Source organism: Phocoena phocoena, chromosome 9, assembly GCF_963924675.1.
Source record: "Phocoena phocoena chromosome 9, mPhoPho1.1, whole genome shotgun sequence".
In the NCBI taxonomy this organism is placed as follows: Eukaryota; Metazoa; Chordata; class Mammalia; order Artiodactyla; family Phocoenidae; genus Phocoena; species Phocoena phocoena.
This window is the reverse complement of record NC_089227.1, coordinates 59,607,888-59,679,976: the sequence shown is the minus strand read 5'-3', so window position 1 is coordinate 59,679,976 and position 72,089 is coordinate 59,607,888. Positions and strand designations below refer to the sequence as shown.

Genomic DNA, 72,089 nt, shown 5'->3' with positions numbered 1-72,089 from the left:
AAGGATTTACTGTATAGCCCAGGGAACTATATTCACTATCTTGTAATAACCCTATAATGAAAAATAAAGAATCAGAAAATATATATATGTATAACTAAATCACTTAGCTGTACACCTGAAACTAACACAATATTCTAAATCTATACTTCAATTAAAAAACATAAGCAAATTGTCATTATAATCATAACTCTGGGAAAAATAACAAGGGACTTGTTTTCCAGAGATGTAAAACACTTGGACGTAAGAGTTTTGTTTTGGTTTTGTTTCTTACCCACTTTAGTTTGAATTGAAATCTAAAATGTCAATCATGAATATAAATTAATATGTCCATTTGAAAACATTAAAATAATGGTACTTTTATTTCTTAATATCTATAGCATTCTTTTTAGTAGGATTTGCATATTCCCTTTTAGTACAATGAAACCCATACATTCTTACACATGGGTTTGCAGTCTTTATGTGAAGGTAAATTCTTTGCTCTCTTTAAAATATTATTTTGCCTCTGCTTTCAGCTTTGCCTCTGCAACCTCCCTCTCCTTGCTCCAGACTAATAGGAGAAAGAGACCTTAACAAACATTGGATTCATAGCTCAGTCTTCTTCAAATACAGAGAGAGGCATGCTTTGGTTCCTAAAGGCTACAGAAATGTAGTAGTGATTCAAATTTCGTGTACACTACAATCATGTGGGATATGTGTTAAAATTGCAGATTCCTAACCCTTTCCCCAGAAATTCTGATTAATTTGTGGATTGGGCTCATGAATCTGCATTTTAACCCACTTGATAGATGATACCGATGCAGGTGGTCTAAAAACCTTAATTTGAGAGACAATTAACTTCACTAATTCTCTGCCCTTGAATATACAGCCTCCTATGTTATTCTCTTCTACGAATATTCTTTTTTGCATTCTGGAAAACATTGGGCATTGGGACAACTAATTGTGCCTAAAAATGAATATACAGTTAAAGGATAAGTTGTGTGTAGAAACCATTTTCCCCAGGGTTAGAAAGTTTTTATGACTATGAATTCTTACAGCAGAAAGTTAGATGGTCAGTAAATCTATTCTGTGAACATCTTCTCTATGAGAAACGAGAAAAGAGCTCCAGACTTTCCCCCAATTATTCTTCTGTATTATTTTTTCAGAATTATCTACAACCCACCCCTTTAGAAGAATATACAGTTGAGATTTAGAAAAAATGAAACTATTCTCTTGAAAATATATAGACGTATATATGTGTATATATATATATATATATAGTGCAAACTATATACTGTATATAAACTATAAACTGTATGTATAAAGTATGTGTATGTATATAGTATGTGTGTGTGTGTGTGTGTGTGTGTGTGTGTATGTATAGTTTTGTACCAAACATAGCCATTGAAATGCTCTCTCTAGTACATGATTTCCTCTCTCTGGAAACTTCTTTACTGTGGAAGAAGTCAAACTTCCTTTTTGTCAATTTGGGGTCTGTCATCCTCTACTTTGCTCAATTTTCTGTGTTTCACTTATAATTTAGGTAAAATTTCCTAGTAGTTCTCCATGTAAAACCAACAATAATCTTTTTTTTTTTACCCCTTTAGCTTGAAGGTTGCCAAGGGGTTAAGTGGCTCCTTTTGATATGCATAGATTATTTTTAGGGAAAGGATAAAAACTGTTGGAAGATTCCCAGAGATCTGCAACACGCAGCATGGTGTCTGTGGATTCCTTTGTTTACCAGTTCTTTGTGTCCCTGGACTGCTAATAAAGCCTCTGGCATAAAATGGATGCCTTTAGTGAGTATGAGTCAGCCAATAATTTACAAAGCCAATCTAAGTGCCTGTGAGCTAGACTACCGTCCATTTTATTTTATGATCTAAAAGCAAATGACATGAGATGTTAGCTGAGGTCTTATTTTAAAAATCTGGAGTAAAGTGAATGCTGTTCCCTTGGTCCCTAATAACAGGTAAATTATATTCCACTTGGGGATTTCTGGGAATTTACAAGTCCTTTTATTAATTTAGAATTCCAGGTGGCAGTAGGATAAAGATAATTTCCTCTTCGGTAAACAGTTACAGTAAAAACAATTCCCTGCACAATGTAAATTGAAGTATTGAGGGATAGTTTTCATTATTATAAAGAATGAAAGAAGGGTAGGGAGATCCTTTGGGGCTTAGTTCCAATTTCTTATAGCATTTTCTCATTCATTTGTTGGACTTACTCTGTCGGAGTGCATTTTGTGTTAATATAACTCTGAATTTAATTTTTACCTCTGGGTAGGAGAGTAGGACATTATAACATTCAACCATGTATTGTTGGTTTCTTTGCCCTTGTGATCATGTCTCCTGGAATTCTTGTGCAGCTGTTTTGTGCAGTATATGTTCTCTTTGAGACATCCTAGATTTTTAAAAGTTGGTTCTTAAGTTAATAGCTAAATTTAATAAAATGGGTAATTATAATTGTGTAGAATAACCAAGAAGAGGAGTAGTACAAGTACGGGAGATTTGCCCTAAAATAAGAGACAGCATTTTACTTGTGGGAAAATAGGGAAGAACTTAAAGAGGATCTTGCAATGAAATTAAAGATCTTGCAATGAAATCCTCATTTGAATGGCCAGATTTCCTCCCAGCAGAATTGTTCTCTCCAAGTTTTTCCTTGCACTATTTTGGCTACATTTTATAATATATAATCTTTTACAAAATGTCATGCCACGTACAGTAGTATTCCAGGTTTTCTGTTTTTTGGGTTTTTTTTTGCGGTACGTGGGCCTCTCACTGTTGTGGCCTCTCCCGCTGTGGAGCACAGGCTCCGGATGTGCAGGCTCATTGGCCATGGCTCACGGGCCCAGCTGCTCTGGGGCATGTGGGATCTTCCCGGACCGGGGCACGAACCCGTGTCCCCTGCATCGGCAGGTGGACTCTCAACCACTGCGCCACCAGGGAAGCCCAGGTTTTCTGTTTCGAATCATAGTCTTTAAAGAAAATTTTAAACAGCCTACTAAAGTTAATTGATTCTCACATTAAGACTGAACAGTAAATCAACTCTACGCCCTGGAATTTTTTTCAAACATTTTACTACTATGGCAATAATTCTTTAAAACTATTAACTCTTATCATTCACCTATCTCCCCTGAACTGGGCAATGTTCTTTGGTTTTCAAAAAAATTTTTTTTGACGTGGGGTATTTTATTTCATTTTTTATAAGAATTAATTTGTAGTACACTGATTTTTTTTTTTAAAGTTCAATAAATCTTAGGACATTCACAGAGTTATGCATACATTACCACAATTTTAGAACATCTTCATCATCCCCAAAAGAAACCCCCATACCCATTGGCAGTTACTGCCCACTTTCCCCGCATCCCCTAAGCTCCCAGTCTACATTCTCTATGTATTTGGCTATTCTGGAAATGTTCTAATAATTTTTAATGCTCAATCCTTTCTTTATATTCAGGGTAAAGAAAAATCAGTGAGCTGATAAATTCATATCATGGTAAAATAATCTCTGCTTTTAATTTTTGTTTCAAAAAATATGAAAAGTGTGGGACTTCCCTGGTGGCGCAGTGGTTAAGAATCCGCCTGCCAATGCAGGGGACATGGTTTCAATCCCTGGTCCAGGAGGATCCCACACGCCGCGGAACAACTAGGCCCTTGCACTACAACTACTGAGCCTGCGCTCTAGAGCCCGAGAGCCACAACTACTGAAGCCCACGACCCCTAGGGCCCGTGTGCCGCAACTACTGAGCCCACGCACTGCAACTATTAAAGCCCATGAGCCTAGAGTCTGTGCTCCGCAACAAGGGAAGCCACCGCAATGAGAAGCCCGCGCACCACATTGAGGAGTAGGCCCCGCTCGCCACAACTAGAGAAAGCCTGCATGCAGCAACGAAGACCCAGTGCAGCCAAAAATAAATTAAAAATATATATGAGAAGTGCTTTTTGCAATTCAAGTAGAACCAAACACAGATTCCAGCTCTAAGGAATAAATCACTCTACATATGCAAAAAGTCAAATCCTTTGCAAATGTAGAGCTAGAACCAATGGTATAAGAGATTTATTAAGAATAGTAAAAACCTAGGACTTGGTTTATGATTACGGTAGAAAGTCAGTGGAAAGGAGGGTAAAGAATAATCAAGAATTTAAAAACTAAAATATCTCTCTATGTCTAGATTATTCTCAATTCTCTGAAATTAATCCAACAAGAAACGAAATAATGCCAGTTTTTTGGTCTTTTATAGAACACAGAAGAGCACCCAAAACAAAATGCTCTTTCTCTAGAGTCAGAAACCTCACACATTCTCTCAATAGGTGAAATCATTTTATAATCACTTATAGCATGAAGGAAGTCTTCCTTTAACTGAACCTAAAATTCCTACAGCAATTTAGACCAGACCTTGTTTTTTCTGAAGAATTGGAAAACGACTAATAGTAACTTCTGATAAAGTCATATATCATCTCAAGTGAGCGGTGGTGTTAAAATTGTCAACATAAAAAGCTCAACATTTACAATTCAAAATAAGCTTTCATCTATTAAAAGGTGGCCTCAGGTGTCACTAGAATACTAAAAGCAAGCCCTATTTTAAAACCGTACATAGCATAAGGTGAACCTTTTCTACACATGTAAACTAGGAAAACATATCAGCAAGAAAGGATTAGGTTGAAACTGCTAAGTCTGATCAGAGAATCTTCTAGTCTGCCCTTTGATGATCACAAGATGAAGTTTTAGCAATTGTCCTTTAAATTATCTGTACTGTTGGCTAAACACATGAATGATTCCTAGAGGTGCAGCAATGAATGTAAAGCATATATGATAATTTGTTTCTGAAGCCAGGTCCAGAACATTCATGAACTGTTATTTAAAATTAAATAGGAGCCACTCATTGAAACGACACATTCGAATAACTGAACTGATAAACCCATCACCTAATTATATGAGTAGGATTTTCCACCTTTTTGCTAAAATACGTTTATGGTTGTCTAAAGTACATACCTAAAGGACTTGATTGATCATTTAAATTTTAAAAATAATTTTTAAATAGATTTGAATACTTACAATCTCTCAGTGTTGCCTATACTCAACGTGCACAATAATTCTGTAAATTGTTTTAAGGGCATTTTAAAGGTTTGTTACCATGGTAACCAAATTCAGAAAACGAACCTCTTAAACATGGTTGTCATAGGATTAAGGCAGATGGCTGACTAATCTTGACTAGTGCTTTTCCTTCTCATTTTCCCATGGTTTCCTGTCAGCTCCCTTCTTTGGTTCTCAAAAGATTACATACAAGGCAATTACAGAGGCTTTCTTGCCCATACATAAGTGTCTCATTCACATAATATTGTCTGTCATTCATCCCCATGAGAGTTGCCCAATGACAGATCCTTTTCCTCCTGCTATAATTACACACTAAAAGAAGTACTAAGTGGAAAATATCTCTATATGCAATGTGTTAAAGGCATTTCTCAATTACACATGTACTTCAGCTCCTCAAAATCACTGCATTGGGTTCTTTAGACAATAAATAACACTGGTTAGAAGAAAAGGCAAAATCATCATCAATGTATTTTTTTAAGTGGTCTAGGTTTGGGTAACCCTCGTTTATGATCATCTTTTAAACTTGTTTATATTTCCCAACATGCTAGATTAATGTATTTATCTATGTATAACTCTTATGTTACCCTGACAGCAACATAAAATATATGCATATATTACTTCTATACTTAATTAATTTCCCTGCTTGCCCCTGACTTCTTGAGAGGTAGGACTGATATGCCTTTTTCACCTTTGTAGCAATAGTGCAATTCCTGATACAGGTGTCCAATAAATGTTTCTTCTTATATCAGTATGTTGAAGAAGTTCTATAAGTAAACTATGCATTTTCAGTTCTTAAAATAATGACTCTAGTTGTACCAGGACATTTGGTTCCTTAGGGGCATTAAGATTAGTGTTCCTTGCCTTCCACATCTGCCCATGAAGGAAGAATTGCTATAGGACTTGCTCTCCTATTGGGAACAACTAGAAAACTGGGCAAAATATATGAAACAAATTTTGTCAGACATTGGACAACCAATGAGCAACTGGCAGAGCAGGACTGTGATTCTCAAGAGAAAGGAAACAAATGAGATAAGAGCTACAATTATCCCAGTTTTCTGCTTGGAGGCAATTTCTGAACTATACATGGTAAAAAGGAGGGAAACAAAACAGAGCCCAGTTCTCTTGTGGGGTTGAGGAAACAGAGATCAGAGTTCAGGGAGGTCAAAGCAGCTAAAATTTGTGGGGCAGAGCTCTGGATAAGAGAAAACTAAGCAGAAAAAAACTTCAGAAATTTGCATAAAGGTTTCCTTGAGTCATTGGGTGAATACCAATTGCTGCATGCATATGGTGGATCACCATAATGTTGGGCAAAGAATAACTCCTGAGGAAAGAACAACTACTGGGGAGCTGTGCACAAAAAAATTCCCAGAGCTTACACAAAACTGGGAATTGTCCAAGTTCCTACTAGCCAGAATCACCTTACTGATTACATGGAACATTCATTAGAACCCGTATGTGAGTCATATCTTAGTAAAGAGTTAAAGTAGTCGTAGAGTTAAAGTTACCCTAGAGCTGTCGTAAACAGTTTATAAACAAGTCTCAAATGGGTGAAGCCGATTCTTAAGAACAAAGTTTACAACCTTTCTTTAAAAGAAATATTTTTAAAAATCCATTACTCAACAACATAAAATTCACTAAGTCTGATATCCAATGAAAAATTATGAGAGAGACAAAGAAGCAGGAGATAAAACAACCAATAAAAGATTAAAAATAGATAGAAATGATAGAAGTAGCATACAAAGACTTTAAAACAGCTATTAAAATATAAATATGATCTGAGATTTAAAGGAAAATGTGGATGAGAAATGGATGGTATAAAAGAACCAAATAGAACTTAAAGAGATAAAGAATAAAATATCTGATATAAAACTTTCATCAACAGGCAGTGGCAGTTAATTTCTTTTACCATGCAGCTTTGCTTCACTCCATCTGGACTTTCCTGAAGCTGTGGGAGATGGTCAGGTCCATATCTCGACTGGGCCAGGTGAGGTCTGTGGACCTGAGGCGTCCACTGTAAGGATGGAGAGGGACTGAGAGAGTCCTCAGGCAAGGAGAACTGCAAAACCCCCTTTGAAAAAAATAAAAACAAACACAATGCTGCCACATTAAAAATGCTGGGAGAGGAGATTGGGGGGGGGGCACAAAAAAAAAGAGAGAGAAAAAAACTTTAATTGACAGTATTAACCATTAGTAGATTAGATTAGAGACTGTAGAAGAAAAGATAAGAAAACTTTAAGAAATACCAAGAGAAATTCAAAATGAAGAGAGAAAAAAGAGTGGTGGGTGGGGAGGGAAAGAATAGATTCTCAGTGATCTGTGGAACAATATCAAGTGGTGTAATATATGTATAACTGGAGTCTCTGAACTTGGGAGGGATGGGGTACAATGGGTAAAATATTTAAAGATGTAATGGCCAAAATTTTTCCTAATTTGATGAAAACGATAAACGTACAGATCCAAGAAGCTTAGTTAGCCCCCATGGGATAGAAACAGGGAAAAAAAACCCAAAACAGAACAAAGTCCATTATAATCATATTGCTCAAAATCTGTGTTATGGAGAAAACACTTAAAAGCAGCCATAGGCGAAAAAAGGACATATTACGTACAGGGGAAGAAATAATCAAACACAGACTCTTCTTCAGAAACTTTGCAAGTCTTGCGACAATGTCTTATGACAATAGAATGGTACTTTTAAAGTGCTGAAAGAAATGAAGCTCTCAACCAAAAATTATGTATCCAATAAAAATGTTTCAAAAATGAAAGTGAAGTAATGACTTTTTCAGACAAAACTTGAAAGAGCTCATTATCATCTAACCTGCACCTACAACAAACGACAGCAATATCAATAAAGATGGGGTGGGGGATAGAAGTATCCTGCTGAAAGTGTTTTGCATTCTATCTGAAATTATATTATTTGAAGGTAGACAGTGATAAGTTTAAGATGCATATTGTAAATCCTAGGGTAATCAACAAATAAAACAAGAAGTATGGCTAATAAACCAATAATGGGTATAAGATGGAATATGAAAAATACTCAGTTCTTCAAAAAAAGGCAAGAGCAAAAAAACACACACAAAAAAACAAGAACAGAACAAATAGAAGTAGCAAGATGTTACATTTAAAACCCATCATATTGATAATTACATTAAATATAAAAGGTCTACACCAGAGTTTCTCAACCCCAATGCTACTGATATTTAGGAACAGATAATTCTTAGTTGTGGGGACTTGTACTTTGCACTGTAGGATGTATAACAGCATCCCTGGCCTCTATGTGCTAGATGCCAGTAGAGGCCTCCCTCACCTCTGCCATTGTGACAATAAAAATGTCTCCAGACATTGCCAAATGTCCCCTGGGGGCAAAACTGCTCCCGTTTAAGAGCCACTGATATAAGAGCTCCAATTAAAAGGCAAAGAGTGTCTGACTGAATGAAAAGCAAGATCCAATTATATTCTGTCCAAACAAAGACAATCGAATATAAAGATAAAGGCTAAAAGTAAAAGGACAGTTTCCTTGGCTGGCCTTAAATGCACAGTCAGGTCCCTTTGTGCTCCAAGAGTCTATGACCACTACTGCTCTATCCTGCAGTAACTGCACTGATTCCCCCAGCCCTCTCCCACTATCCATTCACTCCTGGCAAACCACAAGCACAGGCATAACATTCAAAGATGTAAAAAAAGTCTCCTTCCTTGCCCTGCATTCAGTCACCCAGTTCGCCTCCCTGGTGGCATCTACTATTACAGTTTCTTAGGTATCCTTCCAAAGATAGTCCACGCATTTGCAAATGAGTACAGGCATATTTCTTCCCCCACAAATGATAACACATTTACACAATGTTTCTCACATGGCTTCCCCCACCCTTAGCATAGGTTGGAAATCTTTCATATCAGTACATAGAAATAGATCTTCCTCATTTTTTCAACAGCTGGATAGCATACCATTGTGCTGATGTGCTGTAATTTATTTGAACAGTTCTCTATTGATGGGCATACGCTTCTAATCTTTGCAAGCACAATGTAGCAATGGATAACCTTGTACGCATATCATTTCACACCCGTGTTGGTTTTTCTGTAGGATAAATTCCAGAAATGGAATCTTGAGGTCAAAGACTACATATGTATTTGTTATTTGGGGAGATATTGCCGAGTTGTCCTCTACGGACTTTATAAAACTTTGATTTTTGCTAATCTGACAGGTGGAAATGCTACTTTGTATATGTATTCGATTTGCAGTTAAGTGAGCTTGAATATTTTTTCACGTGCCTAAGTGGTACTGCATTTTTTTTTTCCTTTATACTATCTCTTCAGATCCTTTGAGATGGTCTTATTAGTTTATAAAAGGTAAAGTCTGTGTTCCGGTAACAGACGGATGGTCATGCCCTGACCAATGACCTTGACGCCAGCATCAACACACCTGTCACCTGTCTCTGGATTTATTAACCCAGGTTTGGAATCTTGGCTTTGCTACTTGCTGCGTGATCTTGGGCGAGTTGCTTAACCTCTTTGAGCTTTAGCGTCTAAGTATCGGGCATAGGGGCTTCCCTGGTGGCGCAGTGGTTGAGAGTCCGCCTGCCGATGCAGGAGACACGGGTTCGTGCCCCGGTCCGGGAAGATCCCACATGCCGCGGCGCGGCTGGGCCCGTGAGCCATGGCCGCTGAGCCTGCGCATCCGGAGCCTGTGCTCCGCAGCGGGAGAGGCCACAACAGTGAGAGGCCCGCGTACCAAAAAAAAAAAAAAAAAAAAAGTATCGGGCATAGGGTCTGGCTTGTCAACATGGCGCAGAACCGTACCTTTAACCCAGGCAAGGAGTTGGCTTGGACTTGAGTCAACAAAGTACCGGACACGTTTCTCCGCGGGGAAAGCTTGCTTAGGCACAGAGGCCCACACGTAGCAACCCAGACGGCGAAGTCCGGGAGAGGCGCCGGAGAAAGCGGGGCCTGGCTCCTTAAAGCCCGAGTTCTCCCTTTCCAGAAAGCCGCAACCCCGCTGTGACCAAGAAATAAAAATCGCGCAAACAGCGAGCCACGTTCCTCGAGGAGACTCGTCTTCTCAGCCGCCTTTTCTGCTCCCAGGCGCCCCGCCAGACCAGGCAGAGCGCGGGCGCGGCGCGGCGCGGCCCGGGTCCGGCGTGCAGCGGGGGCGGAGGCGGAGGCGGAGGCGGGGGCGGGCCCCGCGGTCACGTGAGCCCGGCCAGCTGTTAGCTGGGGGCGGCGGGCCAGAGCGCGGGGAGTCTGGGGAGGGGAAGCGCCCGACGGCCGCCTCCGCCACTGCAACTGCAGCCCTCGATGTCGCCACAGTGATCTCAGCCGCGGCACCACCCGCACCCTCGCCGGCCTCAGCATCAGCACCGCAGAGCCGAGCCCGGAGCCCGCAGACCCGCAGGTGAGCTGTGACGGGCACTCCTGGGAGTGCAGGGAATCTGCGGCTGCTTCCCCCGGCGGCTTTCACCCGGATCCGCCATCGCCGTCACCTGTGCCTCGTCGCCTCCAGCTGTCCCTCCAAACCCGCGGGTGGGAATCCCGCGGATGCTGGCTTGGGCTGTCTGGGGTCTCTAGGGGATCAGGAGAGAGGGGACCTCAGCCCGGGGTTGAGGTGGGGGACTCCGGCTAGAGGCTGCGGGGGCGCAGGAGAGGGCTGCCCCACCCCAGGGCGCGGGCGCCGCAGCCTGGTTGGAACCTGTCCCCGCTCTCCATCCCCCAACCCCATCCTTCCCACCACCTCTTTTTTTTTTTTTTCCCACCACCTCTTTTGAACTCTCCTCACTCCCCCAGGCCGCTGTGTTTCCATTGCTTGGTATCCCAGTTGCTGGCCCGCTGGGGTGTGTGCTCAGTACGGCCCCCGTCCTCCCCCCCAGACCGCTCCGGGGGTTCCCGGCTCGTACGGGCACACAGCTGGTGGCGGCGCGGGCCAGGCACCTTCCCGGTCGCACCTGCCGCGCGGGCGGGCTCGCGGGAACATGGCTGCCTGGCGGGCCTGCTGCCCTTGGCCCGGCTCTGCCCCCGCGTCCGCCGGTTCTGCGGTTGCGGTTGCCGAGTCGTGTCCGGAGGACTACCCTCCCCCTAAGGGCAAACACGCGTCGGCTCTTGCTGTTGTCTGCGAGGGCCGAAGGACTTGACATAACACCGCCCTCCTCCTCAAGCCACACCCGGGGCGGATCATGGGGATGGGGGGGTGTCGGGGCAAGTTAAGGCGGTGGCGCCGGGGCACTTATTGGTAAAAGGCACTCGTATTTCTGAGATGATTATCCACTTCAGTTTGCCTTTGCACCCTCGGTTCGCTTGTCTGTCTGGGCGCGGATTATTGGGCGACATCACTTGTGAGGTCTGAGACGAGTGTTATCTGCAAAGCAGGAGGGACACTTGAACTTTAGAAAATTGACGAGAACTAAGATTTAGGGGTTAAAAATGTCCATTCAACTCAAACGCAGAAGCAGTCATTTGCTGTGGCTCCAAACTGTCTTGGTAGTGTTCTGTTAAATAATACGGTCTTTCTGGATTTGCTGTTTAATTCTGGCTTGCAAGTGTCTTGGATTGCGCTTGTAGTCCAGCTTCCCGATGTGTGTGTGTGTGTGTGTGTGTGTGTGTGTGTGTGTGTGTGTGTGTGTGCCTACTGTGCTCCAAGCCTGACTAGAAGATGCATCAGTTGCAGAGGAAACCTATGTTAATTCAAAATGGCAGCATGAAAAATCAGGCCAGGCGGAAGCAACACAGACCAGAGCTAACATCAGCTGCCCCCTGACTGAAGCATTGATGGAGGAATCTACGGGAGGGAAGGCCCTCCTGGGTATCGCTGCAGCCGGCCCTGAGGGATAGGAAGTGATTCTTGCAGCAGGCTAGATTTTAGGGTGCTGCAAGGTTCTGGGGAGGTTATGTGGGAAGTTTGGGGAGTTGTAATTATCTTCAGGTGCAAAGACCTGATTAAAACTCTGTGATTTTGATCTGATTTTCTACAGGCTCCACTAAAGTTGATGTATCTGGCTGCCAATATCTGTTTGATAACTTCTGTGCTGTTTTGTACCTACAAGTGGCTCTTAAAAGAGATGAGTGTCTGGTATAAACATCATCCAAGAACAGTACATATAACAAATACCAGGTTCTTAGAGCAAGTTTCATTGGAAGAACTGATTTAACATCACGAGCAAGCACTCAGGCACCAGAGGGTGGTAAATTCTTGAAAGGTGACTCATTTTAGGATTTTTTTTTTTTAACAGCCTTTTTTTCCCCATTTCACTGCTGTGCTGCCAGCCATCTTCTCTTTTAGCAAAGGAGGAGATGCATGAGGAGGCAAATGTTCAGGGATAATGGGATGGAGGGAGATTAGTGCAAAGGTCAGGAATGGTGAGCTGGAAGCAGCCTGAGAAAGCGCTGTGCTGTCAACCCCTCTTTACAGCCCGGGAGGCTGAATCCAGCGGGGTGAATGGACTGCACCCAAGGTCATATAGCTGGTTGGCAGCTGGCAGTGAGAACTAATATCCAGGTGTCGTAACTCCCCATTTTAGGGTTCCACATGCTGCCTATCAAAGCCTGGGGGAAAAGAGCAAACCTATCATTATTAGCATGGCAAACACTTCATGAAACCAAACTTTAACATGATTTAAAAATCTGTACTATTTAAAGTAAGTGCTCACACGTGTTTCCTAACTTAAGCCCATTTAACTTCTTAAACTGTGTCCACCTCATGTTCCCATTTTCCAGGGACTAGACTGCTTCTATATTTAAGCACCCAAACCATAATTTTATGGTTTTTACATTTTATACTATGTTAGAATCTTTGAGGTGAGAAGTGCATTCTTTGATTGAAAAATTAGTTGCTTGTATTGCTTGTCTGGTTTTGTAAAGAAACCAAGGTGGGACATATGATAGCTTTTGAATATATCTAAGTTAAAGTAATAGTAAATAACAAACCTATTTTAAAATAACTTTGAAGCAGCACTGAAGACAGAGTCTTTTTTCTAGAATTTGAGTTTGAGTTCTCTGAGTCATATACCAGTGTCCCTAGTTCTACTAAAGCAGAAGTAGAGATTGTGTGTGGGTTAGTAAATATTTGTGCAGAGGTGGTGAGAGCAGGGGAAATATTTCTTCTGAGCATTCTGTACCGTCAACCCAGCGATCTGCAGAAGGTGAAGGTGGGTGCGCTACAGGGAACTGAGAGAATAATTGATGGTGGTGAAGCAGATAGGAGCTAGGTATGGATTGACAGATAATGTGGAAATGAAGACAGATGCTGATGGCACATGTGCCGTTAAAACAATAACTTGCATTAGAGCATGAATGTGAAGGTTCATTCATTGAAATTCTCCCAGTATGTCAAAGATACTTAAAACCACAAGTTTTAAAAAAGAGTAAACACGTGCGATCTGTGTTTGTTGGAAAACAATAAAAAATACAGACAAGCCAAGGTTATTTTTCAAAAGCCACCCATGATCCTTTTATTCAGCAATAATCATTCGTTCTGCAAGTTTGGGTATTTTCATTGGAGTGAGAGCCCAGGTTTGTGCTGTCTAATTCAGTAGCCACTAGCCACCGGCCACATGCTATTGAGCACTTGAAACGTGGAGAGTCTGAATTGTGATGTGTTGTGAATGTAAAATATACATCAGATTTCAAACATTTATAGGAAAAGGAATTTAAAACACTTCATTAATAATTTTATTTATTCATTTTTATTAAAGTATAGTTGATTTATAGTATTATGTTAGTGTCAGGTATACAACATAGTGATTCAAAATTTTATAGGTTATACGCCATTTTAAGTTATTATAAAAGAATGGCTATGTTCCCTGTGTTGTACAATATATCCTTGTAGGTTATTTTTTAATACATAGTAGTCTGTACCTCTTAATCCCCGTACCCTTATCTGGTTCTTCCTTCCTTCGCTCTCCCCACTGGTAACCACTAGTTTGTTCTCTATATCTGTGAGTCTCTTTCTGTTTTGTTATACTCATTTGTTTGTTTTATTTTTTAGATTCTCATGTAAGTGATAACATACAGTATCTGTCTCTGTCTAACTTATTTCACTAAGCATAATACCCTCTAGGTTCATCCGTATTGTTGCAAATGGCAGGATTTCAATGAACAGATACAGTTCATTAATGATTTTTACGTTGATTATGCAGGCATACCTTGGAGATAATGCGAGTTGGGTTCCAGACCACTGCAATAAAGCAAATATCAAAATAAAGCAAGTCACATGAATTATTTGGTTTCCCAGGGCATATAAAACTTAGGTTTATAGTGTAGTTTGTTAAGTGTGTAATAGCATTATGTCTAAAAAAATGTATATACCTTAATTTAAAAATACTTTATTGCTAAAAAATGCTAACTATCATGTGAGCCTTCACACGATAGAGTGAGTTCTCTTTTCTCTATGCTAACATCAAAGAACACTGATCACAGATCACCATGACAAATATAACAATAATGAAAAACCTTGAAGTATTGTGAGAATTGCCAAAATGTGACAGAGACAGGAAGTGAGCAAATGCTATCGGGAAAATGGCGCCCATAGTCTTGCTTCACTCAGGGTTGCCACAAATCTTCAATTTTGTAAAAAATGCAATTATCTGTGAAGCGCGATAAAGCAAAGCACAATTAAATGAGGTATGCCTGTATTTTGAATTAATATTTTGGATATATTGGATTTAAACAAAATATGTTATTTAAAGTAATTTCACCAGTTTCCCTTTACTTTTTTAGATGTGGGTCCTGGAAAACATAAAATTACATATGTGATCCACATCTGTCTTCCATTATATTTCTATTGGGCTGCATCGGTCTAGGTCATTAGCAGAAAGTGGAGGTTGGTTGAGGTGTGTGATACTGTTCATAGAAATGGATGTGGGAGGTGAGAGAAGTTTGAATAGACACTGGAGGGGAGGCGATGGGGTGAGTGGAGAATGACTGACGTGATGTACACGTCAATCACACCCACCTGTCCTCTCTTCCCCAGAAACTCCCAGCATCCTCAGGGCCTCCACCCAGTCTGGGAGAGCAATGAACTGAACTGGGTGGGTGACTGAAAGGGGAGGACGTTGGGGGCCTCCCAGCTTGAGCCTCACTGGAAGCAGAGTGAGGGAGCTTGATACGGTTAATGTTCTCTTCTCCTTCTCTTCTTAATGGTTATATATTTAACCTAAATCTCCCAGTGCTTAATCTACTACCCTAAAGTGAGCTAGGTGTTCTTGAAGGCTCCCATAAGCATTTCTGATCATCGTTTTAAGTTGTATTATTGCCCTCCTCTCTTGGTTGTATACATGAGTGCCTCTTCTTCTAGTTGATGAAGACCTTGAGAAGATCTTTGTAGCTCCATTTTCCCTTAGGTTGCACATGGTGCTTATAGGTGGTTAGGGGCTCAGATTACATATCGATAATTCATATGACTTCTTAAAAGTCCTGGTTAAAATGATGTAGTGATCAAAAGCTCTTCTGAATATCTTTTTCTCCTCTCAAAATGAAACCTTAGTGTATTTTAAAATTGCACTTAGCAGTGCCTAGCGACCTGAAAGAATTAAATGAAATGTCTTAAAATGTCCTTTCTTGAGCACTGAAGTAATCAGATTTTAAAAAATAATTAAAAATCCAATAAAGTAATATGAGCTTGTTATAAAGAAATTTTAAATGACATAAGTAGATGAAATGTGAAGTTTCTATCTCTGTAGCCCACATTTAGTCCCACTTCCAACTCTCAGTTAGATATGAATCCTTCCAGGTCCTTGTTTTTCCTTCCTCCGTTCCTCCCTCCCTCCCTTCCTTCCTTCCTTCCTTCCTTCCTTCCTTCCTTCCTTCCTTCCTTTCCTCCCTCCTGTCTATCTATAGTATATACTTATAAATATTTGCATACGTGGGGATATTCACACCCACATATATATGTATTTACATACACACTAATATGTTCATATATATGTATATAGGTTCCTTTTTGATAATAAAATGGGATACATTTCCTAATGGTAAAAACACAGCCAATGAGTCTAGCATTAATGGGCATTTACAAAGTAGTTTTTAAATCCGTTTTGCTAGATGTAAAGTAACCCTGTGGTTTCATACTAGCAAGATTTAAATTTCTTCTGTAGGAAATGAATGTTTAGCTGATTTTTTTACAGGGACAGAGTGTAAACCACTGTTTTAAGAGTGATTGGGAAGATTTTTTAAAATCCCAGTTTACAGCATTTACAGGTACTTATCAAATCATATTACTGGGAAAAGATGAGAATAGACAATCCATTATTTATATGGGAGAGGAAAACAGATGGTGGGAATAGGAAGGTCATCATTCAAAGCAACCTTGCCAAATTAGTGGACACAATGGCAGCAATGTCAGAAATGAGAACACAAGGAAATGAAGGAACCCTAGATGTGGCTTGTTCAGTAGCTCCCAGGTCTTTCCCACAGGGAATGCTTTTGGCGGCTAACCACATACCTGCCTATTTCAAACACATTCTTCTTCCTTTATCTCCATAATCATTACATTCCCAGAACCCTAATCTTTAAGAACCAACCTTTCTTGAATGTTTCTCTATTCCAGATCCTCTGCATCTATTACCACATTTAATCCCCATAACAGTACATAGTAGACATCATGGCCATGTTTTATAGATGAAGAACTTAGTAGTTGGAGGAGCTACACCCGGAATCTGGGTCTATCTGACTCTTTCTTAAAAAGCCATAATGTAACCTCTTGGATAGATTATTCTGACTGCACAGGTCGAATGTATACTATTAATGTGATGTAAGTCATTTTCTTTCTTTCTTTATATTACTGTAAAAGATGGAAAACTGTCTTTCAACCTGCCATGTATTGGAAAACATCTTCCTTAGAGTGAACTTGATCTGACTATATTTTTCTAATTTGGCTAGCTTGAATGAAAAATGAATCCCACTTGTACTCTTTACCTACTCCTTCCTACATTAAAAAAAACTGTTGTATCTATGAGAAATGGATGCCATTCAACTAATCCCTTCTCTTCCCCTCACTCTAAAATTCCTAAAAGCTCTGCAAAAGTGATACTCACGCAGCCTGAGTTTTCTTTTACGTCGTACCATATTTTAAATGCACCAGAGTGATGAACAGATCACTGGGTGTAGTGGAGTTTTTGAAGGGGGGCCTTGAATTCACATGTGTCCCAACATTGAATGGACACAGAATAAATAATGAGCCATATATATCTTCAGCATTATTTTTCAGATGCTTAAGGATTCTATTACCAGTTAGTACATACAAATGCTTTGAAAGTGTTACTAAATTCATAACGTATATTCATTACATATTTTTCCCAACCAACTACAATCACTCTTATGTGGGGTGTCTATGAAAATTTTTTGATGTTAAAAAGTTGGGAAACATGTTAGAATATTTCACATTATAGAGAAATTCTGGAGTGATTTGAAGAATACTTTTGTTAAGTGACCAGTTACCCCCTAATTTAACCTATGAAGCAATGTAGATTTTTTTTTTTGTTTGTTTGTTTGTTTGTTTGTTTTGTGGTATGCGGGCCTCTCACTGTTGTGGCCTCTCCCGTTGCGGAGCACAGGCTCCGGACGCGCAGGCTCAGCGGCCATGGCTCATGGGCCCAGCCGCTCCGCCGCATGTGGGATCCCCCCGGACCGGGGCACGAACCCGTGTCCCCTGCATCGGCAGGCGGACTCTCAACCACTGCGCCACCAGGGGAGCCCAGCAATGTAGATTTTGAAGCACAACATTCCACTTGACTATAGAAAAGTCTACATTTCCTTAGTTATTAAACTGTCGCGTGAATCATTAAGTTGGACATTTTGCTTTATTCATATTTCTCATTGTCACCATATCTTGAAAATGAGGCAGAATCAGATGTGGCCAAAAGATAAAATGAATTCATTTGCCATGACTGAGCTGTGGGGTTCTCCTTAATCCCCTAGTCTCTGCCTTATTGAAAGGCCATGTTTATTAGCGGCAATATATTGAGAAAATAGATTATTTCTATTGCAACTCTTCCTCTTCTTCTTTTTTTAAAGTATTTTCATCACAGATTCTGTATTTTCATGTGGGAAGTTTGAAAGTGCCTGAATATATATAGGTTGAGAAATTGCCTGTGTTTCTGCAACCCAGCAATACTATTACTCTTAAAAATTTTGTTGCATTTCCTTATGATCTTTTTGCATCATCTATCTATATAATATACATAATTTGAATGATACCGTATATAACTTGTGTGACCTCTTTTTATTTCACCAGCTTGTTCTTGCATATTGATAGATTTCCCAGCTTTCCATGATATGTACAGATAGCAAATTAAATATCATACATTTGTTTTGTTTTGTTTCTGGATTCTTATGATCATCTAAGTGGCTGTATTTTGGGAGAGGGTGATGCACCAGCCAGTGGTCCATTAAATTATCAGGGGTTAGGGTGAAGTTGAGTAGTTGTTAATTACCTGGAACTTTGGTTTTACAAATTTGAAATAGACACTCTTTTCATTTCCTCTAGCTAATCACCTAAATTGCAGTAGTTTTGGAATGGAAGAGCAAATCAGTTTGTGATCATTTCAGTCATTAAGAAAAAAGCATCCAAAGGATATTTCTTTGCAGGTCCTACTGATTTAGAAATATTCAGCTACATGAAATGATATCTAGCTCTTCTTTTTTCTGGCTTAAATTCTTACTTTCTATCCAAGGCAGAGGAGTCATGGTCATTACCAAATGATTTACCTTGCATCTATGTTAAATGAAGAATGCTTTTTTTTTTTTTAAAGGTATTTTTAAAGATTTGGGTGAGACTTTATTTTTTTAAAATAGTGAAAACTGCAAAACATTTAAGTAACAATTAACAATCCAGATCTTCCTGATTATCATGTAGTGTGATTAGTCTGATTTCCCAGTTTTAAAGCCAAAGACCAAGAAAACACAGCCTCCTACATCTTTATTTGTCATACTTCTCTCGTTACCCAGGGGTGGGTTTCACCCACCTTCGTCTCGAAGGCAGAGGGTATTGCTGCCATTGCTGTTGCTGAATTCAGCAACATTCAATTAAAATTAAATGGTTTCCTTAGAAATAAAATTGAGAAGCGCGATGGCAGAAAGTTGGTGGCCCCTGCCTTAAGGGAGCTGATTGTACTCTTGTATGTGTGTGTTGAAAGTTTCCACACTCAAAAAAAAAAAAAAAGAAAGCTGGGCAGAAAAAAAATGAATACTACTTTAGAGAAGCAAAGAGGTTTAATAACCTATAACTGGATATTCCACACCAGTCTGAACTGACTGCATCAGAATCACCCGGGCGTTTGTTAAAAATATTCTTCCTGGGAACTCAGCTCAGACCCACTGAATCAGAATCTCCAAGGAGGGGGTGTCTAGGAATCTGCTCCTCAGACCATCATTTTGATGTGTGGTCAAATGTGAATCCCATGTATTGAACCACAGCTTGGGAGCACCTTGTCAGAATCAGATTTTCCTGCTCCTTTTCTCTCATTGAAGATGAAATATCGATACCCCTTCCCCTTCGTTTGTTCAACAGACATTTGTTGAGGTCTTATTATGTGCCAGTCTTTGCGCGAGGTGTCAGGGGAAATAAGGATTTACATACATGTCCTTGCCCTCATGGGGCTGATAGTCTAAAGAGCAGAGACAGGCGTTTTAAAACTTGAGGGAAAGAGATATAGCAAGTAGAGGAAACCAGGGGCTTGCCTCTTCCCCCAGTGTGCTAATATACCAAGCCAACTGAAATCCTTCCCCATCCTCCCTGCCCCCAGTAACCCTTCCTCAAAGAGATATCTGAGCCCCCAAATAACTTACTCATAAGTTATGACTCCAAGAAAGCATTTCCTATATTAGATCAGTCCAGTGCTATTTCTAACCTTAAAAGAATTTTAAACATCTTATCATATGCATTACTTCTTAAGTAAAGAGAACAGTATGATAAACCACTATGTACCCATCACTCAGCTTCAGTTATTTTTATTACCTAGAGAATCTTGTCTCATCTGAATTTCCCACCCTTTCTCCTCACCCTGGATTACTTTCATTACATCATTTCACATGGAAATATTTCAGTATGTATTTCTAAAAATATAGGCTCCTTTTTTCGGACATAAATAGAATATCATTGTATCTAAGAAATTAACAATAATTCCTTAGTGTCATCAAATATTCAGTGCGTTTGTGTTTTCCCAACTGTCTTTTGTTTTAAATTTACTTTTTGGCCACGCTGCGTGGCCTTCAGGATCTCAGTTCCCCAACTAGGTATTGCAGCTGGGCCACAGCAGTGAAAGCCTGGAATCCTAACCACTAGGCACCGGGAAACTCCAAATATTAGGAATATTATAGTTTTTTTTTTTTGGCCACGCAGCATGGCTCATGGGATCCTAGTTCCCCGACCAGGGATTAGCAGCAAAAGTACAGAGTCGTCACCACTGGACCGCCAGGGAATTCCCCTCAACTGTCATAAAATTTTTGTACAGTTTGTTTAAATCGGGATCTAAATAAGTTCCACTCATTGCAGTTGGTTGATACATCTCTTAAGTCACTTTGTCTCATCTTTTTTTTCTTGCAGTTTTTGTTGAAGAAATCAGATCTGTCCTATAGAGTTTCTCATAGTCTAGATTCTGCTGATTTCATCCCCATGGTGTCATTTGTGTTCTCTGTAAACTGATGGTTCAATCTAGAGGCTCCACCATTCCAGTCTGATCCTTTAAGCACATTTTAGTTGCACATTGGAACGTGAGTGTGTCTGATGAGCCAGGGGCAAACCATTGGTGAGATGGTGAAGGAGCATAGTAGGGATTGGTGCAAAAGTGGCACACCCATCCCCAGTGAGTAGTAGGAGGGAGGAAAAGGAACATTTATTGAGCATCCCACTGTATACGGCCACAGGACTAGGTACTTTCCATACGATCTCAGATAAATATGTGTGCTGTGTTGTGTATGGAGGATCAGTCCCATTTTCACATGCGGAAACTCTGGCTCAGAGAGAGTTCATAACCTGTCTGTTTCTCACGGTTAGTGGGTGGAGTCAGGATATGAACAAGAGTCTGTTTGTCTCTAAAGTATGTCCTTCTCTTGCCTCTGTACACATGGGGCTACAGGGCCAACCGGGCATTGTAAATGAGCACAATTGACCTGACACTGAAAAAAGAAAGAACAAAAAAAGCAACAGTCCAAGGGTGATGATAGGCAGCGCTTCCAGTGGCCTCAGTGTTGGGAAGTGGAGAGGACTGTGGGAGGAGCCCCCCTCAGCTCCAATCCTGCTGTCATGTGGATCCAGTGTTGCTACGTCTTTTGAGTTTTCAAGAGACGATCAGCATCTGAATTTCTGTGGAAAATCTCTAGATTTAAAAATGTTAGCTGCTAATTCTGATTTAAAAAAAAAAAAACCCACACTGTTTAGGCCAGTGCTCTGGACCAAACCAAATGAATGTGCAGCCTGCCACCCCCGTACCTCCCCATGCTGCTAGGAAGTATGTCTGCGGAAGAGTGGCATTGAAGACTGCCTGAGTCAGCTGTCAGAGGTAGGTGTTGCCCTTGGCCTTAGAGAAAGGGAATAGTAAGCAGCTCTTAAAAGACATCAGGTGACAATGGAGCACATCTTCAAAAGGTGAGACAGCCTTTAGATACTGTAAAAAGCCAAGTTTCTGAAGTCTCATCTGTTCAGATCAGACCTTGGCAAAGGAACAGCCTTCATCATGTAACTTTCTTCACCCTCACGGTGATGCGTCCTTACTGTGTCCCAGACAGCATTCTGAGCACTTTATGTTTCAGCTCATTTGAACCTCGCCGCAACCCTGTCATTATCCCTGTTACAGACCGGTAACCCGGGGCTGAGATTCGAACCCAGGTTGCCTCCAAAACCTGCTTCCTTACTTAATACCCTATGTGGTCGTTCTTCCATTAGGTAGTTCCTCATTCAAGACATAGAATGTTTGAAGCTGAAAATCACTGGCTGTGGAGCCCTAAAGCTTTATGCTCTACTATCTTGAGCTTTCAGTGAAACAGAAGAAGCTTTCTTTTTTTCAAGCAGAGCTTGATGAGTCTGAGCTAATTTACGTACCTTTCATCAGCTGGCGTTTACATCTCAATTCAGGTAGATAATTCCTTTTCCAAACACCTATTTATTCTTTACTATCTCAATAGCAGATATAGGATAGGAAAATAAATATAAGTGAGTATCATTTGTCCTGTTTTCAGTTCAGTGGGAATGTCAACAGTTTAAAAAGTGACTTTATCGATAAGTAATATAGCACAATAAAATATAATAAAATACATTCTTCTTTGCTTTTCTGGAAGGAGGTAATTCATAGACGTTGGCTTTAAACTTGCCCAATCTTCTCAGTAAAGCTGGGAGCTTGGAGAGTAAGGACATTTGGGTTTCATTTCTTTGTGCAAGTAAAGGTACTTTGTCACAGTTATTTGCAAGAGAGTTAATAAGCCTATAGCTTATATAGACAGTCATTTTCTTCCTCTCAGGCAACTCAAGGCTTCCTTATTACTGGGTATGGTGACTAATGAGGGCCTCTGCAGCTTCACTGAGATAAAAGGGCAGGGCAGTTTGGCATTCAGGCAAAGAAAACCCCTACTTGGCTTGGAGCATTCATGCCCTTCAATAACTACTCACTGAACTTGAGGACAAAGACCTTCTTTCCCATGCAGCTTCCTCCCTCCTTGTCTAGACATTCTGTAAGCAGTCTCCTAGTTACAGGGGTGCAGTGCTCCAGCCCCCCAAGCCTGTACCCAGCCTCCTGTCACCAGTCGGAGGGTGGATGTTGGGAGATGCAGCTCCTGTGCTGTGAGCTCCAGGGACTCTGGAGCTGTAATTCCCAAGAGGAAGTCATGAATCCTGAAAGGACTTTGATAAGGACAGTGATGGTTAGAAATTGAGCTTAGGGGTACTTTACCACAGCTGATAGCACGATATCTAAAGCTGTACAGTCCAGTTTTGTAGCCTTGAGCCACAAGTGGCTATTTGATTTTTAAAAAATGTTAATTGTTGTAAAAATACACGTAACATAAGATTTACTGTCTTAACCATTTTTTTTTTTTTTTTTTGGCGGTACGCGGGCCTCTCACTGTTGTGGCCTCTCCCGTTGCGGAGCACAGGCTCCGGACGCGCAGGCTCAGCGGCCATGGCTCACGGGCCCAGCCGCTCCGCGGCACGTGGGATCTTCCCGGACCGGGGCACGAACCCGTGTCCCCTGCACCGGCAGGCGGACTCTCAACCACTGCGCCACCAGGGAAGCCCCTGTCTTAACCATTTTTAAGTGTAAAGTTCAAGTAGCATTAAGTACATTCACATTGTTGTGCAGCCCATCCCCAGAAACTTTTCATCCTGCAAAACTGACACTGTGTACCCATTAAACAGCTAACTCTCTGTCCTCCTCCCCACTCCCACCCCTGCCTGCTCCAGCCCCTGGTAACCACCATTCTACTTTCTGTCTCTATGAATTTGACTACTCTAGGGACCTCATATAAGTGAAATTACACAGTATTTGCGTTTTGGGGACTGGCTTATTCTACTTAGCATAAAGTACAGATAAACGTACTTTGAAATATTCTTAACAAATACTTCCTAGGACATACCTGTAAGTTTAATTGTCTGTGGGGGTTAAATTGGAGTGTTTCATTAATTGGAACTGTTAGTTTATTGCTAAACTGGCAAGAATCCTAATTGGTATTTACCACAAAGAAGCCTATTCAGTAGACTTGCTTTTTAAGCCTGTTGCTTTTAAAGATTTTTACTTGAAAACCATAGTAAGAGAGAAATGTTATATTGCAACCCAGTACATACATATACTTATATGGGTATATCTGAACTTAAAGTTTCTTGTACGAGCACTTACTCTTACTATGTGAGATGCACGTGTTCTTTTCTAAAAAATGCTGATCTCGTCCACTATATTGATTTCATAACCCACAAAAGGGCCACAACATGCAGTTTGGAAAACACTGCTATAGACATTCCTGGGTTCAGTTTTAGGCCTGTAGTATAACCCTGTACCCACATCCCCACCTCTGGATCCCTGTGGTTCAGAAGACAGCTTCAGAATTGTGCCTCAAAGCAAGCAAGTTAAGAAAAAAGCCATCAGTCATGGCTTTATTTCCGAGTAAGCTTTGTTCACTGATTTTAATGCTGGCTTAAGTAGAGTGTAGTTATAGAAAATTCATTATTGAATGGTTATACTGTTTTCCAAAGCTGAATATAAATGATAAAAAAGTCTATGTAATAAATTTCTGCATTAGCATGTGTGATTGGGAGTTAATTAAATTTTAGTTTATTTTTCTTCGTGGAAGAGATGATGACATTTCATAATGCTGTATAAGATTATAGAGGGAAAGGGAGAAAAATGGTAAAGTCGGATTTTTGTGTTATACATGAATGATTTAACAGTTTATAAAAATCCTGTAAACAGAGATTTCAAAATGCATGTTTTATACAGTATATAGATGAGTTAACTTTTCAGATTTTAAAATCTGGTGTGTTAGCCAGTATTTTGACAAATAATGGGAACAAAATTGAGATTCCTGGAATTAGTTTCAAAAGAATTTCATCTCAGGGTGAGCAGAAAATTGGCTTTCTGATGGGCCAGTTTTTCTTTTCCTGTTTAAGGAGGTGACTGCAGGAGGCCTGCCCGCTATTTGTGTAAATAATAGTAATGAAAATTTGTGTACTCCCTGAGTAACTCTGAATTGGGCAGGCTGTAAAGAAAAAAAAAAAAGGAAAACAAAGTACTAGAGAATAACTATAATAATGCTGAATAAAAAACTTGTCCTAACTATAACTCAAATAAGAATTTGCCACTTTTGAAATTTTAGATGTTGGGACATAGAAATAGAGCCAAATTTCTTCCTTAAAATAAAATTCCTAAATCGGTAATATCCCCTGGGTTTATTTTTTTTTAATCTTTTGTGTGTGATTATATAAGTATAAATACTTGTAGGAAAATTGAAAACAAAGGAAAATATAAAAAAACCAGAAAGAATTTAGTGGTCAGGCTACCACTTCTGGTCTTTTTCTATGCATATTTTCATGTAGTTAAGATAATTTTTTTAAAATAAATTTATTTATTTTTGGCTGCATTGGGTCTTTGTTGCTGCTCGCGGGCTCTCTCTAGTTGCGGCGAGCAGGGGCCACTCTTCGTCGCGGTGGGCAGGCCTCTCACTGCGGTGGCCTCTCCCGCTGTGGAGCACGGGCTCTAGGCACGCGGGCTCCAGCAATTGCAGCATGTGGGCTCAGTAGTTGTGGCTCACGGGCTCCAGAGCACAGGCTCAGCAGTCATGGCGCACAGGTCCAGCTGCTCCGCGGCATGTGGGATCTTCCTGGACCAGGGCTCGAACCCACGTCCCCTGCATCGGCAGGCGGGCCCTCAACCACTGCGCCACCAGGGAAACCCTAAGATAATTTATTTCGGACACCCCCCCCACCTCCCCAAACCATTTCTCCATGCAATTAAAAACTCTTCACAAACATTTTAATGGTTTTATAGTATTCTACCATATAGATGTAGCATAAATTTTTAGCCACTTCTCTGATGCTGGACAGTTAAGTTTCCATCAGTTTTTCACCTGTATAAATACCGCTGTAATGCACACTTTTGTGCATGAATCTTGTCCATATTCCTGATCATTTCCTTAGAGTAGATACACAGAAATGGAACTCCCTTCCATCTACTGCTGTCTCCTCCCTGTCACAGCCAAACTTCTTTGAAAAACTATCTGTGTGCACTGGCTCCATTTCCTTCCTAAAACCTGGCTTAAAAGCCTTCAGTGGCTTTAGTGTTTATTATGGGACAGACACTAAAGTCCCTGCTGTTGCCTTCAAGACCCAACATGAACTAGCCTCTGTCCCTGCATCTCCAGCCTCTTCCCTGTTACCTCTGGCTCAGCCACACTGGCTATTGGATGTAATGGCTCCTTCCCCTTTCTCCAGCCACAGGGCCTTCAAACCTGCATAGCCTCCCTCTGGAATAGTCTCACTCCCCCACCCATCTGTCCTTTGTGGACTATAAGGTAAGGTATCTACTTAGAGGAAGTGGTTGGAAGTTTGAAGAGAAGTGAAGGTCTCAAAAGTGCATTTAGGAGTTAAAGAGAGGAATTGACCAGACAAAGTACACAAGGGGTTTCCAGGTAGCGATGAGGGCCGCTTTCTGGGTATATTCAGAGTCAGGAATGTGAGCTTCACATCAAGGGAAATGGAATTGTCCTCTAGGGCTATGATCACCTTTAGCTTCTGGAGAAAAGAGCTTTGCTTAAACTCAGTTCACCTGATGAGTTCAGTATCCACTTCCTGTGTTTATTTTTCTCAGTCTTGTAGCATTGTCCTACCTCCTCTTGACTAATTCAGTTTATGTGGGTGATAGCACGATTTGTCATAGAGTAAGTGGAGGACTTTACAAATAAATACTTTTGGGGTCACTGGAAACCTCAATGTGAAAGTCCTCATTTCTGGGTTTATTGGGAAGTTGTAAAGTTGCTCTGTTCAGTAGGATTTCTACTACCCACCTGTGGCTATTTAAATTGAAATGAATTAAAATTTGTAATAAAATTAAAAATTTAATCCCTTAATTACACTAACTACACGCCACTAGCCACTTGAGGCTGGTGGCCACCGTATTACACAGTGGAGATGGAACATTTTCGTCATTGTAGAAAGTTCTGAACAGCACTGATCTGGAGAGCAGACGAGGATCCAGCGAAGTCATCTCTGAGGCTAGTCATTGTGTAGAATGGTGATCCAGGAAAAGTAATGGACAGTTGGCTTTGGCTAGTTTGCTACAGGTTGTGATACACAGTTTATGGGTTCATCTAACATTAAAAAAAAATGACATAAAAATTCTGCTCCCTTCTGGCATTCCCAATCATTCCCCAAATTCAGCAGAAAAGCCAGCCTCTCTGGGCCCACATATCCCTGGGCTTCCTTTGCCTATGTATTCGTCATGGTCAAGTGACTCAGATGACCTGCTGACGAAGCAGATGTCCAAGCTGAAGAATAAGTGCTAGTCAAAAACTCCTAGGGGCAGGACAGGAATAAAGACACAGACATAGAGAATGGACTTGAGGACACGGGGAGGGGGGAGGGTAAGCTGGGACGAAGTGAGACAGTGGCATGGACATATATACACTACCAAATGTAAAATAGATAGCTAGTGGGAAGAAGCTGCATAGCACAGGGAGATCAGCTCCGTGCTTTGTGACCACCTAGAGGGGTGGGATAGGGAGGGTGGGAGGGACACGCAAGAGGGAGGGGATATGGGGATGTATGTATATGTATAGCTGATTTGCTTTGTTATACAGCAGAAACTAACACACCATTGTAAAGCAATTATACTCCAATAAAGATGTTTAAAAAGAAAAAAGATTTATCTGTTATTTATTTAATTTATTTTTGGCTGTGTCGGGTCTTAGTTGCAGCATGTGGGATCCTCGTTGAGGCATGTGGCATCTTTTGTTGCAACGTGCAGGCTCCCCGTTGTGGTGCGTGGCCTTTTCTCTTGCTGTGGTGTGCGAGTTTTTCTCTTCTTTGGTTGCGGCGCGCAGGCTCCAGGGTGCGTGGGCTCTGTAGTTGTGGCACGCGGGCTCAGTTGCCCCGCAGTATGTGGGATCTTAGTTCCCTGACCAGGGATGGAACCTACGTCCCCCACGTCGTAAGGTGGACTCTTCACCACCGGACCACCAGGGAAGTCCCAGATTTTTACTGTTTTTAAGGATCGAGTAAAGTAAGGTTCTGCTCATAGATCAGACACCAGCACTTTTGACATGGCCCAACAACGGGGGCAGAAGGGAAGTCCTATTACATACGAGAGTCATACAAACACAGGACAACGCGTTCTTTCCCGATCTTACCTTCTTCTGGGTCTGTTTCACTTGATTTGGCTCAGCCAGCAATTCTTCCCACCTCCAAATTCTAGGAATCCTCTATAAAGGCATTTTATCTTATAATTATTGTAGGTCTTCCTTACACATACAGAGTCTTGGTTTATTCCTCTCTACCCCTCAAGTTTGAAGATAACGTGGTTTTGTGAAAATGGGAAAGGTTAAGAGGAGGAAGAACTGGAGTCTCTTTTATTTTCTTGCCTTTTCTTTCCCTCAAAGGGGCTAGGGGCTATTTTCCTGAGCTAGGAGGGAATTATTTGCAGAGTTATGGACTACCTACTTCTCTGTGCCCTGGGGAGGGACCTGTCATAAGCACTGCCAGGAAGAGCTCTGGCAGCCCGGGGTGTGTGTACACAGACTACGCTGAAGTAGCCTGGATGTAGACGTAGCAATATGGTTCCTCACAAAGATGTTTCTAAACGTAGAATGTTGCTGACTCTGTGACTTGATAACTGGTCCAGTAATGAGTGAGGGGAGTTGATTTTGATTGGCTTCCTCAACAGAAATTTTGAGACACTGCTCTATTTGAGTGGTCAAAACCCAAAGAAAATATCTCGTATACTCACGTAGCCTCTACAAGTTGCAAAATATGTTCTCAAGAATCATGTCATTTGATGCTCATGATACGTCTGTGGGCTGGGGCAAAACATGAGGCTCAGGGCTTCCCTGGTGGCGCAGTGGTTGAGAGTCCTCCTGCCGATGCAGCAGACATGGGTTCGTGTCCCGGTCCAGGAGGATCCCACATGCTGCGGAGCGGCTGGACCCGTGAGCCATGGCTGCTGAGCCTGCGCGTCCGGAGCCTGTGCTCCGCGGCGGGAGAGGCCACAACAGTGAGAGGCCCGCGTACCACAAAAAAAAAAAACCCAAAAAACAAAAAAAAATCCATGAGGCTCAGAGTGGTAAAGTGATTTGCTCAAGGTCACACAGCTAGTAGGTGTCGAGGCTGAGTTTTGAATCCCAGTTGCTTTTCTGAGAATATTGCTTTACTTCTCATTTATATTTTAATGGAGAAGCAGATGGTAAGGATAGTTCCTGATGCTCCAGTGGGATGGATGATGAAGCTGGCTGCTGAGACAGGGAACCTTAGGAAGGGATCCAGTTTAGGGAAAATGATGAACTCAGCTTTGGATATCAGGTAGGCTGGGTCTGTGGGTCAGGAGCTCAAGGAGAGAACTGAGCTTGAATTATATATGTAGGTCACTGGTTCGTAAATGACAAGCGAAGCTCTGGGCATGGATGAGTTTTCCCAGAAAGAAAAGAGCATTAAATGAGGAAGGAAGGGCCAAGCAGTGAGGATGCTCGATGGCCAAGTAGAAGAGAACTAGCCAGCCCAGGAGCAGTTAGAGGGGCGGGAGGAAAGCCAAAAGGTGCTTGAGTGTTATGTCATTGAGGCAGAGAAAGATATATATGAAAGAGTGGGGTATCTTTCAGTTTATTTCCAGACCCATTTCCCCATGAGCACCACAAAAACTATCATATGGTAGCCATGCATCTCTAGATCAGAGGCACTTCAGTAGTGCACTGTTACAAAGTATATTTATTTATTTTTGTATTGCTGTGACAGATGGCAGCGTGTGTGTTTTCTGCCTGGAACAATAACCTTTCCATTCTCCTGCGTCCTTGCACTTTTGGCTGTCACTGCGGTCTGTTGCGAACCTGAGATCCTTTATTCCCACAGAGTACTAAACAATATCTGGTGTCAGTGGTTTTGTGATTCTACTCCAGACACCCCACCTTCATTTGCCAGCTGGGCTCTCTTTTTTTTTTTTTTTTTTTTTTGCGGTACGCGGGCCTCTCACTGTTGTGGCCTCTCTCGTTGCGGAGCACAGGCTCCGGACGTGCAGGCTCAGCGGCCATGGCTCACGGGCCCAGCCGCTCCGCGGCACGTGGGATCTTCCCGGACCGGGGCATGAACCCGTGCCCCCTGCATTGGCAGGTGGACTCTCAACCACTGCGCCACCAGGGAAGCCCCAGCTGGGCTGTCTTAATGAGCTCGCTGCACACAGTTCAATACTAGAACTCTCTTAGTGGGTGAAATATGTTTGAAGAACTCACCGGTGGAATCTTCCATGTTAGGCCTGCTTCCATTCTCTCTCTTTTCAGGATGGCTTTAGCTCCTCCAAGTTACTGTTTTGTGGCCTTCCCGCCACGTGCGAAGGACGGTCTGGTGGTATTTGGGAAAAATTCAGCTCGGCCCAGGGATGAAGTGCAAGAGATTGTGTATTTCTCCGCAGCTGATCATGAACCCGAGAGCAAGGCTGAGGTAAGTCACGTGTTACTGTCTCTCAGTTAACATGTATTCTCTTTCTCTGGCTTTGTCCAGCACCTTGATGTCTTAACCTGGAAGCCTGCTCACAAGTCAGAACTGTCATGTGGGTTCTGTTGATTCCTGTTTCCATTCAGGTTTGTTCATAGCCTTAAAAACAGGGTCACATGGAGAATTCTACATTCGTTGCTATGGCCCATGTTTTATACTTAAGTAAAATATTTATACAATTCCAAAGTCAAATCTATGAAACAAGATATATTCATAGAAGTCTGGCTTCTGCCTTTGTATCATTCACTCCATTGCCTTTTTCTTCTATAGGTTATCATGTTTTGGAAGTGTGGGGGGTTATCCTTCCGTTTAAAAAATTATATATTAATATATGGAATAAACTACACACACACATACATATCCATATGAATATTTATCCCAGTCCCTTTCCTCCCTTCTTAGATGAATGGTAGCATGCTATATACACTTTTTTCCACTTTGCTCTTTTCAACTAAAACTGTATCTTGCAGGTCACTCCATGTGGTCTCTAAAGGGATTCTTCATCCCTCATTTACAGCTGTGTAGTATTTCATTCTGTGGATGTAATCAGACTTTACTCGGTCCCATACTGCTGGACATTTGGGTTGGTTTCCAGTCTTTTGCTCTTACAAATAGTGCTGAAGTGAATAACAGCCTTGTGCGTCTGTCGCAGTATCTGGTCTCGGTTTATATATTTTTATCATGTTAAAACGTATCCACCAGTTCTTATTTTGAGTGCTCAGTCAGTATTTCTTTGGAATAGGTGCCTAGAAATGGGGTTTCTGAGTCACAGAGTATGTAAATAGGTAATTTTGTTAGATATGGTCAAATTTCCTTTCATAGCTGGTGTACCATACCATTTTGCATTCCCACCAGCAGTGTAAGACGGTGCCTGTTTGTTCATATTCCCAGCATGTGTTGTCAAACTCTCATGACGGCTATTTCATGTTAGTTTTACATTATGCTCTTTTGCTAAATCCTTTTATTGGTTGTGTCAGCTTTTATTATTGGTGCTCTTGGGTTTTCCAGGTATGTTGTTACAAAACCTGCAAATAGAGATTGTTTGATTGTTCTTACATCTCTAATTATTTTCTTGTTTGTTTGGCTTATAGCTTGGATTCAGTATTAATAGTGAGGGAGATAATGGATATCTTTGCCTTCGTTCCTGACCTGAGGTGGGGGACAGCCTCTAGTGCTTCCACATTAAAAGTAAGATGCTGGTTTGGGAACAGAGATTTATATAGCTTTGTCATGTTCAAAAGTATACATCAATTCATACTTTGATTGCTTTTAAATCCTCAAGAACAGGTGTGACATTTTGTTAGAGATCTTTCCAGTGATTATGGAGATAATCCCCTGATTTTTTTTCTTCCTATTTCATGATAAGTTGAACCATCTTTGCATTCATGGAATAAACTTCTTGGTTATGGTATATTTAGTTGTATGTGTTTAAATTGTAATTGTTTGTTGAAGGATGAAGAATTTGGATGAAAAAAATGGGAGCTAGTAGATTAACAAACTCTTGCCCCGACATCATCTGTATTCTTTGATGTTCTATGCTTTACAAAATAAACTGATTTTTCTGGTGACTGTGCTAGGTTTTAAGTGAGTATTCATCAGTGCGTATTTCATTTTCTTATCTGAATCTTTACCTGTTTCGATCCTTTAAAAGCATTAAGCATCACCAGAGCAACAGAACTCTACAAGGAGCTGCTTATGCGAGGTGAATTCAACAGAGACGCTGAGACGAACAGGCAGAGTGCATGAGTCTGTGGTCGAGGCAGCGGCAGACTGGCTCCCACAGGATATTCGCCAGAACCACTTGCCTCTCGTGTTGCACCACTAACTTGGTCCAAGCCCCTAAGCTTCAGCGGGACCTTCCTTTCATACAGGCAGAAAAGAGTGCTAGGTTCTCTGGCGCTCATGCTAGCTTTTAAATGGGTATTCAGTAATGTTTGAATGTCCATGTTGTTTGCATCTGAATGTTTCTTTCTGTTCCTGGAACAGAGTGGGCTCGGTATGGATGAAGTTGGCTTGGTTTGCGTTGTTACTGACCTCCCCTGTCTGTCTTCCCTAAATGTTTCTTTTTCCCAGAGAGTCATGCAAAACTGAAGCAACACTTTGATTTTCATGTGGGCAGATTTAATTTCCCAAAGATGGCTATACGAAATCCCATTCCACATGTACTTCTCACAGTGTGATAGACACACCTCCATGGAGTGGAGGGTTTATGCCCCCCCCACCCCTGCCACGAATCTTGGTGAGGACTTCCGATGGCATCATGCAGTGAAGCGTGACGGAGGTGATGCTGTGTGACCTCCAGGGCTGGGTCATAAAAGGATTCAGCTTCCACTCATCTCCCTCTTTTGGAACTCTAGCCCTAAGATCCCAGGCACCATGCTGGGGGGAACCCAAACACCCATGTACACAGACCATGGGGTGGGGCCCACATGGAGAGCCTACAGCTAGTGCCAGCTGCCAGATGTGTGAGTGAATGACATTTCAGTGATTCCAGACCTCAGGCTCTATGGAGTAGAGACACACATCCCTTCTGTGCCCTGTCCAGATTCCTGACTCATCAAATTCACGAACATAATAAACGGTTGTTTTACACCACTAGATTTGGGGTCATTTTTTAGTAGCCATAGTAACTACAATATTGTACAAAGCCTTTTATGAATATGGCTGAAATAAATATTTTAGAAAAAATTTGTTTTCTTTTTTGGGGAATAGGTTAAATAAGTCTGTATTTTACTCACGGTTACAGTCATTTTAGGAAATAGACTAGATTCCTTTCACTAGTTAACCTATGGCATATTAATGCTCAAATACACTATAGGTTACATTATGTCCCTTTGCATAAATAAGTGCAGCTTGATACATACCAGAGTTAGTCCCTAAGGCAGCCCTGACCTTTTTTCTGAGTTGGATATCTGTGTTCTGAGTTGCCTCTGCATGTTTCCACATCCATACTCTGCAGGTAAAATAACTCTACGGATCCAAAACCAAATTCACTTTCCCCGTCTCATCTGTTCCCCTAACAGCGCTATTGTCTGCCGCATCGTTAAATCTAGAAACCAGACAGAAGCGTTGACCCCCGTTTTCCCACTTCTCTGTGGATGCACGGGGGTGGCTGTCACTGCGTCTTGTTGCTTCCTCTCCTGTGTCCCCACCTCCACTCCACGGCCCCCAGCTCATTCGCACCCACCCCCATCTCCCTTCGGCTTTAATCTGCTTATTGGTGCCCAGGTCTCTTTCTCCTGAATTCTGTTCCCTGCAGCGTCACCGGAATTTTCTTTCCAGATCACAGCTTTGTCATTGCCTTGTTTAAAAATGTTTGGTTGCTTATAGGATGAGAGTCCAGGCTGATTTGTATGCCATTCACAACTCTTCCTGATTGGCACCCTGCTCACTTTTCTTTCTTTTCTTTTCAATTAATAGACAGTTTCAGAGCAGATTTAAGTTTCCAGAAAATTGAGTATAAGTACAGAGAGTTCTCATATAACCCCTCAACTCCCCCCAACCCCCTGCCTCCCAGTTTCCCCCATTATTAACATTTTGTCCTAATATGGTACATTTGTTGCAATTGATGAGGCTGTACTGATACATTATTATTAACAAAAGCAGTAGTTTACATTAAAGTTCACTCTTTGTGTTACATATTCTATGGGTTTTGACAGTTTCTAATGTCATGTATCTGTCATACAGAGTAGTTCCACTGCCCTAAACATCCTCCGTGTTCTGCCTGGTCATCTCTCCCTTCCCCTAACCCCTGGCAACCGCTGATCTTTTCACTGTCTCCATAGTTTTCCTTTTTCTAGAAGGTTATATAGTTGGAATCATATAGTATGTAGCCTTTTCAGATTGGCTTCTTTCACTTACTAATATACATTTAAGATTCATTCATGTCTCTTCCAGGCTTGATAGAATGTTTCTTTTCAGCTCTGAATAATATTCCATTGTCTGGATGTACCATAATTTATTCTTCCATTCACCTATTGAAGGACACCTTGGTTGCATCCAAGTTTTGGCAATTTTGAATAAAGTTGCTGTAAAATTTGTGCGTAGGTTTTTGTATGGACATAAATTTTCAACTCATTTGGGTAAAGATACTTTTTAATGTAATTTTACGTTTTGAATAGGTGATATATTGGTGTGGTTCAAAGATTTAATAACATTAAAATGTTTACAGTAAGCAGTCTTAATCTCCCCTTATTCCTGTCTACCGATTCCCACCTTTTATTTATTTGTTTGTCTGTTTATTTATTTATTTTTGGCTGCGTTGGTTCTTTGTTGCTGCGCGCAGGCTTTCTCTAGTTGCGGTGAGCGGGGGCTACTTGTGGTTGCAGCGCGCCGGCTTCTCACTGTGGTGGCTTCTCTTGTTGCGGAGCACGGGCCCTAGGTGTGTGGGCTTCAGTAGTTGTGGCATGTGGGCTCAGTAGTTGTGGCTCGCAGGCTCTAGAATGCAGGCTCAGTAGTTGTGGCACACAGGTTTAGTTGCTCCGTGGCACGTGAGATCTTCCCGGACCAGGGCTCAAACCCATGTCCACTGCAAGGGACACGGGTTCAATCCCTGGTTGGGGAACTAAGATCCTGCATGCCATCCGGCGTGGCCAAAAGAAAAAAATAAATAAACAAAATTGTGGTTTTTTTTTTTTTTTTTTTAACAGAAGTTTCTTTTAAAAAAAGAGTCACTGTGGTTGCTCATCTGCCCACCTACCCACCCTTCCACCTGGTCCATCCTACCAGGTGGTCTTCTCTTCCAGTTCGTCCCCTTTCTTACCCTTCATCTTGCACCCAGTCTGTCCATCGGTCTGCTTGCCCCTCTGTCATCTACTCTATGTCCAGTTCACTTTGCTTGAGATGGAGGAATGAGAAATGGGGTCCTCCAGCACAGAGCTCCCCAGTTTCTAAGATCACCCTGCACATTTTTGTTCAGATACACAGCTGGCAGATTGGAACATTTTCTTTTCTGTTCTTTAGTCTTTCTTCTGTGGATTCTGGGTTTTTAACAACTCCTCATCTGGTTGCAGGGTAGGATGGATAAGTATGTATCAAACTGTGAAATCCCCTGTGTCCTCTCTGTGGATGCTATACACTGTGCATCACGGAACTCGTCTCCCTCTGCCTCAGGCCCTGCCTCTCCCTGTGGGTAGGGGCGTTGAAGAATCAGATGAATAATTTCCTGGATTATGATGTTCTGTGTGTGCATGGGTGCATTTGTGTGTGTGTGGATGTGCATCTGTGCTCACAGGTGGGTATAGGTCTATTCTTAAATGGTTAAACCTTCTATTTAAGAAAAAAATGGATCCAACATTAGCATATTTTCCTGGAAGAACCATGGATTTCAGCTACAGTTTACATGAGTCATACTTGGTACCCAAGAGAGTAATTATACCACAATTTATGGAGACAGAATTCTTTTCTTTTTTTGTGGTACGCGGGCCTCTCACCATGGCGGCCTCTCCTGTTGCGGAGCACAGGTGGCTCTGGACGCGCAGGCCCAGCGGCCACAGCCCGTGGGCCCAGCCGCTCCGCGGTATGTGGGATCCTCCCAGACCGGGGCACGAACCCGCGTCCCCTGCATTGGCAGGCGGACTCCCAACCACTGTGCCACCAGGGAAGCCCGAGACAGAATTCTTGATAGCCAAGTCAGGTGTGATACATAATGTTTTTTGAAAGATTCTCTTATTATTATATATTAAACCTCACCTCCATTTTTCTCTCCTTTAGAATTCATTGTTTCCTTTTCTTTGAAAGTTAGTTTGAATTTATTTTTATTTTCTACTGTATGAAGTTCAGTGTGGGATTAGTATCCTCAGCAAGGTTATACAACTTTCACGATTGGGGTGGGTTTTTATTAGATCATTTCCCTTTTCTTCCCCAATGAAAATATTTGCAAGAAGAATAGAAAATTACCAATTAATGATAGCTGGTGGTGTTGTTAGTAGCATTGTTTAGGTGGTGGCTGTATTTGTGGTGTTTGGAGTATCTGTGTACATGGTGGGGCAGGGAGTGGGTCCTGAATGTTAATTCTGAAGATTATCCCCTACAGCAGGAGAGCACAAGTCATTCTGGAATCAAAGAAATCTGACCAGAGCTCCATGGCCACTAAGTAGATTGTGTGTCTTTCTTCCTGTTTTCCTGTTTTCTTCTCTTCAGCCCCAGGAGCAGGAGTCCCCAGCCTTCTGTGGGGTCAGAGCGGCTCCCTTGCTCCGTGGGAGAGTGGCTCGGCAGGGGGCTTCCTTCCATCACTTCCCCTTTCCCAATCCTGTTTCTGACGCCAGGTCTTTGCATTGTCCATCCTCAAAGATCTTACAGCTTCAGGGGAATAAAAAGCAGCTCTTCTAAAGTGTGGTCAGCATCTTCTTTTGTCTTTGTTTAGACTCATATGAGCCTTAAGGGCACATTTTCAAAAGTCAAGTAGCAGGCAGGACACTGGAATAAAACAATTAAAAAACGAACAACCTCAGTGATAATTAGCAGTGCTGCTTTAGAGGCACAAATTTTCTAAAACTAAAACTATTTCCCTGAAGCATCCCATTTTCCCTGCCTTTGTTTCCCACCCTAAGAAGTCTGGCTGACTCATCAACTCATTTCACAGTGGTTTTCGCTGGTGGTGCCAGGGTTGTGTTCACCATCTGAGTACAGTAGGAAAGGCACAATGATTGCGTTTCATTAATTGAAACGTCTATTGTGTGAGTGTCTCTATTCCACTTTCACTGGGTGATATCCAGAAATAGTGTGTTCAGGAATGTGCAAGGGGTAGGCGACAGCATGACGCTGATTTTGCTTTTCATTTTGGACACCATCACACAAAATAATAAAGGGTTTGCCCTGAACAAGAATTGTCATTTGTTTTTGCCTCCGGGGCCTTGTCAAGGTTTATTTTTCCATCCTCCAACCTGGCATATATGTCCCCAGGAGCCACCTGAGAGCGACAAGCTCAGTGCAGGTAGTACTTTTAAAAGCTCAGTGATTAGCATTAGGCAGGGCTGACATTTACAAGTGTGCCTCGCCACGCCCCCTGCCCTGGGCATTCTTATGTTGCTGTGTGGCCTTGGCCCCCAGAAGTCACACTAGCTGACAGATTAGTTTTATTAAAGGCTGGGTGGGTGTGGCCATGGGGCAGCAAGACGAACTGCTCCTCTTTTTCTGAAGCCCCCTTGAACAGCTTAATCACCGAAGTGAGGCCTGAACTGTCCCTGTAAAGACTGATCTTCTGAGTGGTGAACGTTTTCTCTTTGCTTTTTTTCTCATAGAAATTTGGCTAGGACTTTTGACTTTAGAACTAAATTGTTTTTCCAGGCTGAAAGAAAATTTCAGGTACTTTTGGATTTTTTTTTCCCAGAGACACCTTTCCTGCTACCTCAAATCCCACTTTTTCTCTGCCTTGTTAATAATGTGGAAACTGTGAGTGTCATTGAATCTTACTTAAAAAAATGACTGCCTGCAGAGTTCATGTTCTAGATGGCTGGCTTTACAACGTTTAACGCATTACATCTTGTGTAAATGTTCCTTATTTGTGAGGCTTGCTCCCAAACTGGGATTTTAAGTAACCGATCTCTATGAGACAAGTGTGTCCATCCTCCCTACTCCCTCCTACACCTGGGTGTCATTAGACAGATTTCAAACCCAGTGGGCCATGTGTGAATTGCAGCCACAGAAGGGCCCTTGTGAGGCCCAGACTTCTGTGGTCCATGACAAAGTTGCCCCGAGGGGCATGTGTTATAGGCTCACTAAGGCTGGGGTGCACACCCACCCACCTCCCGTTCCCCGACCCTGTGGCCTGTGAGGAGATCTGGGGCATCAGCTTGCAGTCTGGTGCTTGGGAGGTGCTGATTTAGCCCATCTGGCTAGTTGGGGATCTCCTTCCTTCCTCGTGATTCTAAGTTTGGCCTGAAAAGTGTCAGGTTGGCTGCATGTATTTTGGACTCCCACAGAGACCATATGGTCTTTTGCATTCAGTGTTCAACATTTTTATCTGTCAGTACTTATTGAGCTTTTGCAGTCCTGTGACTCAGTGCCATCGTAGCTCCCCTAAGTGGCAGGGTGGAGGACCTCCCTGAACCGTGAACACATTTTTGACATCCCCACCTGTCTCTTCTCAGGCTCTTACCTCTGTCTGGAATACCTCGATGTCTGGCCTACTTTTCAAGATCAACCTAAATGTCACTCACTTGATGAAACCTCTGCCCACTTGGTTGTGTTCCCTTTCCTTTGAACCTCTATTATGCTCCCTCCGACCTGTGTTATTCATTCGTTCATTCACTTATCCATTCATTCATTCAAAAAAAGGTTTATTGATGCCTACTATATACCAGATTTGGGATATGTCATGAACTAAGCAGCAAAGATCTCTCCCTCCTTCCCTTCTGTAATCTCTCAGTAGCACTTACATTCTAGCTGGTGGAGATAGCACACATAAACAGCACGTACGATACGTCAGTCAGTTATATAGTATTTTGGAAGGGTCAAAATGGCATGGAACAGTGAAAGGAAAAGGAAGGGCAGGATCGTGTGGATCAGAGTATGAGGTGGGAGGAGGGGACGAGATGCAGTGCATACAGGCCTCAGTGACCCTTACTGAAGTTGGCCTGTGGTCGTAGTCTGCGTATGTGCCTTCTCCTTCTTTCCCAACTGAAGGGACAGAGACTGGGTCTCCTCACTGATTTATCTGCCAGCAGCACTTAGCACAAAATGCCTTGTGTGTGGTCGGTGCTCCGTAGATACTTGGTGAAATGGGAACAAATGTGTCAAAATGAATTTGAGGGCAAATAAAAAGCTCATTTCCTATTTTGCTTTTTTCCTGTCCTTACAAAAAATACTTTATGATAAATCTGTGCTTAAGAACCTGAGATTCCTTGCCTATTTACTTAGTCTTTTCAAGATAGAGTTTGTCACTGGACCTCAGTGGGTACAGGGGTTTTGGAAAGTGTTGATCAATGCTGCTTTTGGCATGAAATAGTACAATTCTAACATATAAACTTCAATTCCATTTAGAAGAGCACAGAGGACCGTAGCTTGTTTACCGCCTTGGCCAGCCTTTTGCTGTAAAAGAATCATTTTTTTAAAACAATAAATAACTTTCGGGAACTGAATAGGGGAAAACATTTCAAGAGTATATTTTACTATCAATTTGCCATGAAAAATTCAAAGGTCTCTTGACAACCTCCGGGTTTCATTAGCTTTCAGTTTACAGACACTTACCCAGTGAAATAACATCATCCCAGCGCAGAGCAATACCTAACGTGGATCGTGAAGAGACGGATGTCACGTGATCAGTGAGTGTGCATTTCAGCTCTTACCTGAGGTTTAGAGATTATGGAAAATCAATGCAGAGTAGCTTTCTGGGCTGCATTCAGTCCATGTAAGTGGGTCTTGAATCAAAAAATTGATCTAAGGCTGCAGTTGATCCAGTGCTTTCAGGTGCCCAATTTAAAATGCAAATGGCTGCTGTGGCTGATAAATGTCTCCCCTGAGAGCTGAAAAGCTCTGTGTAATTTAGAGCCCTGAGTTCCACACTGCAGCTTCCACGGGACGAGTACGTGTGTCGTAGACTGCTAGCATGTCAGCGTCAGGAGGCTCCTGTGGACAGCCTAGTTTAGTGCTTTTCCAACTGCTCTAGCTGAGTCCTCCCAGGGGCCCGGTATGGGGAGGGGAAAGGCTCTGAGTTATCTATCCCCAGTCCCATGCCTGTCCTTCCATTCACCTCAATACACTTTGACCAGTTTTATTGTCTTTATGCTTTTATGTAAGAGTTTGTATGGAGGAAGTGTTCTGAGGCTAAAAATATCAATACTTGGAAAGAAGTAGCTTGATCTAGATTAGCTCATTCATTTTCCAGGTAAAGACACAGCAGCCTGGAGAAATAAGACACAGCTCTAAGTGGTTATGTACTGCAGTTGTGACAGCAGTTAGGAATATGCCTCTCTGGGACTGTTTCCTTATTTGTCCACCTCATGGGCTTAGTGTGGGAATCAGATGGGACAGACCAGGAAGCACAATGGATAAGAGAGTGTACATTTAATGCGTTAGTTAAATGTAAAGTATCACTATCATTTTCTCTTCTCTACCACTAGAGCAATCATGTGGGTTGTCAAACTGTGTTCCAGGGAGCCCTAGGGATCATTGCAGGAAGCTTAGGGGACCTCTTTTCTTCAGACAAAGCATCTTTCCTTTTATCTGCTTTCTATGTTAGGCATCTAGGTAAAGTTTCTTTTATAGATAGGACTCTATAACTTTTAAAAAGTTTGAAAACCACTGATCTAGAAGGAATTTTGCAAATGAATAGCTATGCTTGTTTAAAATGCTGGTGGCCATCTGTGCCCATTGAAAAGGCTAGATACAGAATATTCAGGGCAGAGCTTGCTTGAATACCTGGTTCGAGAAGGTGGGCTGCTGTAGATGTAAACATTATGCACAGATTGGCCTGAACCAAAGAGACAGAAAACTGAGTGAGTGACAAGACCGAAACTCACTGGCGAAACCTTTGAGCTGCTTTGAGACGTGTGGTGTTTTTTAAGTCTGGGTGTTCCCAAGGCCTTTTATTTCTCTGCTCTGTTTGTAACCGATGTGGTGGTTTAATGTAAGTACCCAGGTGAAAACTAAGTGGTACCTGACAGGTGATGGCCCTTTCTTTCCTGTCTTCATTTTTTAGTGCACTTACATTTCAATCGACCAAGTTCCCAGGACCCATGCCATCGTGATAAGCAGACCTGCCTGGCTTTGGGGGGCAGAAATGGGAGCCAATGAACATGGAGTGTGCATAGCCAATGAAGCCATCAATGCCAGAGAGCCAGCCGCTGAAACGGAAGCCTTACTGGGGATGGATCTGGTCAGGTACTGCCTGGTGATTCTTTGAAACAACTGCCCAGAGCAGGTGGGGTGTGGGGATGGGATTTATCTCCCTCCAAACCTCATACTTCCTAACACAGTCCTTCCAAAGAAGACTTGTGCCTTTTGATATAAACTTGGAGGTGATGGAAAAAAGAATAGATTACAACGGAGTATTATTCAGCAATAAAAAAAATTCAGTACTGATACCTGCTATAACATGATGAATCTTGAAAACGTTACACTAAGTGAAAGAAGTCAGACACAAAAGGTCATTATTGTATGATTCCATTTACATGAAATAGCCTGAATAGGCCAGTTCATAGAAGCAGAAAGTAGATCAGTGGTTGCCTGGGGTTGGAGTGGAGGATGGGGCATGAGTCCTAATGGATATGGTGCTTCTTTTTGGGGGGTTGGCGTGTTCTAAATTTATATTATGGTGATAGCTGCACAACTTTATGGATATACTAAAGACCCCTGAACTACACTTTTAAATGGATGAAGCTTATGGTCTTTGAAATGTATCTATCTAATAATATATAAAAATAAAAAGAATATATTGGGCTTCCCTGGTGGCGCAGTGGTTGAGAGTCCGCCTGCCGATGCAGGGGACACGGGTTCGTGCCCCGGTCTGGGAGGATCCCACATGCCGCGGAGCGGCTGGGCCCGTGAGCCATGGCCGCTGAGCCTGCGCGTCCGGAGCCTGTGCTCCGCAACGGGAGAGGCCACAACAGTGAGAGGCCCACGTACCGCAAAAAAGGAAAAAAAAAAAAAAAAAAAAAAAAAAAAAAAAAAAAAAAAGAATATATTAAAAATACATAAAAGATAAAGGAAAAAAGAACAGAAATCACTTCCCTCCTTTCCCCCCTAAGTCTTGGTCATCTTTTCTTCCTTTCCCTCCCCTTCCAGCCACAGTGTAACAGAGGGAAGCGGACGTGTAAGCTTGGCAGGATGGGGGTCTCTGTCGGCTGGTTCACTACTGCGTCACAAGCACCAGGGGCTGTGTGCCTGGCACGTAGTGGCTGATCAACGACTGAGTTTGGAAAGAATGACTAAAGTAGACGGTGGGTGGGAATGAAACAACGTTCTGAAATGGCTTCCTTTTTTCTGAAATACTGAAATGCAATAGAGTAATGGCTTGATTGAAAGACGATTGGGCTGGGAGCTGGAGGTCTTGGTCTTCGGTGTGGATACTTGTCACTTGTCCGATGTGAGGCCTAGATTGGGTGACCTCCAGGGAGCTTCCCACATGTCACATCCTGTAAAAAGGAATAGAGGTTTTTACATTTTGTAGGTTTTGTAGGGAGAAATTGCACATAGAGACCTCCCTGGCCCATAGCTTGTTCCAGCTGATGGACAGGTCTGTTTGTGACACCCCTTTGATGCCATATTGCCTTCATACCTTCCTCACCCTTCCTTACGCTTCCTGGTTATTATAAACTCAGAAGGAGCAGGTTCCCTGAGCTGGAGAAAAGGAGGGAAAAGCCTTATATTTATAATCAGTTTTCTCTTGATCAACAGAATGAAATGGATAGAATAACAACACGTTTTGAGCTTATGTTTTGACAGTTGTCCCAGTATTTTTACCTCCGTGCTTAATAGAAATCCTAAAAATGAAGAGTTAACAATGAAAAATAATGTCCCTTTTATGCCTCATTCATAGCCTTGCATTTTGAGTTATCATTGACTTTATGGCAGGGGGTTTATAGAACTGGCAAATACCACCATTTAAACAGTCGATTTCTAAGGGACGACAGAAAAGAATTTTTTAAAAAAATTTCTTCAAAGCCTCTGATGTATCTTCTCAAGTTCATCAACCTATAAGGCAACGAGAGTTACTGAATATCTGCTTTGTGCTAGGCTCTGCGGGCACATGAAGAAGCTCAAAAACTTCAAAGAGATTTAGTCTGGTTGCAGGGAGAAGACAGAAAATTGAGCAATGCAAGATTTTAAGACCAATTTAAGATGACAGAAGGAGAGGTGTGTCTCAAGGCAATCTGAGATTTGTAGCTGCATGAATGGCACAGAATCCCAGGCCCTCAGAAAACACCCCTGGATGTTCAGAGATGATAATGGACTGAGTCTGTTTAGGAATGCTTCGAGAAGAAGTTGCCTGTGACCTGGGTGCACAACGCCGCGGGGATGTAGACCGAGAAGATATACTCGGCATAATTGGGGTTGTGATAGTTACCAAGGTCTGGACACTAACAAGTGTCAGGAGTAGATTATAGGGTGAATTTAACCATAGTCATTTAACTTCAACTCCTTCCCTGGCCACCCATGTCCAGTTATGACGATAAAACAGGTATGTGAAGAGGACCCTGCCGCAGGTGTCTGCACCTTGAGTGGCTCTTTGTGAGTTCAGGGTCTCAGCTTTATACAAGCTATGATCAGTTCAGCCAAGCCCAGTCAGATAGTGAGGGGCCAGTTCATACTAACCGAATGCTAAAAGTGACCCCTGAGCCAGAAGGCCTCCTAGATCAATGTCTCAGAGGCTCCCAGGTGATGGGTGCTGAAGCACACAGAGCACTGTTTGAGTAGCAAGGTTCCAGAGCAGTGGGTCTCAAAGTGTGGTTGGTGACCCAGTAGCTCTGGCATCACCTGGAAAGTTGTTTGAAATGTAGATTCTGGGCCCCCACCACAGACCTCCTGAATCAGCAACTCTGGGGGGTGGGACCAGCAATCCGTGCTTGAACGTGCCCTCCAGGTGCTTCCGATACACACGAAGCGTTGAGAACCAGGGCGCTAGAGGAAAATTTCAGTCCGTGAGCTGTGTTCTCTCAAATTGGGCTCAGTATCTCCAAGGTATTGCTGTTGGAGGGATCACTACTTCCTCTGTCTGTGCTTGTCTACTGTGCTTGGATGCCAGTTCTTTCCTGGACAACTCCTGGGAGAGCAAGCTCTTTGCATTTTCCACTCTATTTCTAGTGCTTGCTAGACCTGGGGTTGATTATTCAAAGATTATACAGGGCCGGCTGCCCCTCTATGGATTCTGATCTTTTGTGCTTTCCAACAGCACGTCGAATCCAGCCTCAGTCCAAAGGGATGTTAAGTGAACGTTGGTAGCCCTTTATTGGGCACTGAGTTTAAGATAAAAGTATAATCTGTATGTGCTTCCTAGAGGTTTGCTGTGGGAATTCAAGCATTAGGCAATACTGTTTTTATATTTCATTTTCAGTTTATGTTTATGATGTTAAGTAACATCTGCTACTTACGATCCACTGATCTCTGTGAGAATCTTTCAACGAATCCCTTTCTCCAGGGAAAAGGCACATAAACACATATACTCCATTTTTGCATGTTTCAGGAGGTTGGTACCAAGTAAAAAGAAGCTGAATGGAGCTAGCCTAAAAAAATGGGAATTGATTTTCTGGAGGTCGGGGCTCTCTTACAATCCAAGGTCTGTCTCTCATGATCATAATGCACCTTGGCCTCTTGGATGAGAACTAGACAGCTCTTAGAACTCATCCATCAGTGGCATTCTGGTAAATGTTTAATAACCAGACTGGGGCGGGATGGTGGGGGGCAGCTCTGGTTTGTAGCCTTTTCCAGTTTCCGTGGTGTAAATACTCCCACGATGACGGATTTCAGACTACCAATGGTTTAACCACTAGATCGAAATTCTTGATACAGAGCAGTCTGCTCCGAGCTGGCACAGCTGGCCCAGCGCGTCACTGCATTCATTCAGTGTTTCACGCCTCTTCTTCCCTTTCCGTGACTGCTCTGCTCTCCTCTTTTTCTGTAGACTGACTTTTGCTGCTCCGTTTGGGTTTAACTTTGTCGCTAAAACCCAGTCCATCCCAATATTTTAGAGCATCTGATAATTCTGGACACTTTCCATCAGACCCTCAGCGTATAAAAAGACACAAAAGTCCTTGAAAAGAGGCCAGTGTAACCACTGGAAAGGGCCAAGGGTTGTCTTTAGGTTGTGGGGAGTGTGAGGACCCACAGGTGACCTGAAAGGGGGCCCAGCCAGTGTCTGTAGGAGGAAAGAACCTGTGGATTAGAGTTAACTATTTTCGCGAACACTATTGTATGATGCGTTTTGCATAGAATATTTCATTTAACTTTGACAGCAATCCAGTGAAGTGGGTCTGATTACTTCTGTTTGGTAGACAGGAAATTGAGGTTAAGGGACTTGCCTGAGGCTTTGACAGAGCCTGGTGTACCGGGGCCCTCTCCCCTCAGGGAGGCGACCCCTGTCTGTACTAGATCGCAGGTTACTTCTCCTTTCCAGGAGCCAGGAAGCTCTGGATACCAAGAGACAGAGGTTAGTCAAAAGGTTTCCCACATCTTTCTTCCAAATCAGTACAGCCCTTAGCATCTACTTTTTCCCCCTCCTGCTTCTATCCCTCTGGCTAGAGGCTGGGAATGTTCGATGTCCAAAAAATCATGAACCAAGAGGGGCCTTCAGACCCCTGGATTTCCGGGGGAGAAGGAAGATTATTTGCATCTACATCCCTATGGGAACACCAAGCTCATCCCTAAAAGGGAAGGGGAGTTGACTATTTTTATGACTTTCCCCAGGGCAGTGATTATATATCCACGGTAAATCTAGTTATAATTATATATCCACGGTAAATCTAGTTATAACTTAGTTTTACCTAATTGGGATTCAAAGGCACAGGGGTCTCCCTAATGAATGGAGACATAGGTGTCAAAAAGACAAGCAAGCCGAGTTTCTAAACACGAGGGCTTGCATTAGGGGAGCGCACACGGTGCTCGTCTTTCTTAGTGAGCTGTGTTAACCTTTCAGGAATGGGCACAGTGAGCTCGACATACCAGTGAAAAGGTCATGGGCCCCAAAGAGGGATTTTCTCCAGGATTTCCCATAAAAAATAAGGATTTGAATCTGGGAGCATCTAACTCCAAGATCCAGAAAAACCCGGACCAGGCACACCCTCGGAAGGATCTGAATTTCACTGAAGGTTGATGTCAGAGCAAGACTCTTAACATTGGCCCAGTTAATTTCATTCCTTTTCCTGCTCCAGTCAAGCCCATAATGAGGTGTGGCACCCGAAGTGAAAGTAGGCATGGGGGCCAGCAAGGCTGTGTTCTCATTTGGCATCAGATGGATCTGCCTCATCTAGGAGGGGAAACTGTCATGAAAAGCTTAAAACAGGCCTCAATGTTGGGAGACTCGTGGCCTGGATCACCATAGCCTGGTGCATTTTTAGCTCTGAGTCTCAGGCGGAGAGGGTGTAACCACTGTCATTCACAGCTCTGAGTCTCAGGTGGAGAGGGTGTAACCCGCTGTCATTCACAGCTCTGGCAGTTGTCCTGTTCTCAGCCCATGGCAGAGAGACCGCAAGGGAATGGTCAGGTGGGACAAAGGCGTATCTTCTCCCCACGGCCCTGGCGTGAGGGGTGTAATCAGAATCGTGTCTGTGGATGAGTGCTGAGGCGCCCCTGCAGATGCCGTGCAGAGGGCATCAAAGTCAGTCTGGGAGGGCACGTGTGTTGGAATCTCAGCGTGGGACCCAAACAGGCAGAACAGCAGGAGAGTAAGTTAGAAACTGCACAAGAGAACTCACAGCTTCCAGACGTGGCACTATTGCCCCAGCTGGGTATTCACAGGCTCCTAGCACACATTTGCACGGGTAAGTTGGGGCCCTGCAAAGGCCCTGGGCACAGGGTTCTCCCTGGAATACGTACATAAGACGGTGTAACCAGGGGCCACCAGGGACCTGTGGAAAGCAGGGCCCCTCCTGTGTGCCCAGCTCTGCGCTGTGAGAGGTACTCACAGCACACTTGTTTGCTCTGGATCCTCAAGTTAAGGTGAGCACTTATTTCCTCTACGCCGTTCTGGAGAAGATGGCACTGACCAACGGAAGAGTCCACTAATTCCACCTTCTAACGAGTGTATTCTTTTATCACTCCCATGAAGTCTCAGGCTTCAGCTTCTCAAAGCATTGCCTTGTCACCAGTCTCCCTAAATAAGCTTAGATTGAGAAATGCCAAATGAATTGATATACAATTACCTATGAAAATAAGCCGCTTGCAAAGATAAGACCAGAGCACAGAGCTGCATTATCCCGCAGCACAGTGAAACGTCCCTTCAGGAAGAATTAAGCTGGGTGAATTTTAATAACGATTGCATCTCAAGTCGAAAACTCACCCAGGACTGGCCTCTGCTATCATCTTAGCAGGCTCATTGCTCTGTTCTATGCTTCTGCCACCAGAAGTACAAGTTGAATGAAGAGATGAATAAGTAGACATTTACCGGACACCCATTACATGCCATCTTCTTTCAAATCAGCCTGAGAGGGAAGTAGTACTGTTTTCACTTTACAGATGAGAAAATCAAGGTTCGGAAAGTTTACCCCCGGTGGATAGCAGAACCAGAATTAGAACTGAGGTCCCTTTATCTCCGCGTCATTTGTTTTTCTGCCGCGGTGTGCTATGTCTGGAAACTTACTGATCACGTACTTGGTGCTGGGCCCTAGAGCCATGTATTTTCATGTTCATCGTCTCATAAAACCCATCCTCATAGTACTCAGTGATGTAGGTATTTATTTTACAGGCGACATAAAACTGGTGTTCAAGTATATTATGGAACTTGCTCAGGGTCACACAGAGGGCAGTCTGTGCCTGCTTTAAGGGGTCTATTAATTGGAAGGGCTGGGAGGGGACTGCTGTTTCACTTTGAAAGAAATATGTCCTTTTGGACGACTGAAGCTGTAAGCCACACCAATAGAGGTGCGCTGATAGGTAGGAGGAGAATATGTAGAAAAAGGACTGATCATGTACGAACCAGCCGCCCATCGCTAATGAGATCGTGAGTGAATTATATGCACAGAGGACAATGGCTGGCTGTGGAACACTTTTATTACCAATCAAAACATCTGGTGGGGCTTCCCTGGTGGCGCAGTGGTTGAGAATCTGCCCGCTAATGCAGGGGACACGGGTTCGAGCCCTGGTCTGGGAGGATCCCACATGCCGCGGAGCAACTAGGCCCATGAGCCACAACTACTGAGCCTGCGCGTCTGGAGCCTGTGCTCCGCAACAAGAGGGGCCCACGCACCGCGATGAAGAGTGGCCCCCACTTGCCACAACTAGAGAAAGCCCTCGCACAGAAACGAAGACCCAACACAGCAAAAATAAATAAAATTAGTTAATTAAAAACAACAACAACAACAAAACAAAAAACAAAACATCTGGTGTAGAATAATAGAGGTCAAGGCTGGACTGGGCAGAGGTTTCCTTTTGCCTAGAGGCAGGAGGGAGAACAAGCCACAGAGAGGGGGTCTTGCTAAGGGCTGCACCTGAGCTGACCAGCTCTAGGGGAGTCAGAATTAGAAAAGAGAGAGAGAGGTGGCCGAGCTTCCTTCCAAGAGGGAGAAGCCACTGGGCTCCTGACTCCTGTCTCTCTATGCAAGGGGGGCGTCCAAAGACAGAAAACGCTCCCGTGATTTTGAACTGAATGTGTGACAGTTGTGTATCTGAGTTCAAGTGCTGTTTATCTGTTTGCGTCGTGGCTTGAGCGCTTAACATCGTTACACACGTTGGCGTTCTTCATAACTCAGCCCCGTCCCAGCCTTTGGTTCCTATGCTGATAATGAGGTGGTGAGGAATGACAGAGGTATGCTTCTGGTTTTCTTACTTCAGGCTTGGTTTAGAGAGAGGGGCAACAGCTAAAGAAGCCTTAGATGTCATCGTCGCCTTGTTGGAAGAACATGGACAAGGCGGGAATTATTATGAAGATGCAAACTCCTACCACAGCTTCCAAAGTGCATATCTGATCGTGGACAGTGAGGAAGCCTGGGTGCTGGAGACCGTGGGGAAGTACTGGGCTGCGGAGAGAATCACAGGTGAGTGGGGTGGCCGGTGGAGAGTTTCGAGGACAGGAAAAGCTGAGGCCATGGTGCCTGGACTTAGAGAAGTCATGCTGCTGTTGCAGACCCTCTGTGCTTCATGTGTAGGCTCTGGAGTGCCTCTCCTTTCTGGGCTTCTGCTTCTGGAGAGGAACGGGGGTTTCCTGAGCCTGGAGTGAAGGATGTCACTGCTTGGGAAGCACACACCTGATATTTCATATTGACTGTTTGCCTGGGGGCAAGTCCCAATTCTTAGTTACAGAAACAAAGTCCCAGAGATTTTTCTCAACCTCAGGCACACCCGTGTGCACACACATGCACCCAGACACATGTATATTTGCATGCACGTTCCATTAATTTAAAACAATTCGTTGTCGGGAATTCCCTGGTAGTCCAGTGGTTAGGACTCCATGCTCTCACTGCCAAGGGCCCGGGTTCAATCCCTGGTCGGGGAACTAAGATCCCATAAGCCGTGCAGTGTGGCCTAAATTAATAAATAAATAAAACAATTCATTATCAGGGCTACTGTGTTTTTCTAAATGTTGGGACCTGAAAAAAACTTGAATGAAGAAGTATCATATTTTATTTTTTAAAAAAACTATGTATATATTTGAGCAGAGGGCAGTAGTGTAAACTGTTCCTTCAGGTGGAGTGAGACTAAATTGGGGAGGAGGAATCTCTGGAGCTGCACTGTTCATGAATCTTGTTAGTAGCACAGCGCCTCTTTCAAAGAACCTTTCACTTTTCTTGTGAGTAGTAAATGCTTGGGGTTTAGTTCGCCAGATCAAGTGACTGTTGCTCATTGAAAATGTGATAAAATGTGTCAGGAGTGGTCACACCTCCTGGGAAATCTTAAAAGAGAACCAAGGATCATCTGTTTCTCTCTTCAGAAACAGAATCCATTCCTCCCTATACTTAAGAGTCAAGTTGCAGGGGAGAGACGCCCTGTAAATTTCCATTTCTTGATTAAGTCTTTGTAAGTCTATTTCTAAATAACTGGGTTTTGCACTCTCTACAGAGGGAGTCAAGTGCATTTGCAATCAGCTTTCGCTCACGACTAAGATCGACGCAGAGCACCCTGAACTCAGGAGTTATGCTCAGAGTCAAGGCTGGTGGACGGGAGAGGACGAGTTCAATTTTTCTGAAGTTTTTTCTCCAGCTGATGACCATCTAGCCTGCTGTGCAGGCAAAGACAGCTTAGAAAAGCAAGAAGGTGAGTTAGTGTATCCCTTACAATTCTCCCTCTCATACCCTTTGTCTTGCAGCTATTTCAGAGACCTTGTTTGAACTTAGGTGGATGAGCAGAGAGGAAGAGTAGAGAATAGACCTTGTATATAGAGACCGACTTGTGCTAAAGTCCTTGCTGTGCAGGCAAGATGACAACTTGCATTCATTTTTACATGATGCTTTCTCATCATGGATGTTTCCTTTTCCTGTTTCTCCTTTAAATGCTGATGTCCTTATGCTTGTCTTTTCGATACTCATTCCAGCCTTGCTTATACCTCGGCATTTGTATATTTGACTTATCGTCTTCATATATTTTCCTCTCCCGTTAGCCTGCTGAGTCTTGACATCAGGGGTGTTGTCTTTTACTCATCTTAGGGTCCCCTTGTGAGGCTTGTTATAGTCCTTTGTTCCATGAACATTCGTTGAGTCAAATTGTTGAACTGAATTCCTTTCATGAACCCTGTATCTTCCACCCAGTATTGACTTAGTCAGAATCCATGTTTAGGTAAATGTGGGTGACTGGGTAGCCTGTTACTTTTACGCGTGAGTGGAAAACCCTTCCACGTAAACACAGTGGCCACATTTTATGTTTGCCATTGGTCCTTTAGAACAGGAGTTGGCACACTATGACTTGTTGGCTGTTCCCTGTTTTGTAAATACAATTTCATTAGAACACAGCCACACCCACTTATTTACCTGTGGCTTACGGCTACTTCCGTGCTGCGTGGCAGAGTTGAGCAGTTGCGACAGGTAAGTTATGGCAGAGATTATAGGGCCCATAAGCTTAACATATTCCTATCTGGTTCTTTAAGAAAAAGTTGGCTGACTCAATCTAGAAGAACACTTTAGGACTTCTGCTATAGAACTTAATTAATAAATTCTGGGTAGGAAGGTAAGAAAGTATCCATTTACAATGGGAACTTTATAAAAAACTCTATAAAAGTTTTTCACTTCAAAAACCTAGCTTGGTAAAAGTATATAATACCAGTTGTAAGGTAGTCCCGCCAAAATGTCAAACGTAAATCTGATGAAGCTTCTGGATCTAGCTACTAGTTTACCAGAAATACAGAGGATGGAGGAAAATATTCAAAACACCATCTGCAAAGTCCGTCTTGTGAAGTCCAGAGTGTGAGAAACTCAGGAGAAATGGCCCAACAAATAAAATGCAAAGGGGAAAAATGAGACACAGTGACTAAAAGAGTCTTAAGAGACATTATCAACCTGTTGGATCCTGGTTTAAATCAGTAAACTCATTTATGAAACCGTGAGGAAGTTTGAACCCTGGATAGTTGAAGAACAGAAGGGCTTACTGTTAATACTTTTAGGTGTGATGTGTTATGCATAGAGATTTACAAAGAGGATGCGCGTCGTGGTAGTGAAGTTTAAGGCACCTTTTCTCTATGTGATGCTCTGATTTGATCTTTGTGAACACACTGAAAAAATAGCGTTTCAGTGGATTAGAAACAGAGGGAGAAAACGTAGAACCAGGATCCTGGGTAGTAAAAGATTTGTTAGTCTGTTTATCTGAAGTCAGAGCCAATAGTCCTCATGGCTCTAAATATTCTAAATACCTCTCTGTGTATATTTCCCGCTGCAGGGAGGTCGTCCTCCAAATATAGCATTGACTCTAAGCAGCAAGATTGTACCAGAGAGCTTGCTTGGTGCGCTGCATGGATTGCATACTTTCTTATGAATATCATTCAGTCGCACACTGTACTAGTTGAGGAGTTGCCAAGTGCTGTAACACAGAGACCCCAGAGTAATGCGGCTTAAAGAAAATGGAAATTTATTTCCCTCCCATGTTACAGTCCAGACGTATACGGCCAGTCCAGGGCGGGTGGGTTATTCTGCCTCAACACGTGACTTCCTTTTGTGGTCCACTCACTGGCATCTCCCAGCCAGCAGGAAGGGAGGGATAAAAGTGAAGGGCAAACACTCCTTTTTATGGATGTAATGGGGAAGTTGCACGCATAATTTCTGCTCACCTCCCGTTGGTCAGGATCTATCACGTGACCACATCTAGCCACAAGGGAAGCTGGGAAATATAGTCCCTACTTGGGCAGTTCTGTTCCCAGCCGTAATTTCAGGGGTTCTGGTACTAAAAAGGGAAAGGACTGATGGATTTTTGTTACAGCTTGCCTCCTCTCTCTTTTCTTTACAGAAAGCATCACTGTGCAGACTATGATTGACATCTTACGGGACAAAGCCAGTGGAGTCTGTATAGACTCCGAGTCTTTCCTTACCACAGCCAGTGTAGTGTCTGTCCTGCCTCAGAACAGAAGCTCGCCATGCATTCACTACTTCACTGGGACCCCAGATCCTTCCAGGTTCGTCTGAGACACAGTCACACAGGTGGCAAGCGTGTGCTTCCCTTGAGAGCTCACCCAGTAATCACACACTGAGTTCCTGCACCTCCTGCTGTATAGCTGAGTCACGTTTTTTAGTCATCTCACCATGGCCAGTGCAGCACAAAGAGCTGTGATGAAGGGAAGTCCTTGGCTTTTGTCACATAGCGTTCATCACCATCATGGAAGCAAATTGTTTTAAATTCAACAGACATTTATTAATATATATTATGGGCCGGGCATTGTGCTGTATTTGAGGGATGCAAAGATGAATAAGACCCAGTGAGACAGAAAGATACAGGAATGCCCAAGATTGATCAAAACCACCAGTTCCTATGAGTTAGGGGACAGAATGGTCCAGAGGCAATGCACATTGAAGCCACTTCAAGTGCACTGGGCTCTTCTCTAAGACATTGTGTTTTAGGGTATTGCCTTCTGCCCACACACTTCAGCAAAGGGCTTGCACTGCACAGTGTTTAGGGACACGGCGTCTAGAATTGAATTCCACCTCTGTCACTTAGTAACTGGCGAGTCTCTTAACCTCTCCAAGCTTGTGTCTGTCCTGTACCATGGACACAATACCAGCCCCTACTGTTATATGCTTTTGGGGAGGATTAAATGAGATAATCCAAGTAAATGCATAGTAGGTTTAAGTATTATTTATTAAGACTATCTCTGATCTACCAGGTAGACAGCAGCCCTTCTCCTTGGTAACTTTCAGTCACGCACACCACAAATCATGTATCATGTCATCAGTGGCTTAGACACAACCATCCAGTGATTTCTAAATTATCAGAATCACTTAGGGGAGTTTTTGAAAAATACAGATGCCTTGACCCAAACCTATTGTATCAGAATCTTTAAGGTGGGCTTAGGAATCTATCTGGTGAGTCTGATCCTCAGCCTGGAGAGGTCTAGAAGACTGCCCATTCCAGTAGGTTCTTTGGTATTTTTCATGTGCTCCACTGGCTGAAAACCATCATCATTTGAGTGTCGGGTATCAAACCTTTGACTCTGCTACCAGGGAATCTGTAGCTGTTTGATTTCATTCCCTTTCCAGCTGAAAGTATTTACTTTCCCCGTATTGTTTCAGGAATACAAGACAATGGCAGTGTCCAGCTAGGGACTGTTTGATGACTCAGGGGAGAAGCCAAGTACCTTTCCTGACCCTTTGACCTCACTACTGCCAACATCAATAGATCTTTCTAGCAAGACCTATTAAATTCGGTATAAGCTATCCTTAGTTTTTCATTCAACAAGCACTTATTAGGCACCTGCTGTGTACCAAATCTTATGCTTGTTGGGTACTAGAGACAAAGTGTGCGCAAGATAAGAGGTGGCACGAAGGAGACAATGAAGGGGGAAACCACAGAGGAAGAACTCTTGAGCACTGGGGGTTGTAGGAAGAGAGGTGTGTTAGGTGCTAAAAGCAGGAATGACATTCTGGGTAGAGGGAACAGCATATGCAAAGGCAGAGAGGCATGAGACAGAATGGCACACATTGCAGCTGTGCATCCTCTTGTAGTTTATGTTTCCATCCCTCCTCCACCCACCCCCCCACCCCCCACACCACCCCCGCCCAGTACACAAGCCCAACATTTGACCTCTGCTGGCCTCTGACAGCGAGCCTTGCCCCCTGGGCAGTATTCCAGGCAACCTCTCAGGACACGCCTCTGTTTGACTCCAGCTGCTTTCTCTTGATTTTATCTTCCAGTCCTGAACGCTTGGTTCCATGGCCCCACTCCCACCCCCTTTTTGATCCATCAGATCTGGGGCTTGTCTTTCCTCTCCTTGGTGTCTGACTTCCCCTTGTGGACTCTGACCTCGCTTGCTGGTGGCTTTTGTGAGCACTTCGTGCTGGCCCGCCGGGGTACATGTAGGCATTTAGAGTCTGTCTGGAACACTCTGCTGAGGTATTTAGACATTGTTCTTCAGGGAACAGGAGCCTTTGAAGGAGCAGGTTGAACTGAAGAATGACCACAGACAGCCACCCCCTTGGTTTCTGATGTCTCAGACAGCTGCTCTAACTGTGCTTAGAAGACGGGGCTTGTGATTGCCGGGATGTGAAGATAAAGCAATTCTGTTTCCTAGGGTAAAGTACACGGCCTAATATAATTCTAAAAATGAGCTGCAAAATAGCTTTCTAATATCTAAAATGGAAAATTTCAAGTAATTTTAAAAGAAAGTTATTCATGGTTAAATTAATTGAAAAGACCTTAAAGGCTATTAAGGGCTTCCCGGAAGACATTCATTTTTATCTTCTCTGGTTAAATGAGCTACATTTCCTACTGTGACTATAGAACTGTCATAGATTTTTTTCCTCCTATTCAGCATTTCAATGTTTCTCTGTAATTGGGCATTCCCAACATTTTGTGTCTTGTCATCAGGAAGCGTAATTACCTACTCTTGGGCTTTTAGGTAATAAAATTAGGGAAATTTTAACCAGCTTCTGCTAATGCTAGAAACATTAGAGAGATGTTTGCAAGAAATAGTTTCAGAGCAGTGGACTTGCAAAAGATTATGATCAGAGAAGACGATATCATTTATCTTCCTAATTAATGTTAGAAACCAAAGGACATCATCTTACTATCGGTCTGTCTGCTTCAGAACTTCTTGACTCTTTGCTCATTGCATCAATTATAGATCCTTTTCTTGATATAGCCTGGTTCTCACATTCCCTTTTTTTCTTCCTCCTTCCCTCCCTTCTCTCCTCCCTTCCTCCTAATATGTACCAGGTACTATGTAAGTTTGCGAGTTGGAAGCAGCTGCAGAAGTCAGTTTGAGAGTGGGTGGGAGATGCCAAAGACCTTTAATTAATTTTATAGAGCAGGCACATTCCATCATATTAGTATTCTGTTGAGTCAGCTGGTGCCTTGGTCATCCATATAGGGACACTCATTGGCTTTAGTGCACCGGTTCTGACCTTGGGAGGCCATTTCCTATGTGGAAGCAGTACTTGTTAAAGCTCATCGATATGAAGAATTGGAGAGGGAAAGAGCAGAGAGGTAGCTTCGCATTTGGAGGCAGTGTAAAATTCCGAGTCTCGTGGTGTGCTGGAGCCTACGGAAGCTGATGATGTCATCTCTTCCCCACCATGTGTTCAGTGACATCACATCGGTAGCTTGAAATGGGCCCCAGTGGGCGTGTTTACACCTTGGCAATCGGCAGACATCATGAATTAGGGCTTGTTATTTTCACCACTGAGAGGCCCCCGCATCTGAGAAAACACACAAACACTCAAGATAAAGGATGGATAAACCAAGAGGGGGAGAGTGTTAAAAATTTTCCATTTTAAATATTAGAAGGCTATTTCCCCACCCATTTCTTTAATTGTATTAGGCCGTGTACTTTAGCCTGGTAAACAGAAAATAGGGAGGAAGTTCTAGGAAAAAGGGGGTGTTTGATCCACTTTAGTGGCAGGGAATGGGGACATGCAAGGGACATGGTGTGTGTGTGTGTGTGTGTTTTCTTCGTCTTCTCCCAGGTACTAGGCTCGAGAGGCTACGTTGCGTCAGCTGAGACTGTCTTGTCTGGTTAATTCAAATGTTAGTGACAAGGGGAACCTTTTCATTATTGGAGATGATGTCATGGGCTGTAGACACCGTAGTTTACTATGTAAATACAGTGTGGGGCACAGCCTGCACAGACAGACACAGAGCCGAGGGCCTTGCATAAAATAGCACTGCCTCTGATTTCATCCCCAATTCTCCCAACACTGTCTTTTTCCTCTCTCCTACCCCACGGTTTTGACTTTCCGAAGAGTATCTGGATACTCCCAGAGTATCTGGATCCAGCCCTCAGGGTGTCCCATGCTCCAAAAGTACTAGTTCTCTTTCCCTCTAAATGAAAACACCCTTCGTGGGTAAGTTCTGCTCTCCACCAGATGTGGCTTTGACTATATGATTAAAGTGACTCACGGTCAAGCTGGGATGACCCATGGATGAACCATTCAGAGGGACACCTGCAGTTGAGAGAAACTGGTTCTTCCAGGCCCTTTTCAGATTGGTTCAAAGTTTAGCAAATTCATCCAAGCAGGAGCCTTTGTGCTGCTGTTTTCTGCGCCAGCGGATCTGCCGGCGACTCCAGGGCACAGGATAAGCCCAGCTTCATCGCTCGGGGAGTTTCTGCATCTTCAGTGTGAACAGAGCCATGTTTGAAGTCAGAAATGTGAGCTGGCCACTGATACTTAAATTCCAAATGCCAAAGCACAAAAATATTTTGCTTTTCTGCAGTAGCATAATGCGTATATATATATATATATATATATATATATATATATATATATATATATATATATATTAGAAACCCGCAGAAGGGATATATAAGGGTGAGTGGTCATGGGGGAAAATGACTTTAGATTTAGAAGATCTGAATTTACTTCTCCATCTGGCACGTATTAGGAGTGTGCCTGTGGACAAAGCACTTAGCTTCTGTGAGCCTCAGTCATCTCATCTGTGAAATGGTCCAGAAGTTTTTGCCCTGCCTTGTTCACTGCTGCAGGGGTCCCCAACCAACCCCTGGTCTGCAGCCTGTTAGGAACCGGGCCGCACAGCAGGAGGTGAGCGGCCGGCGAGCGAGCGAAGCTTCATCTGTATTTATAGCCGCTCCCCAGCCCTCACATTACCGCCTGAGCCATCACCCCACACCCCGCCGTCCGTGGAAAAACTGTCTTCCACGAAGCCAGTCCCTGGTGCCAAAAAGGTTGGGGACTGCTGCCCTGCTGTATCCCTAGTACTTAGAATAGTATCTGGATCTCAGCATTACACACATATTGAATGAATGAATGAATGAAATTCCATGAGAATTGAATGAAAGCACTTTGAAAATTATGATATATTGTAAAATGTTAGAGACTTTCATGATGATTTTGTCTTCCTTCCAAAGGAAGAAACAGATGAGAGGAAAACAGATTTTTTACACTGGCTTGGTGCATCCATCTCAAGGTTTTAGAAAGAAACAGGGGACGGAGACGGCAAAGATGCCTCCAGTGAAGTGCCTTTCTTGGCTGTGGCTCAGTGTCACCCAGGACTAAAATCCTGCAGACTCTGAGACACACCTTGCAAGCCCGTGCTGGCTTCGTGTCGTCGGACTGTGCGCCGCGGCCCTTTGCTTTGTCTCAGAGCTGACGGGTTCAGTGGTGGGGTTCCCTTTCATGTTGCTCATGTTGCTCATGGCTTTCTTTGTTTAATTGTCCTGCTCGAGGGTCCCCTTAGCGTAGCTCAGCTACCTTTAAACTTCCTCATTAACCAGCTACTGGGCTGACCTTTGCTGGTGGAAGCACTTCCCCTTTTGGGCCTACCATCCTGTATTTGTGTCACACCACACCGTGGAGGGGCTGGGTGACCAGGGCTTTTCTGAAGCTCAGTCTGTGAGGCAGCTCTGAGGGTGGGGCAGAACCAGCTTCCAGAGCTCCCTCAGCTGTGTCCCGCCTGCATCCGAGCCACCCACGGGCTCCTCTGGGGGTTCTCCACATGGCTGATGAAGTGGGCACCGCCCTGGCTGGGTGGGCCTGGAGAGGTGGTCGCGACCCAGAGGGCGGTTCAGCTTTGCTGCTGGCTGGGCGTGCGGCCTTGGCAAGTCGTTTCCTCTTTCTGGGCCATTAATTAGCATACATTTACTCAAGTGGCATTTAAGAAGCTACCATCTGAGGTTCAGTGTGGGAAGATGTCAGAGTATCTTCTCACCTATTTGGACTTTTAATGAGATTTTCTGTAAGGATTGGCAGGAGATAAGAACATTTGGAAACTGCTGAGTTATCCACGTTGCCCTTTTCTGGATATGTAGACAGAAATTATCAGGACTGAGTTATAGATAATTCCCACACCCTGGTATATTAGTAGTATTGCAGTTTCTTATTGGCAGTAATTTTATTTATTCAATCTCAAAAAAACCTTTAACCGCCAGACACATCTATGGTTCATGTTTTTAGCAGCTGAGGTTGCTGACTTCCTTATACACTTTGGAAAAAAACTCTTGGAGAGGTTTGGCTGCCTTAGAATATTATGGGAACCTCGTCATATTACTTATTTACTTTTAAAGTTAAAATGGATGGATGGGAGGGTTAAACATATGGTCCCTCCTGTCTTAGAAAGGCTACCAGACACTCTCACTGATGTTAAAATGAGCGTGGACTGGTTTGAAGTTCCATCACATAGAGGGTTCTGATTTTTACTCTGCTATTATCCTGTATATTGGGTGCAGAAGACCATGATTGTTCTTAGCACGAACTTCTTGAAGACACAAGTGCACAGGCCACATGACATAGAAAGAGAAATAACACAATAGCTTTAGAAGTTGAAAGGGACCGTAGAGATTGTTTCAGTCCAGTGAGAGACAGAGAGGGAAAATGACGGGCCCCATAGTTGGTCAAAGGTGACAAGGGGACACACACCCCCATTCTGAGTCCCAGCCCAGTTCCCTGCCCCACTGTCACGAGGCAGGCAGACCTGGATGGTCGCTCAGCAAGACTAGCGCCATCCTTCTCCCTCACAGGGCTGGTGTCGGGACGGTTCTGAGCCGCATGGTAAGAAAAGCACTGAGGTTCCAGAAACTGAGTGACAGATTTCCCAATGAAAACATCACTCCCACATGGCCTTTTGAAGGGTAGAGAAAAGAGGTGCAGTGCGGGGGATTGTATGGGGTAGCATCACACGAGTGAACATCATCTGTGGCCTGGGGGTGGTGTAATATGGGAGAACCCCTGTCCCAAGGAATCTCCTCAGCAGCCCGGGCTCAGCAGCTCTGCTGGACACTGCAGTCTCCCTGGCTCGCCATGGCTAAGCCCGCACCCACCCCGCCTCCAAGGCCAAGAGCAGGGGATCCCCCCGCTCTGACCCTTTCTGCCTAGCACTGGGCCTGGGGAGGAGGTGTGAACTGTGCAGGTTCTGGGGTGCTTGGCAGGAGCCCGGGGCCCAGTGTCCCTCAGGGGCTCTCAGCTCAGGCCAAGGAAGCTGCAGGTCACATCTGCCGGAACACGGTGTGTGTTGTGTGCACTGCCTTTTCAGGAAACCCCGAGTGCTGTCGGGCCCTGAAGGAGAGGACACTTGCCCGCTGTGAGGCTGCTGTGTTGTCAGAGACCAGAGGGGCACAGAAGCAGTTAGTTCTGGATGTCTCTATGCCGGACTCCGCCCTCTTCCACCTCTTTCCCTCCCTCCCTCCCTCTCTCCTCTCTCCCTCCCCATCCATTACCGCCTGCCAGTGAACCCTCAAACTGCCCTTTTGCAGAGTCAACCAAATGACCAATTGGAGAATTCAACTTCATGTAATCAAAATTCTTCAGACGCTTTAAAATTGTGCATTAATTCCTTTCGCTTTCAACAGTCACCCATTCAGCGTTCAGGAGAAGGGAAGAGGAGTGAGGTATTTTCAGGAGGCCGTAGGAAGTGGCAATGTGTGTTCCCCCTGTATGAGGTAGCTCCCCTGCATCCTGGGGAGGGAAGTTCCTTGGGAGGACTTGACCTTGTGGAATTAGGTCCCTCCCACACACCCATGCCTTGTGCTTCACGGTGGATGGGCCCAGCCTCCTGCGTTTGCATCACCTGCAGAACACAGCACTTATCCTTAACCTGTACCACCCACTTCGCCAGCTTTGGGAGCAACTGCTTTCAATATTCAAATTAAATTAGGATGAGCCCCATCTTTCATGCTGTGATCAGGGTCTTCTTCACCTGAGCCCTTTTCCCTTGACAGCCTCAGGGAACGAACTCAAGAGGCCACTGCTCGTTACTGTGGTCTCTGGTCATTCTCCTCAGACTTGGATGTCATCAGTCCCCTGGGGACCTTAACAAGCAGGTTCCATTCAGCAGGATGGGGGTGGGGGGTGGGGGGTGGGGTGGGGGATGGGGCCTGAGGGTGATGCTGACTCTCAAGTCCAGGGACACAGTTTGGGTACAAAGGTCATGGGTTTCCAGTTCTTTGCAGATTGTGGCATAGTGAAAATGTTTGTGTGACACAGTGGCAAGGCTGCTCTGGCCGCCTCAAGTCCAGGCATCTCGGGGCTGAGGGAATCAACCTCCCAGCTCACTTCTCACCCACTGGAGGCACCAGTTAAGAGGAGAGGAAACAACCCGAACCTGAGCCGTACACACGGGGTGCGGGTGTGTGTCTCATTCTCTCCAACTGTTATTGCAGGTGCCCGTGTGGTGTGATTGAAAACAGGCCACCCTCGGGGCCCAGAGGTGCCTGTGCTCTGCCAGGAGGACTGCTTTGATCCAGCCGTGTTCTTTCTGGGTGCAGAGCAGGGAGAGTGAGGCTCTCTCCCTCTAGTGTTACTGTCAGCTGTGGTCACCACAGACCCCGTTGGCCTGGGATCCCAAGATGCAGTTTCTTAGACACATGGCTGTTTTGGGGTGTGTGCGCATCTGGGGGGATGTGTTGAAATGTCCCCAGGTATGCACAGGTGCGCGCGCACACACACACACACACACACACACACACACACACAGAATCATGTCCCCTAAGACATCCCTCGTGCCAGAAGAGCTGAATCAAAGAGTTCTTGCGTTAGCCACCTACTATCCCCTCAGCCTCACTCTCACACAACCAGACTTCTGTCCTCTGTGCTGTGCCCTCTCTGGGGCCCCGGGATTCTTTCTTTGTCATCTGTCTTAATCTGTCCCACCTTGAGTCTGTCAGAGATATTCCAAACATTTTCAAATAAGGTAGAACCTAAAAAAAAAGGTTGAGGTCTCAGACCCTGCCTTTCCAGGAGGCCCCTTTCCACAGAGCACGGTGGAGATAGACCAGCTCTGATCCGTGGCCCATTGCACCCTTTCCTCAGAACACTGTGTCTATCTTCCTCCTTCCATGTGACTGAAAGGGGCTCCTAAATGGCCTTCCCAGAACAAAGCCAGTCTGTTTTGATGTCTCCTCGCTGCAAATAGAAGAATTTGCAGCTTATAAACAGCAGTTAGTGCTACTAAAATAGTTACTAAGATATGCAGTTGGGTCTCTCCCTGCAGGCACCCGCCTGCCACCGTGAGCTGGCCCAGGAGATGTTTGCTGAAGGAGAGGGCAGCCTCTGGTGTCCTCAAGCCCCAGGCTCGGTTTGGCTGAAGTACCTCTCCTTTCTCTCCAGGTCCATATTCAAGCCTTTCATCTTTGTCGACGATGTAAAACTCGTCCCCAAAGCACAGTCTCCCTGTTTCGGAGGCGATGACCCTGCCAGAAAGGAGCCTCGGTTCCAGGAGAAGCCAGACCGCCGCCACGAGCTATACAAGGCCCATGAGTGGGCCCGGGCGGTCCTGGAGAGTGACGAGGTGAGCCTGGCTGTGAGCCCCGGGTGCGGGCGGGGTCCCTAGCAAGGAGGCAGGACAGCAGTGAACAAGCTCGTCATCTTCCTCCTCTCCAGCAAGTCTGCTTCCAGAAACCCAGGCTCCCGGGGCCCCTGCTAGAATGCTGGTGGTAATTGTTCCTCCCAGCCTCTTGCAACCCAGTGAAACCAAGCCTCTGCTTTATCTGATGTTATTCTAGAACTCAGTGGGCTAAGCATCTCCCTCTTTTACTTACTGTTCACCTGCAAATAACAGAAACGTGCAGTACTAGTCAGGAGAACTGCTTTTCTGTTGTCGAAAATTCTTTGTGTACTTTGAGGGGTAAAGATGTGTACGTAACGGAGCACTTTAAAGATGCCATCGTGTTGTTTTTTAACAAAGCTCTGGAGACGGTTGGTGGTGATGGTTGCACAGCAATGTGAATGTCTTTATGCCACTGAACTGTACACTTCAAAATGGTTAAAATGGTAAATTTTGTTATGTATATTTTTTCATACAAAAAAGGTTTTTTTTTTTTTAAGTTTCTAGCTTTAAAATAGCTGTTCTTCAAAGTGCAGCCCTCCCTCCTCCACCCAAAGTTCTGATTAATAAAGTTACAAGACATCAATTCAAACAAGGCAAACACTCAGTATACACCCACAGCAACCCTTAGTGGTGGACTTTCATATAAAATCCAAGCCTCTATTTTGCTGAAGGGAGAAGCAAGGAACCTGGTTGTTAGATGCTCATCTGCTTCCCAAGCATTTATTTAACAACTTGTAAGGGTCCAGTTTGTCCTGAAGAAAGTGACATCTTACAGGTAAATTGGTGCGTGCCTTTTGCGTGGACTGGGTGAGCTTATTTTCTTACATCCAGCACGGTGGGCTCTCTAAAAAGGGTGGCAAGAAAGGACAGCGGTAAATCCAAGTGAATTCAGAAAGTATCTCTGAGAAGGGTAGTCTCACTATTTATAGAACTTGCTCTCGTGTGCCCCAGAAATGACCATTCTGACGTGTAAAAGTCGCAGTTCTTTGACATCTGCCCTCCCTGCCAGACATTTCCCTGGAACCATGAATGCTACCGCTGCATTTCATAGAGTTCTGTCCGGGGCTGCCCTCCCTGCCTGTTGACAGTGCGTGTTTTCTAGGTGGATCACAGTAAGCCCGAGCAGGGGGAACATGTCACTCCCTGGTGCACAGTTTTGTGTATATTTGGCAAACGAAGGCAGGGGCAGAAAGGGCCGTGTGTTCTGAAGTATCCTACACAAAATTTCAAAGAGATGAGACTGATGAGGCTGGGTGGACTTTGAAATTTAGCAATGACCGTTGGTTTGAGTTAAGGCAGCACTAGGAAGTGGTCGATGGGTGGTGACAGCGGCTTCTCTGTTCTGGGACTAATTGGGCAAGTAAAAGCTTCTCATTGTCATCCACTGTATGTAAATGAGTGACTGCCACTTGGAAGAAGAGATGTCACCCCCTCAGAAAAAAAAGTAAATCGGGGATAGACATGCCATGTGATTATTCATTGATCCATTTATTCTTTCAAGAGACATTATTGGGAGTGCCTTCTCTGTCCCAGGCAGGAGGATAGAGATAAGCCCGGGTCTCCCTCCCTGGGAGATCGTGGTCTAATGGGGGACACAGGTAAGTAGACAGACCATCGCAAGACAGAAAGAGAACAACCGTGGCAGAAGGAAAGGCATTGGATGGGGGTAGCCTAGAGGAGAGGCATTCACGGAAGCCTGAAGGTGGGCGCAAGCTGACCGAGTGTTGAGGGGAGCAGGGTTGCCTGTGCTGTGGCGAGAAAGTATCACGGGCTGGAGGAATGCAGCTAATTCGGTCCGGCTGAAGAGCAAGGAGGTGCGGGAGGCGTGGCAAAGGCGAGGCAGGCTGGAGCCTCAAAGGGCCTTTCCCAACGTCACTCAGCAGTCTGGATTTTTATCCTGAAGGCAAGAACTCCAAGCAGAGCAGTGACATCACCACACCTGCATTTTAGAACCATCCCCGTGGCAGTCCCACGGGGAGCAGATTGAATGGGGTGGGGGGCAGGCCCTCCGGGGGTCTTTCAGTGTCCATTGTAATGACCCCCGCTGTTTTTGTTCTTCTCAGGAGCAAGGTCAAAAGCTGAGGAAGACGATGCTGGAACTAGAGAAGCAAGGCCTGGAAGCCATGGAGGAAATCCTGACCAGCAATGACCCCCTGGACCCCACCGAAGTGGGAGATCTCTTCTATGACTGTGTTGACACGGAGATTAAGTTCTTTAAGTGAAGTAAGCATTCCCTTTCCCCTTCTTATTTAAAATTTCCCACCTTACTAAATTACCAGCAAAACAAGCCGCTCTCCTGTCCGAGTAAAATGAGAAAGTTCAGATGTGTTAACGCCACACTGTTCCCTAGTGTTCTGCCTCGGATCTCACAACGCCCCCTTCTTCTGCAACATAGATCCCCTCCTTCTGCAGTGTAAACATGTATCCCATTTGCCTGTTGTGCGATTGTATGACTGATCGTGGATTTTAAGCTGCTCTTACTGTGTTTCAGTGACAATGGACACGTTAGCCTTTTCATGGGAGGACTAGAGTCCATCAAGCCTTGAAAGACAGGCTCCACTGCGCCGAGTTTGAGGGGAAGGCAAAATCTTTTGAAGTCTTACTCTTTCTCTCAGTAGTGGTTTCTTTCTGGTTAACAAAAGGCATTTCTTTGGCCCAGGGCTCTTGTGTGTGCTCAAGGGAGGCATCCTGGCCTGGCCTCCCTTCTGCTGAGCGCAGGCCTGTAATGCAGAATGTCTCCAGCTGTGTCTTCTGAGAGACGAAACAAGCGGGAAGGAATAAAGGGGGCTCCTCTCCAGGCCCAGCTCCATCCCGATTCCTGTGATCTGACAGAACCTGTGCACCGCGCTCGTGTGCGGTGGACCCGCAGACAGCTTCCACGTGCCGTGCGAGCTGGAAGCTGCCCACTGTAGAGATTCAGAGGCGGCTGGGCGCGACGACCCTGGATCGCGGCGCGGCTCTCCCATGAGGCACGGGGCTCTCCCTGCATGGCCGCTCACGTGCCGCACGGATGTGTGTGTGTCTAGAAATGATTCTGGGCCTGGTTACCGCCGTCTAGTTTAGGATTAATTAAATGGCCCTGTGGCAGAAGTTCCACCCCACGAAGCGGCAAATTTCTCAGTTAATGAGGGAAAGAAAGGAGAAATTCTTGGCTGTTTAGATCACAGTTGAAGTAGCTGGAATCTGAGCAGCTACTCCATTATCTCAGCAGACTTTAATTAAACTGATTTGTTTCCCATGTGTGGGCACATGAAGGATCTGACTTACCAGCAGAGCCCAGGAAAGCACGTGAGGGAGACCAGATGGGCCCAGCACGGGGAAGACAGAGGGCAGGAAGGGGACAGATGGATGGAGCAGCATTTGACTCCACGGTGACAGTCCCACCCCCGCCCTTCCTACCCAGCCTGTTATATCCCCCAAAGCTGTGGAGGAAGCACTTGGCTTTCCCTAGGCCTTCCCTTTATTCCTCTCGCCCTGCATGGCCCATTAGCTGCCTTCAGACGGGTAGCTGAAGTGGGCAGGTGCTGGTGGGGGCGGCGGGGGGGCTTACTTCCAGCCACTGAAACTCTCCACCACTCTTAACACGGAAGGGGGCAGAGGTGCTGAGGAGAAGTGTGTGTGTTAATACCGCAGTGGGAGGGAGGACGGCGGCTTCATTATGCAGCCTCACCTGTACCATGTGGGCCTAATCACCTTCATCACCGACAGGCCTTTCCAAATGGAAATACTGTGAGTGTCAGTAGTCTTGGAAGTGACTTCAAGTTAGTGACTCCTTGTCAGCTGCAGTGTATCATATGCCGTGAGAGCTGGAAGGGGCTTGGGCCCCATACACAGACGTGGACCCTGAGGGTCACAGGTTTTACTGGAACAAATCCTTTTTTCTACCAACTCCCCTGTAAGGGTGTACGCATAAGAGCACCGTGAGCTTTCTGCCCAGCAGTTTTGCAAATTCTGTATGTAAAGTCACTGACTACAAGTGGTGAGAGATGGGAGGAATATTTGTGCTGACAAAGTTAACAGCAGCTGTTCACGGTGAGTTTTGTCGGGGTTTGGCCTGGGCTCTCACTGTGGGCGAACTTAGGGTGTCCTCTTAGGTGGCGCAGCCACTGTGAGAGCGTCTGTCTACAGCTGCTGAGTGGGGAAGGGTGAGGCTTGGGGGTGACATATGTACCTCATCCCCTCCCAAGCCCACCTGCTGAGTGGTTATTTAAAACAAGATAGTAAAAAAAAAAAAAAAAAAAAAAAAAAAAAAGGGCTTTCCTGGTGGCGCAGCTGTTGGGAGTCCGCCTGCCGATGCAGGGGACGCGGGTTCGTGCCCCGGTCCGGGAGGATCCCACATGCCGCAGAGCGGCTGGGCCCGTGAGCCATGGCCGCTGGGCCTGTGCGTCCGGAGCCTGTGCTCCGCAATGGGAGAGGCCACAACAGTGAGAGGCCCACATACTGCAAAAAAAAAAAAAAAAAGATAGTGCAGAAAGCCACTCTAAAATTTCACCATGTGGAATCCTCTCCCCCTATTATGGAAACATTTCATCAGACCTGGCATGTCTGAGATACCCAGGGTGATTAGGGGTTTGACCAAAAGAAGTCTAGTGAGAATAAATTACACCAGAGGCCTGCTTTTATTATTATGGGCCAAGCAAAGGTCACGGATAACCCAGCCAGACTTATGCTATTACTCAGCCATTGTGTAGTGGGAAACATAATGGCCACTTCTGTTAGGGACATTGACCTTATTCCAGCAGCCCAAAGAACGGCCAGCTCTGAGAGATGTCTTGGCTGACGCTATACATCACGATTGTGATGCCACTGTCTTACCACTAGAGGGTGTGGCAGTCCTTTCGTGGCAGAAGTTAAAAGGGGCTGGGATGCTTCCATCAGGCTGTACAGAGATGTTCTATGTACAGTTAAAACCCGAGTAATAGCGGTGGAGAGATTCTTTGTGCATTGGGATGCGAGGGGAAAGACAAGAAGAGAGCAAAGAGCCTGCTGATGTGGCTATACTCACTTCTAGTGACATATTAACAGCTTGAAACATGTAGTTGGATTTTGAGTATGCCATTGCTGGGGGGATGTTTGTTTTTAAATGCTCCTAACAGACTCAGCTTTTGAAAAGTGCTTATCATTACATGGACGATTTCTTGACCAGGGATTGCTTTTCTAAAGGCAGTATGGGGAAAATGAATATTCAAGATGAACTATGGAAATAATGTTTAAAGGTTGGCGTGTAAATAGCTTCCTAAAATACCATTTGTGTATCCATCAAGACCTGGGGGAGGGGGAGGGGGCTGTGTATGCCTTGTGCAGAAAGAAGACGTGGCCGTGAAGGACAGAGTCTCTCCCCTATCCCCGCGCCCCATAATCAAACATAAGCTAGTTAGTCTTGGCTAGTAGCTGGGATTTACCACTCATACTCTGAGGAGGGGCAGAAGCTCCAATAAAAGTAAATTAGCAAAGCAGAAGTAGTACTCTTTCATCCTTGGAGGTGGTTTGGAATTTTAGGTAGAATAAGGATATACTTGAAATTATGGTAATTCTTTAGTGCCCAATAACATAAGACAGTGTTACTGTTAGAGTCTTTCTTATAAGCTGTCTAATAGAGAAGGTGTATGCCTATTAGATGTTAGCAGTGAAGTTCCTTCACTATTGGGTGGATTATTAGGTATAAAAAATAATTATCAACCAGGCAAAGTACTTTGATTCCTGATGTCATCCCACATGGGTCCAGGTGTTACACAGCTCTGCCCAGCCCAGCAGGAAAGCCAGGTGGGACCAGTGTGTCTGTTATGAATGCGCTAACTGCATTCTTGACTGAGGGACAGTCAAGTCATTTCTGGGGAAGGTCTTCAGCTGAGCTCTCAGCTTTTGGGAGGAAGGAGGGAGGGGAACCCACTGAGCTGGCCTTCTCGTGTGGAGGGGGAGGGGTGGCAGGTCACGTGCACCAGCTGACCCAGCAGTGCCTGTGCTTCCCTGTAGCCCTGGCATTTCATTCCATAGGGTCCTAGGTCCCAACTTCCCCTCCTATGGTTTGTGTCAAATGTGCTTTACCTGATTGAATCCAAACATCCCGAGATGTCACATGCTGATTTCTCGTGGGGATGAATACGTACATGTTTGCAGTCATGTTGTGAGAAGTCAGATGTGTGAGCTGGAAAACGCTAGGGGCAGGGAATAATAAAAAGGAAAACCTTTCTGCTTCCTGCAGTGGGAACTGACCGTGTGGTCTTAATAGCCTTTTGTACACATATCTACAAACCGGATAACTTCCCCAACCAGTGCTTGCCCTTGGAATTGTCTCTAAATACATCAAGCATACAATAAAAAAATACTGAAATTAATGTCTCTTGGCCTCGTCTATCTTGTGTTTCATTAATAGATGTGGGCATTGGCCACAACATAGAAAATGTATGAAGGGGGATATATTTTATGACTGGAATCTTCGGAAGACCAAACCGTTCAGCGTTTTCTCCATTTATCCATTCTGTGGATAAATTCACTCTTTAAAAATAAACACAAAACCATGATATACCACCTCACACCCATCCGGATGGTTACTATAAAAAAAAAACAGAAAATAAGTGTTGGTGAGGATATGGAGAATTTGTAACCCTTGTGCACTGTTGATGGGAATATAAAATGGCGCAGCTGATATGGAAAACAGTGTGGAGGTTCCTCAAAGAATTAAAACTAGAATTAGCACATAAGCCAGCAGTTCTACTTTTGAGTATATACCCAGAAGAACTGAAGGCAGAGTCTCAGATATTTTTACACCCATGTTCATACCAGCATTATTTACAATAAGCGAAAGGTGGAAGCAAGCCAAGTCTCCGTCAGTGAATGAATGGATAAACAAAATGTAGTATATCCAAGCAACGGAATATACAGCCTTAAAATGGAAGGAAGTTCTGACACATGCTACAACATAAGTGAACCTTGAGGACATTATGCTAAGTGAAATAAACCACTCTCAAAAAGTCAAATATTATTCGATTCCACTTTTATGGGGTACCCAGAGAGTAGTCAGTCTCATAGAGGCAGAAAGTAGAATGGTGGTTGCCAGGGGCTAGGGGGGAAGGGGAATGGGGAGTTACTGTTTAAGGGGTACAGAGTTTAAGTTTTGCAAGATGATAAAAGAGTTCTGGAGACTGGTCACACAACACTGTGAACGTACTTAACACGACTGATCTGTACCCTTAAAAATGGTAAATTTTATGTTTATTTTACCAAATTTTAAAAAAATCATCAGAATGGCTGGTGCCATCTATGCCGAGCATCTTTATTTTAAAGCCATAGAAGCTCCACTAGAGGAAAGGGTGCCACTTAAGAAAAAAGCCAGCTCTTCCCACTCTTGTGACCTAGAAAGGCCAGATTGCTTCCATGATTTTGTCTCCACGTGACAGGCAAAATGCAAGTGAATGTCTTGTTCATGAAAATAGGACTTAGATACCAGCAACGTGACCTGTGTCAAGGTCAGAGTAGATGATGGCCCCATTTACATGACAAGGAACTGCTGACTCTTTAAACTTTTTTCTCAGCTCTTTTTTTCACAAACTGTAAACTCCTGCAAAGCTCCAAGGTAACACAGCATGTATCTGTTTGCTAGGGCTGCCATTACAAAGGACCACAAACTGGATTGCTTAAACAACAGGGATTTATTATCTCACAGTCCCGGAGGCTAGAAGTCCAAGATCAAGGTGTTGGCAGGGTTGGTTCCTCCTGAGGGCTGTGAGGGAGATTCTGTCCCACCTAGCTTCTGGTGGTTTGCTGGCAATCGTCAGCATTTCTTGGCTTGCAGAAGCATCACCCTAATCTCTCTTTTCATCTTCATATAGCATCCTCCCTGTGTCTGTGTCCAAACTTCCCCTTTTTATAAGGACACCAGTCATACAGGGTGGATTAGGGGTCCACCCTACTTCAGTAGGACCTCATCTTAACTTACATCTGCAACTCTATTCCCAAATAAGACTACTTTCTGAGGTATGGGGTTAGGACTTCAAAATATGAATTTTTGGAGGACACAATTCAGTTCATAACAGAGCAGGTTCATGAAGGATGCCGAGCCTCCTGGGGCACAGTCTGAGAACCTAGAACATGCTTCTGGAGTCCATAGCCCGTCCCATTAAGTTGCTCCCCTCGCCCCTCTAGGCACCACCTCTCCCACCCGGAACTCCATCAGGGGTGCCTAGAACTATGGCCACTTCACATACCTCTACAGTCAATGGCTTTAAAGTCCATCCTCCACTTTGTCGATTATCTTGGGCCATTGCTTTTTTTTCCTCCAATCAGATGGGCCCTTTTGGTCATGAAAAAGCTTATCTGTGCCTCTACTAATAAAACAGCAGATAAAACAAGTCAGGTCCTTAACTAATTCAGTTGCAAAGTGTGTAGCAGCTAACTTTGAAATTACTTTCTAGATGAGATTTATTTCAGGGGCATCTATGAACTTTAATTACTGCTCTCTCCTTGTTACCCAACAGCAGAGCTAGTGATCTGAGCAGCTCAGTGAATATCTGAATGGAATGCCTGGAATGCAGCCAGCGAGAGCTCTGTATGTGACTGAATGTATAATAAACAAGCCGCTTGTACCCTAGAGTGTGTGTGTGTGTGTGTGCATGCGTGTGCGTACATGCGTGCACTGATACCTTGGTCTCCTATGACCCCAGGGTTAAAGGCTAGCCCAGGGGTTATGTTACTCCATCTTCACTACTATATGTTTAGGATACATATCTATGCCCCCATTTTACAGATGAGGAAACTGAGGCATAGACTGGCTAAAATTGTTACTTCCCTAAACTTGTAAGATGCAAAATCGAGATTCAGATCCATGTTTTCCCTTAAGCCAACTTACCTATCAGGTAAACCTCATCTCCCCTGTACCTGAAGACACTATAATGGAGATGATTACTGCTCCATATAGGAGAGTTTTTGAGGGTTTGCTTAGTTGAGGTGGCAGTGCTAAGTGCACTTTAGGTTGAAAGCGGTTCCATTTTAACACAAGTCAGCGTAATTTGTAAACAATACTCTGCCCATTTGATTTTAATAAAACGGAGTAAATATAGTGTTATCTACTTTTTACAGAATGCATTTGAGAAAGTTTTTCCCTTGGTTGGTTTTCCCAAATACCCATTTGTTTAGTTAGCTACAAAAGCGTTGGTGCTGGTGACCATCGATAGGCTTTAACGAGTGAATGGCTAGAAGCGCTCCCACTTATTAAAGTTTATTGGGTACAAAGAAATGAATCTGCAGAGGGAACATCAATAAATATAAAATACACGTGAAACACTGGGGGAGTCACAGACCACAGCGCCAGCAAGAATACGCGAGGATGGGAGGGGCGCTACATTTGAGTTTGTGGTCTAGGGGTGAAGGCTTTGTCCTGCCGGAGGCTGGCACCGGAGAGGTCAAAGGGTGAGAATTCAGTGATGGGTCTGGAGGAGGGATGTGACCCCAGGTTCCTGAAATTTCTCCTTAATTGCAATTTTTGGTTTCTCCTCATTCCTCCCCTCTGTCCTTGAATGATTTTATTTTGAATTTCCATCCCAGCGGTGCAGAACATTGATGTGGAAACACCTCATCAGGGCAGGCAGTCTACTCTGAAGGTGGAACAGCCTTGGTCTAGCACCTCCTTAATCATGATCATTAAAACCCTTGTAATTATTCTGTACACCTGAGAGAGAGGTGGAGCGGATACTGTAATAAACAGAAGTTCTGACCTTCTGGAAACCTTGCAGAACCAAAAAAACAAATCAGGTATGCCCATAGCTGATGACCTGCAAAAGCTTCTTTTCCATTGATTTAGCTGTTACAATTTGGCATGATTTATTCCCCAGGGAAGGGAACTTGACCTCGCTCAGTGGCTTCTGTCTGGAATGAGAAAGCATAACAATGATGGAGGACACCATCTTAGTCTCCACTCCAGACAGCAGCTAGGCGGGTGTACTATCATGTTTGCCAAAACACTCCTAACGGCTACCTTTCGTGGATGGCGTGTTCTGGGCATTACATCCTTGAGGTGTGAGTGCATGAGTGGGCTATTTCAAAGGCAACTTATTTTTCACTGCTCTTCCCACTTCTGCCTCCCTGATTTCCTTTAATCTGCAGCTATTTTGAGCACAGACGAGGGATCAGTCTGTTTCCTCCTATTTTCTCTCCTTCCTGTCACAGCTTTTCCACCAAGGATGGGGTCATGCAGCAAACGAAAACACACTGCCATTCCCTTGCCAGCTCCAGAAAAAGGGTGTGAGAGGACAGATCCCAGCCAGTCCTGAGTGAGCCGGTCCATAGTCAGGGCTGGCTGAACTCACACACTTCTCCCCACCTAGAGAGGTGCCACCACAGGGACTGGGGGACTCTCAGACCAATTAGGTTCTCTTGGGCT

The 72,089-nt window shown here is 44.0% G+C and overlaps 1 protein-coding gene across 1 annotated transcript; it reads left to right on the top strand.

Annotated features, from left to right (window-relative positions):
• Positions 1 to 30,004: 30,004 nt before the first annotated feature.
• On the top strand, positions 30,005 to 63,936 carry SCRN1 (secernin 1). The gene is made up of 7 exons (XM_065883976.1): positions 30,005 to 30,163; positions 40,857 to 41,038; positions 48,641 to 48,843; positions 49,865 to 50,059; positions 52,235 to 52,400; positions 61,495 to 61,675; positions 63,778 to 63,936. The coding sequence occupies exons 1-7, from the start codon at positions 30,005 to 30,007 to the stop codon at positions 63,934 to 63,936; spliced, it is 1,245 nt and encodes a 414-aa protein (XP_065740048.1).
• Positions 63,937 to 72,089: the final 8,153 nt, after the last annotated feature.

What these genes read in the sequence shown, in the direction of transcription:
- SCRN1 (XM_065883976.1), top strand. Translation starts at nt 30,005, where the DNA reads ATGGCTTTAGCTCCTCCAAGTTACTGTTTTGTGGCCTTCCCGCCACGT. An exon ending in AACCCGAGAGCAAGGCTGAG is followed by an intron (nt 30,164 to 40,856) that starts GTAAGTCACGTG and finishes TTCATTTTTTAG; the next exon opens with TGCACTTACATTTCAATCGA. An exon ending in GGGACCCCAGATCCTTCCAG is followed by an intron (nt 52,401 to 61,494) that starts GTTCGTCTGAGA and finishes CTTTCTCTCCAG; the next exon opens with GTCCATATTCAAGCCTTTCA.